The 72,089-nt window shown below is 41.4% G+C and overlaps 2 protein-coding genes, 2 long non-coding RNA genes and 1 pseudogene across 11 annotated transcripts; 3 read left to right on the forward strand and 2 right to left on the reverse strand.

The window, feature by feature from the left end:
• Positions 1-27,850: 27,850 nt before the first annotated feature.
• On the reverse strand, positions 27,851-30,193 carry LOC26535980. Of its 3 annotated transcripts, XM_039371885.1 has the most exons (3): positions 29,863-30,003; positions 28,095-29,804; positions 27,851-28,040 (listed from the first exon to the last, which is right to left on the reverse strand). In XM_039371885.1, exons 2-3 carry the CDS (start codon positions 29,613-29,615, stop codon positions 27,927-27,929), a joined length of 1,635 nt encoding a protein of 544 aa, XP_039227819.1. In that variant the 5' UTR covers positions 29,616-29,804; positions 29,863-30,003; the 3' UTR covers positions 27,851-27,926. The 3 variants fall into 3 exon arrangements, with proteins under 3 accessions (XP_039227819.1, XP_039227818.1, XP_015045243.1); XM_039371884.1 differs by having other exon boundaries at positions 27,851-28,047; positions 28,095-30,193; XM_015189757.3 differs by having other exon boundaries at positions 28,095-30,192.
• A 2,078-nt stretch (positions 30,194-32,271) lies between these two features.
• LOC6539233 (60S ribosomal protein L5) lies at positions 32,272-34,158 on the forward strand. Its single transcript, XM_002086094.4, has 5 exons — positions 32,272-32,376; positions 32,437-32,465; positions 32,592-32,855; positions 32,916-33,353; positions 33,895-34,158. The coding sequence occupies exons 2-5, from the start codon at positions 32,463-32,465 to the stop codon at positions 34,087-34,089; spliced, it is 900 nt and encodes a 299-aa protein (XP_002086130.1). The 5' UTR covers positions 32,272-32,376; positions 32,437-32,462; the 3' UTR covers positions 34,090-34,158.
• On the reverse strand, positions 34,059-38,642 carry LOC120320958. The gene is made up of 2 exons (XR_005560478.2): positions 38,189-38,642; positions 34,059-34,184 (listed from the first exon to the last, which is right to left on the reverse strand). It is a non-coding gene; the product is annotated as an uncharacterized LOC120320958 (long non-coding RNA).
• LOC120320957 lies at positions 36,406-53,208 on the forward strand. Of its 6 annotated transcripts, XR_005560476.1 has the most exons (15): positions 36,406-36,564; positions 36,623-37,108; positions 37,166-37,347; positions 40,519-40,599; positions 40,658-41,131; positions 41,189-41,256; positions 43,157-43,237; positions 43,296-43,781; positions 43,839-44,020; positions 47,198-47,278; positions 47,337-47,810; positions 47,868-47,935; positions 52,438-52,559; positions 52,926-53,051; positions 53,115-53,208. It is a non-coding gene; the product is annotated as an uncharacterized LOC120320957 (long non-coding RNA). The 6 variants fall into 6 exon arrangements; XR_005560475.1 differs by lacking the exon at positions 53,115-53,208 and having other exon boundaries at positions 52,926-53,052; XR_005560477.1 differs by lacking the exons at positions 52,926-53,051; positions 53,115-53,208 and adding an exon at positions 52,645-52,823.
• A 12,930-nt stretch (positions 53,209-66,138) lies between these two features.
• LOC6539230 lies at positions 66,139-68,294 on the forward strand (annotated as a pseudogene).
• The last annotated feature ends 3,795 nt before the right edge of the window (positions 68,295-72,089 follow it).

Genomic DNA, 72,089 nt, shown 5'->3' on the forward strand with positions numbered 1-72,089 from the left:
ATCCAAGCCGAGACGGAAAACCGCTGCTTGAAAAACACTAATATCTGTTAGGCTTTTTACTAACAACGCGGTTGGACATTTCTTTTTATTTTTGTAAACAAATATGTGAGCCAACCACATTTATTAACAACTAATATTTCCACGTCTGAATATTTTTTTTAAAATGACAAAATATAACAGTTCTTAATTCTTAAACGTACAAATTTTTATTGATTTTCTAGAAGAAGAAAATAATATAATTGTTGGGTCATGCAGCCGCCAAAACTGTGCAGTAGACTAATCTCATACTCTTAATATTGTAAGCCGAAGTATTCAGTGGTAGCAGTTGCGATGCCCATAGTGCAAACCGCTGTTCTCGCACGCATTTATCTGTACGGCGCTCATTCCTTGTTCTCTTTGTTATCTGCCTACGTTAAGCTTGGGCGCTGCATTTCGGCTGTCTGTCCCGCCAATTGTCACTTCTTCGTTTTTCGGCAAAGACTCAATTTGTGCATTTTATATCGCTCTTTGTTGGCCCTAGCTGCCGTAACCAATTCGCAAAATAAACAGTATCGGAAAATAAACAAACTTTCTTCGGCTACTTATTATTCGCAACAGCTATTGAAAAAGCTCAATAGCTAAACAATAACAATAATGAGTGGAAAAACTCTCACTTTTTCCTTCAAAAAACGTTTCATTGAATATAAACTAAACAAGAGAGAACGCTATAGTCGAGTTCCCCGACCATCTGATACCCGTTACTCAGCTAGTGGAAGGGAGAAGGAGGGTCTTAAACGCAGTTTTGGGCGGTTTGTAGGCGTTATAGTGGGCGTGGCAGAAAGTTCTTTGGCAAATCGATAGAAATTTACAAGACCAATTCAAAAATGAAAAAATATCAACACATTTTTCAAAAGTGTGGGCGTAGCAGCTTTGGGCGGTTTGTAGGCGTTAGAGTGGGCGTGGCAAAACGTTTTTTGGCAAATCGATAGAAATTTACAAGACCAATACAAAAATGTAAAAATATCTAAACATTTTTCAAAAGTTTGGGCTTGGCAGTTTTGGGCGGTTTGTGGGCGTTAGAGTGGGCGTAGCAACATGAATCGACAAACTTGCGCTGCGTCTATGTCTCTGGAGTCTGTATGCCTAATCTAAACTTTCTAGCTTTTGTAGTTCCTGAGATCTCAGCGTTCATACGGACGGACAGACAGACAGACGGACAGACAGACGGACGGGCAGACGGACGGACAGACGGACATGGCCAGATCGACTCGATCTGCTCGATTTACTCTACGAGTAACGGGTATAAAAATGGGATGGTTTAGCGATTTTAGTCAGGCAAAAGACAATACTGCCAGTGTAGTTTATAACGTAAATTATAGATCACACAGACGATATAAATGCGCTGTGGATCTTATTGCTAAAAATACAGATCAACAAGATACAGTGGGGAACCACTATCTATACAACAGCGACTTACACGATGCTTGACGTATTATTAATAGCAGTATTCGCCGTGGCCTGTTTTCCGAGGAGGACAACAATTTTCACACCAGAGACTGCATGCCACCTTCACTCCCACCATCGCGTCACCTGTTACAGTAACAGCAACCTTGTCCCCGCTATGGTCGGTAGTTCAGTCTGAGAAGGGAGGAGTTACCGCCTCACCATACGCCCTCGGCGGTCCCCCGCCGAAACCCCCTCGTCAATCAGATACTTAAGTGTCGCCTCAGCAATTGCCGCCGAGACCACTCTTGACATCTGAGACTTAGACGACACGACTAGAAAGCAAAAAGACCAGACGTTCAATTCTTTAACAAATTCAATTCAACTACCAAAATCGAAATCACTCACCAACTCCCCCATAACCTCCATCAAATCCACAAGGACCTACTAATCATTACTCGCGCGCGCGCATTGTGTTTGAATTTGAATGAATTGAATTTACTTCATTTATTGACTCCATGTTTCTCTACTTAAATATAATATATGTTTTAACTCAATATATTCACTTCATGTTTTCCTTACGAGACTATGTGTGCGTTTCGGCGCGTCTGTGTTGGTTTGTAATGAAGCTTTAGTGTTGTCTACTGCGGGTCGTAATGCGTCGTGGCTATCGATATATGGTTTCGTATCCCCAATATATGCTTGTTTCGTTTTCCGTGTTTTCGGATCCCTAGCCTGGATGATCACTGGTGACACAAATTTATCCACCTTCCACCGTCCATCTTATTTCGGTGCCAATTTCGCGTTGAATTTGTCTGCGGCATTTGACAATAGATGTGTCTTGCACCAGATAAGATCCCCGACGGCCGGTTTCCACTCTCTTTTCCGCAAGTTATAGTGGCGCTTTTGTTGTTCTGCGGCGTCCTTTATGTGTATCGTTGCTTGTCTTCGTACCTCTTTCAGCCTCCTCCACGTCGCCTCCATGTTTTCTGCACTTATCCACGAGCTTAATGTTACCGTATCGAAAAGCGCAATCTGAGCTCCCTACCGAGTAAAATTTTTTTTTTAGAATGACAAAATATAACAATTCTTAATTCTTAAACGTAAAAATTTTTATATTTGATTTTCTAGAAGAAGAAAATAATATAATAATAATGAGAAAAACTCATAAATAGAAAATCTCACTTTTTCCTTCAAAAAACGTTTTATTGAATATAAACTAAAAAATGGGATGGCTTAGCGATTCTAGTGAGGCAAAAGACAATACTACCAATGTAGTTAATAACGTAAAAATTATAGATCACACAGACGATATAAATGCGTTGTGGATCTTATTGCTGATCATTACAATAGTGCTAATTCTACAATTTCTGCTTACAATTTATGTTAAGCATAACAAAATCATCAAAAAATGTTATATGAATAGGGCAAATCGTTTAGACCAGATTTAAAAAAAAAAGGGAGTAGAAGAAAGCTTCATAAAAACTTTTTTTTACGAAAAGAATGGAATGTAGCGAAATAGCGATACAAATAGAAAATTTTGCTACAGGTTTGATAAGTCTTATAAATGTATCAATAGAGATGCAGTAATAAAATCCGAAACTTTGAAAAATCATATATAGATAGTTGTAGGAGAATATAATAATATAGTTACATTAGTAAATAAATATGCAAATAGACTCACATCTGAACATAATAACAAATGATTGAGGGTTATAAAATCCCTAAACAAAAGATTAAATAATATCAGAAAAAGAAGGCATATTCTGATAGATGTACCAGGAAGTCATAGTCAATTGGTTGAATTCAACCCAGACCAGTTCAAAGAACTAGACGAATCTGTTCAATAAGGCGGCGCTGTGTCCAATAGTGACATTGAAACACTAGAAGGAAGCGACCGAATTGAATTTAAATCCGAAACAATAACAATTTCTGAAATGGCACAGATAGTGACAGACCTTATCAGGCTAGCCACATTTTTGATACCAGAGTTTAATGGTAAACCAGAAAATCTACAAACTTTTTTGGATGCTCTAGGTCTACTAGACAGCTTAAAGAGCACACATGAAACGACTGCGATAAGCCTAATTGTTCACACTATAAACTAATGCGTACACTTAATGAGTTCAATTCGGATGTTTGAATCTAACTGACTCGCTACTGCGAGGGCATCGCCTTTTATTCATTCTTACATAGGTTCTTATCATCTAATTATACATTGCAGGGCTTTGTAAGACGCTGCAGTCTGCGTTGGTCAATGCAGCTGAGATTTATCTTAAATCTATATTTGTGACCTATGACCGCGCTAATCACCTCCCGCGTGATCATATCTCCTAACACTTCGTTGTCCCCTGCCATGTTTATTGCAGCCCATAAAAAGAACATATTTATAGTTTGTCAACTTATCATGTCTAAACACATCTTTAGACATTCTCCGGGGGGGAAAAGTGTACGGCCAGTAGTTGTCTCTCATTTATGCGTTGCCTCCGGATATAATTGACCATTATAATTATGATAATCGTTGTCAACGCTAGAGCCGAGTGTCCGCTTGCCGTGTGGAAAATCAAGTCATCAATGTGTACTTTGTTATTTTTCAGAGTCTTGATGCGCATTTGAAGATTTTGTAGTTCATTAGTGTTGTTGACAATCAAGTGCTTCAGCGGGACCACGTTCCATGTCTCCTTGTCATCTATAATTCGTAAACTGAGAAAGATAGACATTTCAGACGCTGTCGAAATTACTTTTTGAGGAGTAATTATTGTTGTATCCCCTAATATTACTGTGCATCCTGCAGGTAGTTGTATAATGCCTTGATTGGGCAGTCTTATAACTTGATGCTGTTCGTTGCATCTTATATTAGCTATTGTATTCCGAAACAGTCTAAATAGCCAACGGTTGGATCCACTTATCTCTTTGATGAACGAATTGCCTTGGAATTCCATAATTTCGCATGAGTGTGCCTTGCTTGGTTTCAATGGAGATATTTCGCAAGAGTGATCATCCGCGTTTTTCCATGCCCAATTATTTTCGCAAAGCCACGTTGTCGAATCCTCTTGTCTGCATTGGTTAATTTCCATTTCAGACATTAGTTGATAAGCGTTTATGTCTGTATTGAACGCAAAATATTTAGAATTCAATTTCGGAATAAGCTTTGTTCCGTTTGTCCACAGTGGTATTGGGATTACTTCAAAGAGATCCGTTTCCTGATTGTTGTATATCGGCAATTTTGCTTCAATGAATTTGCTTCAATTCTTCAACATAGCTTGTGCCTTCATCAGTTTATAGATCAGTGGTAATTGTATAACTGAATTTCCACCCGGTAGCATTTGTTTTCGTCCTAATTTTTGCTTAACTTTTTCGAGCTCCTCCAGCATTTTGTTAGGCGCAATTAGTGTAGGATGAATTCTTCCTTCACTAATGTCCGTTACCATTGAGATCGCTGTTGCTTGTAGGCTTTCTGCCTCTTCAATCCAGTTTCGCACTTGATTTGATAACATAAGGAATTTAATTGACTCCTTATATACCATAAATATACCTAAAGTTCTGCAATAATATTGACTTGTTGGGTCAGTTTTCCCAAATTTCGGTTTGCTTCTATAGTAGTTGCTCTTACTAATTCTTCCGTGGCATTGATGACCGAGGTCTGATTGTCAACATATTCCATTAGATGTTTTTCGTTTTTTATGATCGTTTGCATATTTTCCTGTATTCTATTTGCATTTCCGATATCAAAGAACAGTATAAACCTTTTCTTTCGGTTGGTACGGTGCCGTAGAATTTTGTCTTTTTCTTTTATGTTGTCAATTTTTGTCCTTATTGTCGTGCCGAAGAAATCGCAGTAGTCCTTGAAGTCTCCCATTTTTTCGCAAACCAGGCGGGATTTTTCCAGGAAGTCCTCTGATTGTTTTATGACATCAAAATAGGCTTGCATGTCATAATAAAACAATAATTGCCAACTGGATGTAGCGACTTCAATTTTACCAATTTTGTTTACCATAACTGCAGCTTTTGCGTCGATGTCGTAAATTTTCCCAAGTTCTTTGGGAATTTCTTCCGAATTTTTTGTCGCAGTTGTAGCTTGCAACATCAATAAACAGCATAGCACAGTAGCTATGCTTCCAGTGCCATTCCTTTTGCCTTTTAAAACTCGCTGCCTAAGCTTCTTGTCCTTGCGTAGCTGCATTGACTCCGTTCTAGATGGCGTTGCAGCTCCAGCTGGTTTTGCTTCGCTAACAGGAAGTTGACAGATCTTGTTTAGCGATCTTTTTACTTCCCTATCGCTTGTTTTAACCGTGACTACCCGGACTTTATCATCTTGTCCTTTAGTCGTACTAATGATTCTTCCCATTGGCCATCTTGCAGGGTGAGTGTTCTCATGTTTTATAAGAACCAACTGTCCCTCCTTCAGATTTGGCTTTACCTGGCGCCATTTGGTTCGCTGTTGCAATGACACCAGATACTCCTCTTTCCATTTCTTCCAAAAATCACCTCTGATGCGTTGAATAAGCTTCCATCTATCCAAAGAGCTGATTGTCTTACTTTCGTCAAAATGTTCAGGAGCTCCAATTAGAGGTCTTCCCACCAGAAAATGACCCGGCGTTAATATTTCCTCACCATCGTTTTCGCTCCTTACAGTGACTAATGGGCGCGAGTTTAGCACTGCTTCGATTTGACATAGCAGCGATGCAAATTCTTCATATGTAAAGCTGTTTACACCAATAGCTCGTTTAAGGTGATGCTTCACTGATTTTACACCGGCTTCCCATAAACCTCCCATGTGGGGGCTTCCCGGGGGAATAAAGTGTCACTTGATGCCTTCTTTTTCTAGTGTAGGTGCTAACTCATTATTGTTTTTAATGGCAGCTACAAATTCTGTGTCCAATACTCTTAAAGCTCCCACGAAGTTTGTTCCATTATCTGAGTATAGGTTCTCACTCTTGCCTCGTCTTGCAAAGAACCGTCGAAGAGCCTACAGGAATTTCTCTGACGAAAGGTCGCTAACAGCTTCCAGATGTATCGCTTTTGTTGCCATACAGACCAATACACAAATGTATCCTTTATACGTTTTTTGACCTCTTCCCTTTGAGCAGCGAATCTGGAACGGTCCGGCGTGGTCGATTCCAGTATTTTGAAACGATTAATCAGCCGTTACTCGATAAACTGGTAAATTTCCCATAAGTTGACTGGAAATCTCTTGCTTGTATCGTATGCATACAATACATTCCCTTAAATATTTCTTTAAGGAATTTTGTATGCCAAATATCCAGAACTCCCTCTGAATATAAGTTCTCATAATGTTAATTCCGCCATGCAGAGTTTCTTTATGAGAATCCTTTACAATTAACCAAGTCAAATGTGACTTATCCAGTATAATTGGATGTTTTACATTATACGGTATCATTGCGTTTTGTAGACGTCCACCAACTCGAAGTACGCCATCACTATCCAAAATATTTAGCGCCTGCAACTTACTCTTTGGGTCTAAAGGTCTTTTGTTTTTGAGTAGTCTGACTTCGTGTCCAAAATCTAGCTGTTGTTGTATCTTTACCACAGCAATCTTCGCTAGCTTTAATTCCTCCACCGTAAGATGTGACTGCTGTTGCGATTTTCCTCTCAGCTTTGTTATGAAGCGTAATACATACGCCATTACTCTAAGAAGTTTGTCGATCGATGAATACTTTGATAAAAGACGGTTTTGCAGATATTCGGATTTTATCAATGTGGATACCACAACCATTTCCGATTCCTTTTGAGTGGGCCAGTGTTGTGCATCTATAGATAGCCAATTCGGCCCTCTCCACCAAATTTCACAGATTTTAAGAGCTTGCGGTGATATCCCTCTTGAAGCCACGTCTGCTGGATTTTCTTCCGATTTAACGTAATTCCATTTGACATTGGGAATTAGTTTAATGATATCTTCCACTCTAGTTCTGACGAACTTATCTTTGCTGCGCTTGTTCTGTATCCAGGCAATAGTAATTTGCGAATCACTCCATGCATGCGTTGTAATCTTGTTGCTCCATATAGCCTGCACTTTCGCTAATGACTTTGCTAGTAAATGCGCAGCACATAATTCCAGCTTTGGAATTGTTTTCCTGTTTTTTATAGGCTTTACTTTGCTTTTTGCTGCTAGCAAGGTAACTCTGCCGCCTACTTTTGTATACTCAGCCGCTGCATATGCTTTCTCTGATGCATCGCAGAATCCATGTAGCTCCATAATACCTTTGGAGCATCCAGTCCAGCGTGAAATGCTAATTTCTTCTAAATCTGATAGACCTTTAGCATATTCCATCCACCAGTTTGCTAAGTTGGTTTCCAATTCAACGTCCCAAGTCATCGGTAACTTCCACAGTTCCTGAATGAAACATCTGCCTTGAATCGTTACCGGTGCCAACCATCCCAGTGGGTCGAAAATTCTTGACAACTGTGATAACACTAACCGCTTTGTTATGCGTGTTAGCATTGGGTTTTCTGCCGAAAACGTAAATGTATCCTTCTTCGGATCCCATTGAAGTCCTAAGGTTTTGATCGATTCATTCTCCTCAATGCAGATTTTCTTCGTAGCACCGTCGTCTTGAATGTCTCTAAAATGCGTTCGTCATTTGCAACCCATTTTCGCAGATGCATGCCGACCTTCTCCATCACTTGTCTCAATTTCCTTTGAAGTTCATAGCACTCGTTGACTGTGTCTCCACCAGTTATGAGGTCATCCATATAAAAGTCGTCTCTTATTGTTTCTGCTAAGACGCTATCCTCTTGGCAAAACCGGTCTGCCAGCTCTCGTAGACATCGGACTGCTAAGAAAGGTGCTGCCGAGGTGCCATAAGTTACGGTTGTTAACTTAAACTCACTGATCGGCAATTTTGGATCATCTCTCCATAGGATATATTGGTATTCTTGGTCTTTCTCAGCAACCTTTATTTGGCGATACATTTTTTCAATGTCAGCTACCATAACGTATAGCCACTTGCGCCATTTAATTAGAATATCGAATATATCCTATTGAATCTTAGGACCAGCTATAATAACGTCATTTAGGCTTAGTCCATTTGTCGTTTTTGCGGATGCGTCAAAAACTACTCGTAGCTTCGTAGTTAAGCTTCCAGGCCTGATGATTGCTTGATGGGGTAAATAGTATTTACCTTGACCCGTTGCCTTTACAGATTCCATGTGTCCCATCTTAAGGTATTCTTTCATGAATTCGTTGTATGCAGCCCAGTTTTTTGGGTTTCTTTGAAACTTCTTTTCCATTTGCATGAGCCTTGCCATTGCCTGTTTGCGAGAGTCCCCCAGCTTTGCCTCTTGGCGGAATGGAATTGACACCACAAATCTGCCTTCCTCGTTGATGACAGTTGTTTCTTGGAATTTTCTTTCGCATTCTGCATTGTCTGTAATCGTCTCATCGGCTTCATCTTCCAATTCCCAAAAGCGATCCAGGTCCTTTAGATTTATTGTTGTAGTGGCACTTATAATTTTGTGCTTTGCTGCTCGAGTTATATTTCCGGACACAATCCATCCAAATTTGGTTTTTGGTCCCAAGATTCCATTCACGGTTTTTATTTTCTCCATCATAATCAGGGGAAATAGATCCACACCTATCACCATGTCAATTCTGCTTGGCTCGTTGAATCGTGGATCTGCTAGCCTGTAGCCCTTCCACTCTTTGTTGATATCAATATCAAACTTTTTGCTGGGAAGGGCTCTATGGAGTGTTGGTAAAACCAATGCTTCCGTTGCTTTGTAGCTTTGTAGCTGCTTAGAATTTTTGGTTTGATCGTCAGGTGGACACTATTTTTTGATAATTGAGTAGTCTGGGAGATACCTTCGACCTCTATAGTACTCCTTACTCTGGGAATCCTTAATATTTGTGCTGCTTCCTCTGAAATCAGCGTCTTCTGGGATCCACCGTCAATAAGCGCCCTCAACTCGTTGTAACCTCCAGCTTTGTTTTTCACTAAAACAACAGCGGTAGCCAATACTGTGTCTTGGCCTTGCTTAAGGCTATTGCTGTGATACTGCGTTTTGTGTCTTCATGAAGAAGGCTGTTGTGTCTATTGAAGCATCGATTGCATGTAATTTCCTTGCAGCAGTCGATAGCATTATGTTTTCCAAAGCATCTAAAGCACATGCTGTTCTTTTGAACGAATTCTTTTCTTTTTTTGATTGATTGTGCTCTGTATTTGAGACACTTTATCAAATCGTGGCCATCCTTAGAGCAAAAGGCATACGATCTAACTTGCACTTTCCTTGTAGCAAGCTCAGCGGTATTTTTTGTAATGGCGTTTACTGAGTTGTATTGTTGCTCAATAAACTCCAGTACATCTTGTAAGGACTGTATAGCTCTTGCCTTTTTTACATGCTGTTCATACAGCTGCAAGGCTTCTGGCGATAATTTCCGCAGCAGAATTTCTGCTAAAATTACGTCAGCAGAGCTTCCTATTTCTCCTTTTTGCTTTATGATGAATATGCTCTCGGTCGCAGTATCCAAAAACTTCCCTAAATTTTTCTCATCACTCCAGTTCCATTAATTTGTTGAAGTGTTGGGAGAATATTTTTCTGCTATTCTCATAGCGTTTGCACATAAGCTCCCACGCTGCTGCATAGCTAGCCGCTGATCCCGTTATCAAATGGCTAACCACCATTTGAGCTTCTCCTTTTAAGCAGGCTCTTAAATATCCCAGCTTCCTTGTGTTGGTGAGATCCTTCCTGCTGTCTATTAGTTCAGAGAACAGCTCGTAAAATGTTGGCCATTCCTTCGCATTTCCATTGAACGTTGGAAGGTCCACTTTTGGGAGTTCTGGCACGTCGTAGTTGGAACTTTTGAACTGTTCCAACTTCCTCTGAAGTACCATCTCTAGTGCGGCAACATCAGATTGCAGAATGTCTGCCTCATCTTGATCAAAGGCAGTTCTGTCATACTTGTTTTTAAGCAGTTTCAGTGTGTCCGTCACGTTGGACCAATGACTTTTCATCATTGCCAGCTGCTTGACTAGTTCAATCTCACTTGAACTATCCAGGGTTTCGTATATTAGGCTTATCTGTTGCCTCACCCTGTCCGCTCTTCTGTCCACCAGTTGAACCAGATTATCAACTGGACTGGAGCTCCGAGCTGATGCGGAATCTGATAATTTTGATCCACTTGGTATATTTACCTCTTCAAGTGTTTCTACCTTTAATTGCGACTCCTTGTAGGCCTTGACAGCATCCATAGTTTTAATAAATATTTTATCATTAAAATATTGATGATCGCCAACTCCCAATTTTACCAGCGCATTGTTGTTAGTAGTAAATTGGTCTACCAATGCTTCTATTGCTGGTATAGATGCCTTGTCCTTGATGGCTTGCAGTATTTTGTTCTGCAGCACTCCTTGGTCTTGCATCAATTTCACAGATCTTTCCGACAACATCTTGGGAAAACAATCACAGTGACTTGTACTTTCTGCTTGTATTCTTTGGCGTGATCCGTTGGAGGATTTTTTGATTGGTCGCCCAGTTGACCTAGCTGTGCCTCGACTCACAGCTGATTGATCAGCCAAAGAAAAGCAAGAACACAATGTTTCACCTTATAGTCCTAGAACTTTAAGGCGTGGTCTTTTATTCTGTGTTTCTTACCACTGGTGGGGGAAACAACAGAATCACTCGAATAACCTTGCTCTTTTTACTTTAAGGCGCTGGTTTCTTCTTCTGTGTTTCTTACCACTGGTGGGGGAAAATAACAGAATTTCTCGAAGGACCTTGCTCTTTTTACTTTAAGGCGCTGGTTTTTTCTTCTGTGTTTCTTACCACTGGTGGGGGAAAACAACAGAATTTCTCGAAGGACCAAAATGTTCACACTATAAACTAATGCGTACACTTAATGAGTTCAATTCGGGTGTTTGAATCTAACTGACTCGCTACTGCGATTCATTCTTACATTACATTATTCATTCTTACATAGGTTATTATCATCTAATTATATAATGCAGCGCTTGTAAGACGCTGCAGTCTGCGTTGGTCAATGCAGCTGAGATTTATCTTAAATCTATATTTGTGACCTATGACCGCGCTAATCACCTCCCGCGTGATCATATCTCTTAACACTTCGGCAATAGACCACTGCAATCGTACTTATCTGTGGTTGCCACTTATGTTGTCCCCTGCCATGTTTATTGCAGCCCATAATAGAACATATTTATAGTTTGTCTCCTTATCATGTCTAAACACATCTTTAGACACTAATAAAAACTAAACTTAAAGGCCAGTGCAGTAAAAGGAGAATCGGTAGAAGTGATATCTGCCAAGCTTCTCAATCTACAACAGAGAAATAAAACGGCTAACCAATACACCCAAGATGTGGAGAAACTGACAAAGGCCCTTGAAGGTGCCTATATCAGTAAAGGTCTCAACCAGTCTTTATAATAATAGCCAGTCGAATAAATACAGCACTACAACAGCTGTAAAAACAATGACACAGAATTGCTCTATTGATGAGGTAAAACTTATCATGCAAGCAGGCACATTCACAAACATGAATGACGCCATCGCCAAATTTGTAAACAGTTGCAAAGAGAGAACAGTTCAGAGTAATACTGTACTCTATTATCGACGAGGTGCAATTAATAACATTAGAGGAGGCCGAGGTTATAATCGTGGAAGAAATAAATACCACAACAATTACAACCGAGGCAGCAATAACAACAACAATAATAACTTTAATAACCGTAGAGGTAGAAGAGGCCAAAACCAAGGGAGAGGCCGCGGAAACTACTACCAGGGTAATAATAAAAATAATAGCAATGTGAGAATCGCGCAAAATACGTCGGAAAACTCACAGAACCCTTTAGGAAACAGCCAATAAATGTTAAAGTTCATTCCATCAATTACAGTCTTTATATATTCGTAACTTTCCATAATCATTCAACTAAAAATAAACTAACATTTCTCATTGATACTGGTGCAGATATCTCACTTCTGAAGGTAAATTCTGATAACTTCCAAATTCAAACAGAAAAAATAATAAGCATTGAAGGCATAGGCCAAGGTGTGATAAAGTCTCGAGGAACAACCTCAATAGAACTCCAATCAACAAAATATACTATTCCACATGAATTTTATTTGGTAGACCCAAATTTTGCAATACCATTTGATGGAATAATAGGCATTGATTTTATAAAGAAATTCAATTGTCAACTAGATTTCAAACCAAGTTAAGACTGGTTTATGATTAGACCACAAAATTTAAATTATCCAATATATGTTCCGATAACATATAGCGCTGGCAACAATACAGTTCTTCTGCCAGCCAGATCAAAAGTTATTCGGAAAATAGACATTAATGCTGTAAATGATTACATATTTGTTCCTAATCAGGAAATACATAATGGGATTTATGTTGCAAATACAATAGCAGCATCCAAACATTTATACATTCGACTTCTAAATACAACTAATTTCGACCAATTGGTCAAAATAAAGAAAATACAAAATGAAAATTTTAAAGATTATGATATTCATAATACCAACAGTGAAAATAGAAGCGAACAAGTTTCAAAACTAAAGAAAAATTTTCCAGACCAATTCAAAAATCAATTAACTGAATTATGCACACAGTATAGTGATGTGTTCGGACTAAAAACCGAACCAATATCAACAAACAATTTTTATAAACAAACATTAAGATTTAAAGATGATGAACCCATTTATATAAAAAACTACAGAAGCCCGCATAGCCATATTGAAGAAATTCAAAAACAAGTAGGGAAATTAATTAGCGACAAAATCGTCGAACCGTCTGTATAATTGACTATCCTCAAATAAATAAAAAACTACATTCTGACAAATTTCCACTCCCTAGAATTGATGACATTTTAGATCAACTAGGTCGAGCTAAATACTTTTCATGCCTTGACTTGATGTCAGGTTTCCACCAAAGAGAACTTGAGGAAAACTTAAGGAATATAACATCGTTTTCAACAAGCAATGGCTCATATCGCTTCACGCGATTACCATTTGGTCTTAAAATAGCACGAAATTCATTTCAGAGGATGACGACTATATCATTCTCGGGTTTAGAACCCTCTCAGGCATTCCTTTATAAGGATGACTTAATGGTGATAGGATGTTCAGAAAAACACATGATTAAAAACTTAACTGACGTATGTAGGAAATATAACCTAAAGTTGCATCCAGAAAAATGTTAATTTTTCATGCACGAAGTGACATTCCTAGGTCACAAATGCACAGACAATGGAGTATTGCCAGATGACAAGAAATATGACGTCATCAAAAATTATCCTGTCCCTCATGATGCGGACAGCGCAAGACGATTTGTAGCATTCTGCAACTATTATCGTCGATTTATAAGGAACTTCGCCGACTATTCACGGCACATAACTGGATTATGTAAAAAGAATGTCTCTTTTAAATAGTCAAGCGAATGCCAGAACGCATTAGAATACCTTAAAGAAAATCTTATGCACCCCAGATTATTACAATATCATGATTTTCGCAAAGAATTTTGCATTGTAACAGATGCTAGTAAACAAGCTTGCGGAGCAGTTCTAAGGCAGAACCATAACGGTATTCAGCTCCCAATAGCTTATGCATCACGTTCATTTACAAAAGGAGAAAGCAATAAGAGTACAACGGAACAAGACCTAGCGGCAATTCATTGGGCAACTACCCATTTTAGACCAATTATTTATGGCAAACATTTCACCATTAAAACGAACCACAGACCTTTTACGTACCTATTTTCTATGACTAATCCCAGTTCTAAATTAACTCGCATGCGGTTAAAGCTTGAAGAATACGACATCACTGTAGAATACCTAATGGGGAAAGATAATTTTGTAGCAGACGCACTCTCGCTTATACATATAACAGAACTCAAAGACATGCAACATAAAGTCCTGAAAGTCACTACCAGGCAACAAAGTAGACAAGATAAAAACTGTACAGAACAAATAAGGTACTATTGCCTAGGCAAAGTATCCAAAATGTATCTAAGCCCAACGTACACGAAGTCATAACAAATGATGAAGTACGAAAAGTAGTGGCCTTGCGAATAACTGAATCTATTTGTTTACTAAAACGAGGAAGTAATGTTATTGCAAGAATTGATGTTGACAACTTATATACCAATGGAATTTTTAATTTAAGTCAGTTCTTCCAAAGGCTTGAAATGCAAGCCGGTATACTAAAAATCAGCCAACTCAAATTGGCACCGAGTGAAAAAATCTTTGAAACCATTTCAATAGATAATTTCAAAAATACGGGCAATATAAAATTAAAATCATTAAGAGTAGCGCTACTCCAGCCGGTGACCATTATAAAAACTGAAAAAGAGATACAATCAATACTGTCTACATATCATGACGATCCAATTCAAGGAGGCATTACAAGAACGCTAGCGAAAATAAAAAGACACTATTATTGGAAAAATATGACTCGTCATATAAAAGAGTAAATACGTAGATGTCATAAATGCCAAATGTCGAAAACAGCGACACACACAAAGACCCCAATGACTCACACAGAAACCCCAACAAATGCTTTTGATATAGTGATGGTGGACACAGTAGGTCCACTACCGAAATCAGCATATGGCAACGAATACATCGTCACACTTATATGCGATTTAACGAACTATCTAGTAACCATACCGGTTGCAAACAAAAGCGCAAATACTGTCGCAAATCTATATTCAAAAATTGTATACTAAAGTACGGTCCAATGAAGACGTTCATTTCGGACATGGGTACCGAGTATAAAAATAAAGTAATTTTAGATATGTGCAAATACATGAAGATAGAAACCAAGATCATCACCAAACTTTAGGGACAATAGAACGAAGTCATAGAACATTCAATGAATACATTCGTTCATGCATCTCTGCAGATAAAACTGATTGGGACGTTTGGATACAATATTTTACATATTGTTTCAACACAACACCATCAGTCATTCATGATTACTGTCCATATGAACTAGTCTTTGGAAGATTACCAAGGCAGTTCGCAAATTTTAATATAACAGATAGAATAGAACCACTGTATAATGTAGAAGATTACTCTAAGGAAATAAAATTTAGATTAGAAATAGCATATAAAAGAGCTAGACTTATGTTAGAAAAAGCGAAGTCTTATAGAAAACCACTTTATGATCAGAAAACTTTAGATTTTCAATTAAAAATAGGAGATAAAGTTATACTAAGGAACGAAACGGGTCATAAGTTAGATCCAGTATATTAAGGTCCTTATACTGTAGAAACCATAGAAGACAGAGATAACATAGTAATTAGAGATACAAAGCAAAAGAAACAAAAAGTACATAAGGATAAACTAAAAATATATAATCAATGAAACGTTTCAGTTCACTTAAGAAAAGGTCTGATCAACCACAAAAAAAAAAAACACACAAAAAAAAAAGCAAAACAAAAATAAAGTTATTTTTCCTTCTAAGAAAGTTAAACATAAAACAAAAAATAAGGTATTTCAACATACATTTTTTTTGTATTATTCTGTCATTACACAAAAATACTTTGAGACAAAACATTGCTAGTAATGATTAAGAAAAATCAATATCAGGTAAAAAAAAATTTATTAATTTTTAAAAATATTAATATTAAGAACTAATTGATTACATGTATTACGTCATTTCTTTAAAAAGGGAGGTGTATCATATCTACCCTATAAATATACTAAAATAATGGGTACAACTTATCTTCAAAACATTGTGACACTTTGTCATAATAAACATACTCAAAAGACCACGAACAATTACACAAGTGTTCCAGCGCTCAAGTAATATGATCTAACGCTTATACATAAGCCGATCGCGGAGCGTGGGGATGCTGAGCATGCACTTTGCAGCTCAAGTGGTCAGACCATACATGACATATGCATGCCTTCTGCATACATATGTATATGTATATGGAACTATATGTATATAATAATAAGTACTATATATACGGGTCAGCTCAGCCCAAGTTAAGCGCATAAGAAACATTCGAATAAAGTAACTCTAACTGAGCAGACGCTCTGACTCTAAAACACTGAACCTTCTTTGGGATCCTTGCGAACATCATAGCACCTCAAATTGGAATGGTTGCAGTCCGAGTGCCCATCGTGCCACTCTTCCTGAGGGACTTTCTATCAAGTTCAACCACTTTAGAATCATGTGGTCTGTCACTACTATAAACCGATAGCCTTCCAAATACATCTTGTACTTGTTAATCCCCCAATATATCGCAAGACACTCCTTTTCTGTTGCGCTGTAGTTTCGATCCACTGGGCTAGGATATGACATGTTCCCCGTCTGACCCGTCCTGTATCAACACGGTTCCTATTTCCAGGTCGCTGGCATCGGTTCGGAGCTTAAACTGTCGTGAAAAGTCTGGACAAGTCTGCTTCAGGATGGTGAAGGATGCTTTCCTAGTCAGGTTCTGAAGTGGCCGGTGCTGTGGCTAGCCGAAATGGCATCACCTTCCGCTGAAAGAGACCCCGTCCGGGTACCGTAGAGGCTGTGTATTGCCGACTGTCCTCTTCCATGGGAATCTGCCAATACCCTGACTTCAGGTCGATCGTGCTTATAAAATTCGCCTCTCTTAGATGGTCCAGGATATAGTTCATTCTGGGCACTGGATAGGCGTCCTTTTCCGTTCTATCGTTCAACAACCGGTAGTCTATGCACATCCTCCACTCGTTGTTCTTCTTCCGCACCAGCACCACCGGTGCACTACACGGACTTCGGACGGTTCTATCAGCCCCAACGCTAGTAGCTCATCTACCTGGTCGTTGATGATCGCCTGTTGCTTCGGGTTCCTCGGGAAATACCTTTTTTTGATCGGTTTCTCGTCTTTTCAGTATATCTTATGTTTCGTAATGTTACTCACACCCTTCATTCCTTCGAATACTTGCCTGTGTGTCTCCAGAAACGTTTGTACTGCTTCATCCGTAGGTTCCTCCACTTCCTCGTCGGTCGGACTGCTCTCCGGGCTTCCCTCGCTCTCCTTGTCGCCCGGTGCCGTTATATCCAGCTCCAGTTCGCCACACCGTCACACACTACCGGCTCCGGCCAGGGAGTCCATACCGAGAAGTACCCCTCCTGATACGTGTGCCAGTACTATGAATGATATTTGGAAAGATCTCCCTTCAAAACTGATTCCGGCCGTAAACTTTCCCACCGTGTTCTGCTTCCCTCCATTGGCCGTTCGGACCCTCGGACCGTTCTCCGCTCCATTTGCCTTGTTTCCTCAGGTCTCTGTACCTGCCCATACTTATCGCACTCCGTGACGCTCCCGTGCTTACGACTCCCTTTGTCATCTTGCTCCCTATCCTTATTTTGGCCACTATCTGGAATCCGTCGAAGCTCAACTGGTCTCCCGTTGCTGGCTCTTGTGTCGACTGCCAGCTTCACCTGCTCAGGTCTCCGGCGATTCCCGGCCCAGCTCTGCAGTACTCCGTCGTTCTGACCCCGTTTCTTCCGCAGACTCAGCTAAACAGCCTACCGCTGCCGCAGTTGTGTGATCTGCATTTCCACTTGTTCCTCATATCTCGGTGGTAAGAAGTACTCCAGGAGTTCCGTTGTCAGCTTGTGAGGAGTCTTAAAACTCCCCACAAATCCGGGTGCAGGAGATCGGCGTAGCAATAGCGAAGACGGCTGGAACACGAGAGGAATAAAGGGCGGTCAGGTCAAACGGGAAATAATGGACCTTGGACCCGGCAAAGCGGAGAGACCGTGAAATAACGGTAGCGCGCGAGCCGTGTGCAAAAGGGTAAATAACGGGATTCCCGCAGCCGAAGTACACGGAAGTCAGCGAAAGTACTCCACACGGGCGGTCAGCCAATACCGAGTGATAGTGCAGCAGCGAAAACACAAGTGCGTCAAGCGAGCATCCCGAGAGGATCCCCGCAAGTAAAGACCAGCGAAGGACAAGCGAACACCAGAACCTAGCGTGGTCAGAAAGGGACGGTAGTGTCAGTGCTCGCAACGGTGGTTCGGAGAGGAGCGCTAGCTTATCTCACGGACGATACACCCTGCCCCATAACATCCTAAGCCCTCGGTCGAGCCCGCAGGTTATCCTTCGGCAAGGGCGACAAGTGCCTGGCATACGCAGAAAGTGACGGTGGAGTCAGTGAACGGCAAATGTGGTTCGGGGAGGAGCACTAGCTTGTCTCGCGGACGATACACCCTGTCGCCATAACAACGTAAGCGAACCGGTACGGATCCGTCATCGGAATCGACGCAGGACGGCGAAGGAGCAACGACGCGCATCCGTAGGTCACCGAATTCTTTTCAGCAAGTAACGCTAAATAAAGGTTGTTTAAATCTGAGACTCTGTCTTCTTCTTGGTCGGGCAATCGAACAAATCATAAATTTGGTGGGACGAACAAACAAACTATCTGAGCTAGCCGTTGAAATTCGTAGCGAGCAGAAACAAGAAAATCAGTTTGTTACAACTCTACCCAGCTGTTTATCCTGGTCGGTGTGGCATTCCACCAATCGCTTGCGGCTCCTTCCAGTATAAAGGGCATCGTCTGGACGAGCTGGTCCATGTGAATTCCGTACCCGGTCGCCCACTTCTCCATCTTACTAATGAATTCCAACGGGTTGCTTGACCGTTGGAGCCGGATACCCCAGCTTCGTACTCGATCCACGATTTCTTTTTCTACCCTCCGATCCTCCTTCTTGTCCTTTCCCTCCTCCATTTCCTCCATTTCCAATGTGACTAGTGTCCGCCTCAATTCCACGCTCTTTCCCGACGTTTCCAATCCGAACTCGGCTGCGTATCCCGTTAGTTCGTCTTTTGTTGCCAGGTACACCCAACTCGACATTCCTCTCTCGGCGTCAGTTCTCTTGCAACCCCCACACCTGTTCGGGCGCCACAGTGACGATCTGTCAGTGCTCGGATGGCTCAAGGATGGCCAGGAGTCGTCTCAGGTATTTATTTGATTCGGGTGGGGATGCTGGAAGAGAATCCGACCCGGGTCCCAGAGGAGAAGACGAGAGAATGATACAATAATTGGGTGTTTATTCGTGAATAAACAAAGTGTTCACAGTTGCCTCAGATGGGCTGTAGTCCTCGCGGCAAGATCGGCGGCTGGTTGGCTCGGGCACGTCTGGTCTCGTCCCTGGGGGGGTTGTACAGCTCTGCGATGGATACGGGTGGATGCCGGACTCCCGAGATGGCCGCTTACTCAGTCGTCAAGTCACGTAGCCGCTAGTTGCTCCACTGCCTGTGAACGGGAGATAGTTGGAAGAGACCGCACGGGTCTGCCAGTTAACAGTTTAGAGGCCGGTTAGGTGTGCAAATGGTGAGAACAGTTTAAAGGCCGATTAGGTCTGCTATTTGAGAGAAGAGTTGTAGAGGCCGATTAGGTCTGTTATTGATGAGAACAGTTTAGAGGCCGATTAGGTCTGCTATTGATGAGAACAGTGTACAGGCCGATTAGGTCTGCTATTTGAGAGAAGAGTTGTAGAGGCCGATTAGGTCTGCTAAGTATGAGAAGAGTTGTAGGGGCCGATTAGGTCTGCTAAGTATGAGGAGAGTTTTAGAGGCCGATGAGGTCTGCTAAGGATGGGAAGGGTTTAGAGGCCGATGAGGTCTGCTAAGGATGAGAAGAGTTTAGAGGCCGATTAGTGATAAGACTATGCAGTGGGAGCAATAATTTGTAAAAAAACGTTATATTTTTTTTGTGTCTGGCTTTCTGATTTTGGGGTTTAAACACTGTTTGTGGTTTCCGGTTTTTTGTGTAACATGTTCATGACCATTTTTGTATTACAGTTTTTTTTCTCGAGCACTTCTACGATTACAGTGGTTGAATCAGTAGCCCCAATCCCTCCGAAAACAACTTGTTGACCCCTTGATCGTTTAGGTTGGTATGTATACAATTTTTTGTTTCCATCATCTAAGAATTCGTTTAGTAGACAATGGCTAGCCTCAGTTTCAGTTTGAAGCTTTGTTTTGTTTATGTTCCCTTTTTATAAGGGTTTTCTCCTATTAGCGTGGACATTTTTTTTTCACTAATGCATTTGGCTCAAGGATGGCCAGGAGTCGTATCAGGTATTTATTTGATTCGGGTGGGGATGCTGGAAGAGAATCCGACCCGGGTCCCAGAGGAGAAGACGAGAGAATGATACAATAATTGGGTGTTTATTCGTGAATAAACAAAGTGTTCACAGTTGCCTCAGATGGGCTGTAGTCCTCGCGGCAAGATCGGCGGCTTATTGGCTCGGGCGCGTCTGGTCTCGTCCCTGGGGGGGTTGTACAGCTCTGCGATGGATACGGGTGGATGCCGGACTCCCGAGATGGCCGCTTACTCAGTCGTCAAGTCACGTAGCCGCTAGTTGCTCCACTGCCTGTGAACGGGAGATAGTTGGAAGAGACCGCACGGGTCTGCCAGTTAACAGTTTAGAGGCCGGTTAGGTCTGCAAATGGTGAAAACAGTTTAGAGGCCGATTAGGTCTGCTATTTGAGAGAAGAGTTGTAGAGGCCAATTAGGTCTGGTATTTATAAGAACAGTTTAGAGGCCGATTAGGTCTGCTATTGATGAGAACAGTGTACAGGCCGATTAGGTCTGCTATTTGAGAGAAGAGTTGTAGAGGCCGATTAGGTCTGCTAAGTATGAGAAGAGTTGTAGGGGCCGATTAGGTCTGCTAAGTATGAGGAGAGTTTTAGAGGCCGATGAGGTCTGCTAAGGATGGGAAGGGTTTAGAGGCCGATGAGGTCTGCTAAGGATGAGAAGAGTTTAGAGGCCGATTAGGTCTGCTAGGTGTGAGAAGAGTTTAGAGGCCGATGAGGTCTGTTAAGTGTGAGAAGAGTTTAGAGGCCGATGAGGTCTGCTATGTATGAGCAGAGTTTAGAGGCCGATCAGGTCTGCTAATGGTACACGCGGATCGGTGAACGGAACCAGAGAATGAAACGTGGTTAGTTAGTTCCCACGTCGTTGCCCGCCTCATAGGACTCTGTCGATTCCTTACCGCCGATCCTGCTCCTGGTAGCTCCTCCTGGAGGTCTTGTCGAACTGAATGCCTTTTAGGGGGCTGGAGTGCGCCTTATATAGCGGTTTGGCGGAGGATAGTGTGCCCGCATATCCCAACTAATTTAATGCTGTATTAGTGTGGCCGATATATTTCGGGCCACACGCGTCACAAACTCATTGTTCAAATTCCCTATTTTAAGGCACCAGCAAAAGAAACGCTAGGATTGGTATGTGTAGAAGGAGGTCCCCTCTAGAGGCGACTGACTGTCGCCGGTGGTCTGAGCGTATTAATTCTTCTCGTTTGTTAAGGCGGCTTCTTAGTTCCTGTCACGCCAATTTGCTGTGTGACTTTTACCGCAGTTGCTGCACACTTTTTAACAGATGTCTTCCTTGTTATTTTTGTAGTTCGCTATGCTATGGGCTTCACTACAGACTACGCAAATGAATTTCAGTGTATAGAAAACCTTAGCATTGCCATATTTTTGGCAGTTACTGCACTGCATTGGGCGATAGCGCTTGCGTGGCTCTTCTACTGTGATAAGACTATGCAGTGGGAGCAATAATTTGTAAAAAAACGTTATATTTTTTTTGTGTCTGGCTTTCTGATTTTGGGGTTTAAACATTGTTTGTGGTTTCCGATTTTTTGTGTAACCTGTTCATGACCATTTTGGTATTACAGTTTTTTTTCTCGAGCACTTCTACGATTACAGTGGTTGAATCAGTAGCCCCAATCCCTCCGAAAACAACTTGTTGACCCCTTGATCGTTTAGGTTGGTATGTATACAATTTTTTGTTTCCATCATCTAAGAATAGCTTTGAAGCTTTGTTTTGTTTATGTTCCCTTTTTATAAGGGTTTTCTCCTATTAGCGTGGACATTTTTTTTTCACTAATGCATTTGGCCTTTTCTCGCTTGTGTATATTGGTGGGAGCTTGACCTTTTTAGGTTCCTTTTTATATGACTTTGTTGGTTGCACAGTTTCAAAAGTAGAATTTGCCAGCAACTTGATCACTGGCTCATTGAGGTCGAATGCTTGTATTAATAAGATTGAGCGAGCTGACGATACCGTTTCTGTTGTTGTTGTAATTGCAGTTGCAGTGGTTGTTGCTGTCATAGTATAAGACACTGTAGGTAGGTGTAAAGAAATTTCGCAAGTATTTGGAGATTACGGGTTTTGTGACGAAGGTAAATTCGTCGCACCTCTGCAGAAGTCGCGGAGTCGTAAAGAAATACGGGTGTTGTCGCTGAGCGCGATTTTCGTTCTGACTAATTAGCTTACTACATTTTCGTTAACGTACGTTAGTACGTAAGAGGAAAAGAAGATGGCACGAGAATAAAACAAGACAAAACCCTATATAGTCGAGTTCCCCGATTATCTGATACCCGTTACACAGCAACTGGAAGTGCAAAGGAGAGTTTTCAACACTGTCAGTTTTTTGCGGTTTTTGGGCATTGGAGTGGGCGTGGCAAAAAGTTTTTTGGCAAATCGATAGAAATTTACAAGACTAATAAAAAAACATTTTTTAAAAGTGTGGGTATGGCAGCTTTGGGCGGTTTGTGGGCGTTAGAGTGGGCGTGGCAAAAAGTTTTTTGGCAAATCGATAGAAATTTACAAGACCAATACAAAAATGAAAAAATATCAAAATATTTTTCAAAAGTGTGGGCGTGGCAGTTTTGGGCGGTTTGTGGGCGTGGCAACATGAATCGACAAACTTGCGCTGCGTCTATGCCTCTGGAGTCAGTATGCTTAATCTCAACTTTCTAGCTTTTATAGTTCCTGAGATCTCAGCGTTCATACGGACGGACAGACAGACGGGCGGACATGGCCAAATCGACTTGGCTATTGATCCTGATCAAGAATATATATACTTTATGTGGTCGGAAACGCTTCTTTCTGCCTGTTACATACTATTTAAAGAATCTAGTATACTCTACTAGTAACGAACGGGTATAAAAAGTGAACCATTTTTAAGCGTGGGGGCAGATGTGAGCTATTTTGGTGGCGGTCAAACTTTCCACCTTTTTTGGTCCCCAATTAACAGCGTACATGCCAAATCTTTTCGAAAATTAATTATGTTTATTATTAACCGTCATAGAAAGCAGTGGATTCACAAATATATTGGTCCGCTGCGTTGGTCCTAAATCAAAACAAATCAAACCCAACCAAATTCGACTTGCACGAACAGATTTTCTCTTGAATAAATAATGCTTCGGTTCACTTCCCACCTATAGTTATTATAGATTTACTCTAGTATTGGGCTATCTCTGCCGCACACCGCCGCATTGACAGGTTTATGAAAGGAGTGAGCGTGGCAACATGAATCGACAAACTTGCGCTGCGTCTATGTCCCTGGAGTCTGTATGCTTAATCTCAACTTTCTAGCTTTTATAGTTCCTGAGATCTCAGCGTTCATACGGACGGACAGACAGACGGGCGGACATGGCCAAATCGACTTGGCTATTGATCCTGATCAAGAATATATATACTTTATGTGGTCGGAAACGCTTCTTTCTGCCTGTTACATACTATTTAAAGAATCTAGTATACTCTACTAGTAACGAACGGGTATAAAAAGTGAACAATTTTTAAGCGTGGGGGCAGATGTGTGCTATTTTGGTGGCGGTCAAACTTTCCACCTTTTTTGGTCCCCAATTAACAGCGTACATGCCAAATCTTTTCAAAAATTAATTATGTTTATTATTAACCGTCATAGAAAGCAGAGGATTCACAAATATATTGGTCCGCTGCGTTGGTCCTAAATCAAAACAAATCAAACCCAACCAAATTCGAGAAATTCCATAGAAAATTACAAGACAAATACAAAAATGAAAAAATATCAAAACATTTTTCAAGTGTGGGCGTGGCAGCTTTGGGCGGTTTGTGGGCGTTAGAGTGGGCGTGGCAAAAAGTTTTTTGGCAAATCGATAAAAATTTACAAGACCAATACAAAAATGAAAAATATTAAAACATTTTTCAAAAGTGTGGGCGTGGCAGTTTTGGGCGGTTTGTGGGCGTTGGAGTGGGCGTGGCAACATGAATCAACAAACTTGCGCAGCGTCTTTGTCTCTGGAGTCTGTATGCTTAATCTCTTTCGAGCTTTTGTAGTTCCTGAGATCTCTGCGTTCATACGGACGGACGGACGGGCATGGCCATATCGACTCGGCTATTGATCCTGATGAAGAATATATATACCTTATATAGTCTAAAACGCCTGTTACATACTTTTCAACGAATCTAGTATACCCTTTTACTCTACGAGTAACGTGTGTAAATATATAAACAAATAAAAGGTAAAGTAGGGATCTGTGTTCTGTCAAACGCACCCCAATCAAATCCTGTTCTATGTGAAATCCTGTTCTGGTCTGAAATCGTGAAGAATTCCAGTGGAAAATTTTATTGGAACTATATTGCCTTTTGTCGATTTTGGAATCGTATTTTAAAAACCTCGTTCTTATGGTGCGTTTCTTAAATTCTTCTGCATTGGAATCGCCAACACTCGGCCACCTTATCAACCATTGTCGGCAATTGAATTGCAGAGATTCAGATTGCCACTGGAGACATGTTCCTACCCATTGCAACGCGGCTGATATCCTGTGCAGAGGCTGCACCATCACCGAGTTGGAACAATAGATATGGTTCGAGGGACCTGAGTTTCTACGTCAAGATCATCAACATTGGCCAAAGGACAGTCGAGAGAATATTGACATTGGCAGAAGAAAAGACTGAAAAAAAGAAAATGAAAGGAAATGAAAACTCGGTTTCACGCCGAGTAAAGGACGCTCGTCGCTTTAATTCTGCAACATATCTGGATAGTAAACGCATAAGACTTAGCGCAACAAGTCGTGCGCGCATGCATAAATTGTCGTCGCTATCGACCAACTGTCGAAAAACAGTTAGTGGGGCAACTGCCCAAGGAGCCTATCACACCGTCTCGGCCGCTTTCAAAATGCGAAATAGACTTTTGCGGACCAATCAACAATCATTTTATAAATTTTGTCGCACTGAGTTCATTAACGTCCACTTTAAGTTGCAGTCGAAACCGTCATGGGACTACTCAATCGCACTCTTCTAGGCACCAGATTAACCTTTGAGGTTAATCTTGCCGGATAACGCCTCTATAATAAAACTCAAATTACCTAATCGCCACTTCTTAGTGGTCAACGAACCCAGAACATCCACCAATCGACGGCAGTCCAGACAAATTGGATCGATGGAAGCTGTCAACGACATGGTCATCGTTCACAAGGATAATCTTTCCCCACAACGGTCGCTTCTTGTTCGAATATCGCAGAATCGGACAACATCGTTCGTGTCGCAAGAACAATGACATTTAAAAATGCATAGGTTCACTATCTTGTTTGTTTATTCTGGGCCGTAATTATTTGAGTTTGCTTATATATGTTAAGAAGACTCCGTCTCTTAGTGATACTTTCATGTTGTAGACTTTTTGAGGATGCGGGATGCTGGACAAGATCGTTTCTAATGCATGATCTCTTGCACATCAGTTCAGTGTCGCTAGAAACACCAGCACTATATCGTTGAAACAAGACAGAATGCAAGTCGAGTTCCGCGACTATAAGATACCCGTTACTTAGCTAGTAAAAGTGCGAACGAGAAATTTCAAAATTTTTTAAAATATCGGTAGTTATGTTATCGGCTGCGATCTGCACGCGTCTTTGCCAATACAACTCGCGCTAGCACCTGTATTCAGTAATACTAGGACAACGCCAGACCACACACTTCGTTGATGACTCGTCAAAAGCTACGGGAGCTCGGATGGGAGGTTTTATCGCATCCACCATATAGCCCGGACGTAGCACCAAGTGATTACCACCTGTTCCTGTCCATGGCGAATGCCCATGGTGGTGTGAAGTTGAACTCAAAAGAGACTTGTGATAAGTGGCTTTCCGAATTCTTCTCAAATAGGAAGGGGGGCTTCTACGCGGAAGGTATTATGAAGTTGCCGTCTAGATGGAACCAGATCATCGAACAAAACGGCGAATATTTTAAATAAATCCGATCACTGTAATACTTTTTATAAAGCATTGAAAGAAGAGCAAAAAAGCGGGAAATATTTGACAACCTTATATTAGGAATGTTGACAGTAGAAATCAACTACGTAGCCATGTCGTGTACGGAGTTTTTACATCTTGGTTCAGTTCCACGTGGAATAGAAAACCGGGTTCATCGGATTTTAAATTCCATTTGTCCAGTCGAACACCGGTTTAGTTCGGGGTAAACCGGTGACTGGGCTCAGATTTACTGCATCGCGGAGGTCTATGATTCGGTGTTTTCATTCGTCTGTGCACGCTTAATCGGTGCACCTGGCTATGTGTCTTGCGACACATGCTCTGGTGTCGGCGTATCTTGATGTCTGAAAAAACTATCGGAAGGGTTTCTGAAAGGCCCAGGCGGCAGTAATCTACACCTCCAGTTGCTTAATCCGTTCTGGCCAACAAGTCAAGTGCCTAATGAGCTTTACAAGATTCCTACATGGAACTGGCTCGCCTAGAAAAGTGCATGTCCAAAAACCCCCTCCCGCCAGTCGTCAAAAAATCTGTCTTTCTGATCGATACGTTCTTTTTGATCGATACGCTCGAATACGTTCGGACTACACAATAGCTTTGCACTTTTGCTGGACCTTACAAATGGCCTGGCTACTTGCACTAGTGCGTCGGCCAAAGAAACTAAAGTCGCGGAAGTCATAGACTCGAAGCTCTCAAACGAAGTTACCGGTCAGTTATTCCAGCCCCTGTCTTAGATCGACAAAGAAACCACATATCCGCACCGTGGATCTGCGCTACTGTTCTTTCTGGAATCGAATTCCTCAAATGACCTGATTTGAACCTAGTACTTTGGCTAAAGGGCACTTACGAATTATATTTACATTAACTTAAAAAAAACCGCCTGCTGGTTGGTATTATAAGGAAATCTCAGTTATTATTGATTTGTTGAATTTTACAATAATTTTTGCAATACGAGTAAAAATGAAAAATGAAAGATGTTAAAAATTAAATTAAAAATGATTTTAAAAGATGATAAACAGAAGGCATTGCAAAGAAAGGACGCAGGAAAAAAACTTGGGCTGAGGGAAGGCCATAGATAGGCATAACAAATTAAGAATCATTTTTCGGAAAGTTAGAATAGAAAATGTTTTTTTTTTATATAACTACCCATACTTACCTACCACATTATTGTTTCTTATAAAAATGCTTTTGTAGCTAAGCGATTGATTTATCATATAAGCTTCGAACAAAAAAGTTTTGGCCTTAACTTAAAAAATCATATCGTTGATGGGATGATAGACACAAATGAAAAGTTTTTTACGATTACAGAATGGATAATAACACTATAACATAAATAATAATTATAATTGTCGACTGGTCAACTAAAGTCAACATTTAGACGTGGGCTTGGTTTCTAAAAAATTTCAGGTAAATTTTTTCCCATTGTTTAGCGTAATATTTAGTTTATTTAACTCTAGAAAAAGAATAAGTTTATTTAAGATGTTATTCAATGGTGTGGATATACGCATAATTCTTAATGAATTTCATTTCTAATGATATTATATTTTGACTTTAAAAATATTGCAAAATTGGTTTCGCAGGCCAGGCTGTTGATACACTGTCGGTGGCGAATTCGGTCAATGTCGCTCTGAAATCTAGTTGTAAGATAATTCTTGTTGTTGTTAATAATTTATTTACTTACCTTTGTTTTAATTAAGGTTAAGTCATATTTTTTTGATACAGATTCGAGTGGTTCCGAGTTTAGAAGAACATGTTGCTTAAAATAGTAAATCGCTGAAGCGTCTTTACTTTCCAACATTCCATTTAAATGGTTTACCCTAATATTTCTATTGCATAGGAAATGCAACGTTTCGTCTATAAAAGAGAATTCTAAATAGTCATTGTGAATGCAAATGGCATTACAAAATAGATCCGCTATATTGCAAAGAGTAAATTGACTTCCCAGACTGCTGGCCTGCCTGATTTTTGGTTTACGTAGTTCCTTTTGTAGCAGTTGCTTATTGTTCACCCTAAATTTCCCAGGGACTATTCTTCCACTAAAAATAGCACGAAATGTATTTCGACAACTTTTAACCGGAACGTGAAAAAGTACACCACATGTTTGATGATTAAGTTTAACAAATTCCAGAAGATACATTTTCAAATGAGGCAGACGTTCGTTTTTCTTTTTACTTAACGTTACAACCATGTTACATTTTTTATTGACAAGTATTTCTGTGGGCAAAAGGAGAACATTGATGTGGTTGTCAAAGAATGTCAAAAGCTTCCAAAATCTCCTCTGCAACAGTGGCCGGCTATCGATAAGTCTGACGTTAAGAACAGCATATATACAACTTGTCCGAGCATCAAGATTCTGCGCTGCCTGTAGAAGAACATTATCCCCGTCAAAACTAGGTACTTGAAGGTGGTATTCCAGTGACGTTTGAATAGGCGCATTTAATCTCTGATTATTTTTAATTATAGAAATAAGCTGATGTTGCTTATACTCCTTATATAATTTTTGTCTTAGAACATCGGGTTGTTTTTTATACACCTGCAAGTCTATGGCATTGTGATGCAGTCTCTTCAAAGCTGAGGGTGTAAAGTTAGACGTTGACGTTTGACCATCCATTTCGGACTTAGCAAAACCAATACAATAAAGTATGTTGTTTTCGCTCAGGCAAAACAATTCTTCTTTTTGGTCTATCCAACTACATCCGTAAATCCCGGACACTGGCTTTGTCAAGGTGTAGACAAAACACTCGTCAAGCTGAACGTTGTACTTGAATCTTAGTCGCACCAGCTGGTTTCCGTCCGTGTAATAGATGTCGCCTTTGTCACTTGTTGCATCAAAGTCCAGCCATTCAGAACCTGTGTGATAAATTTGACGCTGTTTTATAGAAAGAAGCCTAGACAGGTACCAGATGTCTACACTGCCAGAGCTAAGAAAAACCAAACAAAGGTTCTCAATTGGCAGAAGTTTGATGAATTTAACGTGCGCTGCATATACGCATAGAAGCTCGATATAATAGTCTGGACCGGTACTTTCTGATCTTCTTTTTTGATTATAAGCCAAGGCAAATACATTTCCACCTATGCTAAATATGTGAACGTAATTTTCTTCTACCGCGTTTGTAACAAGAAGACTTCGTACAAACTGTTCATCATTTTTGGAAACTTTTAAAGTTGTCAGAGTGTACTTATTATGCTGCCAGTCGCACATAAATATATTTTGCTGGTCAAAAGTTATGTCAAATGTTTGTTGCAGTGTACACTTGTCCTTTTCTAAATCAGGAAGATCGAAACATGTTTGAAGCAGCAGTCGTCCATTTTCTATTTGAATCACGCTGAATCCTTGGTCGACAATAGCAAAACATTGAACTTCACTGAGACATTTTATTAGTTTAAGCTCCTTAAAAGAGGTAAAGCAGTATAACTCTCCATTCGACATATGCAGAATCGTGTTGTACCTTAGGGAATGCACACTCTTAATATAGCCTCCTCCACTTTTGGGCAGAGGAATACGCACAGCAGTCATTTTTATCCTGCAGCAATCCATCGGCATCTTAAAGCGTATGTTTAACAAATAATACTTGTCCCAAGTTATAAACACAAACTGATCGTTAGATGCCGCAACTAGACAAAACCCACATGCTTGGAAAAGTAAGTCATCCCTGACTAGCCATTGCTTTAAAACACTATATTCGGACCTTTTGCAGGGATTCATGGCTAGTATTATAATAAATTCAAATTTTCTTTATACAATTAGGCGCTAATTAGGGATGTCACAAATATATAAAAATAACAATATATCGATATTTTTGGAAAAAATACAATTTACACATTTTGTGATATTATTCACATGATATATTGAATATCGTCTTTTTCAGTAAAATATATTCAATTGTTAAAATCGACGCTCGAATTTATGTTGATAATTAATATTTAATAATATGTAATAATCGGTACCCAGATAACACCACGGGGAGGCCGTTACAATTGTAATGGGGGGTCGTCCTATATTATCACTAACTATCGCAATTACTATTCGCGCTTATACTTCAGTACTTTACAATTGGAACAAAAATACTTCAATTAAATATGTTTTCAGTTATAAGCAAAAATTGGAAGCTTTAAGAAATCGGATTAAGAAAAATTGAAAAGTAAGTATTTTTGTTCCAATTGTAAAGTACTGAAGTATAAGCGCGAGTAGTAATTGTGCTATTATTATTTCTATGTTGAATTTGAATAATTGTTATGTTAAGGCAATGCAAAACTAGAGTTTTTAAGTGGTGGACATTTATAAACAATCATATAGATTTGAAGTCTAAGAACTTCTAATATTAAGGACATATTTTTCATTTTTGCAATGCATGTGCATACGTGTGCACCAATACAGTGGTCAGCTGTCGCTGTATTCGTACAAGAGAGCTGTTGGCTTTAGAGCTCTTCGCTCCCTGGCTTTTGAACAAAATTTAGAGAGAGCCTGGAGCGAGCTCTAAAGCCAGCAAAAAAATCGTATGGCGTTACGCTTCCTGTTATTCTATACTATACTATTTATACTATACTATACTATTTAACCATACGAGCAACTAAATTGTTTAGCTTACGAACAGAATTAATATGATATTACTTATTATACTTTTACTTCAAAAGTATAGTGGACATATTTTCGTTTGTATACCTGAATTGGTTCCGATTCTAAAATGTAGACACTGTATGTAATGTATACATGTTAAAAGTCTGTTAAATTAGACATTTTAACTGATTAATTTTTGATATTTATATATACATACTTTCAGAAGCCGACTAAACTAGTCGTTCATAAATGAATCTTTTGAAATATGAGAAATGATTTCTATGCAGCCTCTAAAACTTTAAATATAATTAAATCTTAAGCTGTAAACATAAGAACATTTCCATCAATAAAATGAAACATAAGGAAAGTTCCAATTATGGATACAAAAAACAATCCAAGAGAGCTTTGTTTTATTCGCCTTCTTTACTTTAGCTCGTTTTGCGATAAACAACATTGTTTGGTTGTTCTATTTATATATTTGAGTTCCCCGACTAATATTTATCCGTTACTCAGCGAACGAGAATTTTTAGCATGAAATAATGGTTGTAACTAAACAAAAATTAAATGAGAAAAACAGTTTTAGAAGTTTGGTCGTGGCAGTCTTAGGCAGTTTGTGGACGTAAGAGTGGGCGTGGCAGCATAGGTGAACATATAAGTGCTGCGCCTATGTCTGAGATTCAGGCGTTCATAAGGACATACGGAATTCCAAGTTCGAAGTGGCCTTAGATCCTGATCAAGAATATATATATAAGGCCGGCGACATAGTTTTTTTTGGGGTGGGGAACGCATTTGCTTGGACACTTTTTTGCCAAATCATTTCAAAAAATTCGTGTGGCGACCGCTCCATACACCTTTTAAGGAATCTGCCGGCCATGTATATATATTCTTGATCGGGATACTTTATATGGTTGTCTGTTACATAATATTCAACGACTTTAATATACCCTTTTACTCTTCTAGAAATATATATGTGGTCATTACCAATACGTTATTAAAATTTATATTCTGGAAATATTTCAAGGTAAGTGGCATAGAAGTGGAAATAATGCATAGTTTGTACTGTTCACACTAGCTTCGTACCGAATGGAAAAGTGTTTTTGTGTATGACACCTAAAAGCTGTTTGCCCGTCCTTAAGATGAGGCGTGGAATAGTTTTTCCGTGGAAAAGGAAAGTTTACAAAAAAAGGAATTTATGGTTGAAATAAAAATCTTGACAAATTCGAAAATAAATAAATCTTACATGGACAATGTTTTCAATTGTTTCATAATTCATGCGATGTCTATGCTGCTGCCTTGTCTTGTATGTGCTTATATTATATTATTAGGAGGTATTTTTAGTACATTAAAGGCTGGACCCAATAATGTCACACTATTTTCCTTCTTTTTGCTAGCAATTTCCGGCGAGGTATGCTTATAATCTTTCATCTCCACGTGTTTTTATTAAAAAATTTTGTTTTTATTGTAGCGGTTATATTGTTACTAAATTTCAAAATGGTAAGTTCTTAAGAAAAAAGAGGATAGATCAAAATCATTCTATATGAATGTGGAACTAAATGTTTTCGACACGCTTAGAACATATGGTTATGACTTATTGGTTGGATTTCTTTTTCATATTTGCAGGGTTTCGTTAAGGTAGTCAAGAACAAGCAGTACTTTAAGAGGTACCAAGTTAAGTTCCGAAGGCGTCGCGAAGGAAAGACCGATTACTATGCCAGGAAGCGCCTGACATTTCAGGACAAGAACAAGTACAACACTCCCAAGTACCGTTTGATCGTACGTTTGTCCAACAAGGACATTACAGTCCAGATCGCCTATGCTCGCATCGAAGGTGATCGCGTGGTTTGCGCGGCTTATTCCCACGAGCTTCCCAAGTACGGGATCCAGGTAAGTTTGAGCACTGCGTTCTGGCCCACTCAACTTGATGGCCCATTATATTTATTCAAGGTTGGTTTGACAAACTACGCTGCTGCTTACTGCACAGGCTTGCTGGTCGCCCGCCGTGTGCTTAACAAGTTGGGTCTGGACTCTCTATATGCAGGATGCACTGAAGTGACCGGTGAAGAGTTTAACGTAGAGCCTGTTGATGACGGCCCTGGCGCATTCCGTTGCTTCTTGGATGTTGGACTCGCGCGTACCACAACTGGTGCACGTGTGTTCGGCGCTATGAAGGGAGCCGTTGATGGAGGTCTAAACATACCCCACTCTGTGAAGCGTTTTCCTGGATACTCTGCGGAAACCAAGAGTTTTAATGCTGATGTCCATCGCGCTCATATATTTGGCCAGCATGTTGCAGACTATATGCGCTCTTTGGAGGAAGAGGATGAGGAGAGCTTTAAACGGCAGTTTAGCCGATACATTAAGTTGGGCATTCGTGCTGATGATGTAAGTACAGCATAGTTTATTTTACGACGTCCACTTACAAAATTACAGCTGCGTTACGCACACAACGCTAACTGTGCCATAAGTGGACAACATAAAAGCTTTAAGCTGTGTTCGAAGTTTTTCTCTCAATAGATCAAACTTCCTGTTATGTTTACACATTCCACGCAATTTATAAACCGAATACTGGCAGAATAAAATACCCTAACATTTGTTTGGACAAACAAATGTGATGTTACAACACGTCGAAGTCTGGGTCACATGCAATTCCCTGTAAGGCTAATTCTATTATGCTCCGTGCTTTAGTATTTTGAATCTCTGCTATTAGAGTTCCAAAATATTAAACTTTTATGCGGCGGATCAATTTTATATATGTACTGGTCCACTTGATACATACTTTTAAACAAACCTTGCATACCCCTTTACTTCGGCGGGTAACAAAATATATCATTTTGTTAGAAGAATTATTTGTTTCAACAATTTTATCATTAAGTAAGTCTTGTTTCAAATATTTAAAGTCTAATTCATTACTTTTGTTTTGCAGCTTGAGGATATCTATAAAAAAGCCCACCAGGCAATTCGTAACGACCCTACACACAAGGTCACTGCTAAGAAGTCTTCTGCCGTTACGAAGAAGAGGTGGAATGCTAAGAAACTCACAAACGAGCAACGGAAGACTAAGATTGCAGCTCATAAGGCAGCTTATGTTGCCAAGCTCCAGTCTGAAACTGAGGCCTAAAAGTGATCGACACCCGCTTTAGTTGAGATTGGTGTAAAAATAAATAAACAGTTGTAATGACACCAGCTATTATTTGGGAGACTCCTTTCATAAACCTGTCAATGCGGCGGTGTGCGGCAGAGATAGCCCAATACTAGAGTAAATCTATAATAACTATAGGTGGGAAGTGAACCGAAGCATTATTTATTCAAGAGAAAATCTTTTCGTGCAAGTCGAATTTGGTTGGGTTTGATTTGTTTTGATTTAGGACCAACGCAGCGGACCAATATATTTGTGAATCCACTGCTTTCTATGACGGTTAATAATAAACATAATTAATTTTCGAAAAGATTTGGCATGTACGCTGTTAATTGGGGACCAAAAAAGGTGGAAAGTTTGACCGCCACCAAAATAGCTCACATCTGCCCCCACGCTTAAAAATGGTTCACTTTTTATACCCGTTCGTTACTAGTAGAGTATACTAGATTCTTTAAATAGTATGTAACAGGCAGAAAGAAGCGTTTCCGACCACATAAAGTATATATATTCTTGATTAGGATCAATAGCCAAGTCGATTTGGCCATGTCCGCCCGTCTGTCTGTCCGTCCGTATGAACGCTGAGATCTCAGGAACTATAAAAGCTAGAAAGTTGAGATTAAGCATACAGACTCCAGGGACATAGACGCAGCGCAAGTTTGTCGATTCATGTTGCCACGCTCACTCTTAAGCCCAAAAACCGCCCAAAACTGCCACGGTCACACTTTTGAAAAATGTTTTGATATTTTTCCATTTTTGTATTTGTCTTGTAATTTTCTATGGATTTACCAAAAATCTTTGTGCCACGCCCACTCTAACGCCCACAAACCCTCAAAAACTGTCAGTGTTGCAGACTCCTTCGCAGTTCCACTAGCCGAGTAATCTCTCTTGTTAATCTTAGCTTCGAACTTTTTTACCACCAGCCAAAAATCACCAGAACATATTATATGATTGCAAATAGTACATTAGGGCCAGTTATCTTAAAAGTTAAAATTTTTCTAGCGTAAGAAATGTTACATTTTTCTACTTTTATATTTCCGGCTTTTGTTTTGTCTTGTATATAAGACAATACATCAGATGATGTTTGATCCGGGGAAGGGCAAGAAACGAAAATTTGTTTCTTTACTGGAACCACAAGGGATTTTGGTACTTCAAATTCTATTTCTAAAGGGCCAACTTGTGTTGGTAGTCCGTACTCAATATTCGTTTGTGGTGTTAAACTTATCGGGTCATATAAATTACTGGTTGAGAAAACAGTGTGAAAAAAATCTGAATCTTTAGCAATCCCAAGGTGTACTCTCTCCACAACGGATTGATCGGATTGCTCCGAACTTTTTTTAGCTGCCGATTTAAGCAACATTTGAGTATTTGCTTCAATTGACAACTGATTAGCTGTGGAGTCCTGTTGAACACTTGGCAAGCATCACAACAGTATTTTAGCTAGGTTATCACTTGTTCGGCAGCTAAAGCCAAAAAGTCATTTTTGTCTGCTCAGGCTGTACTACCTGACGGCATTTGTTTTGGAAGCAAACAAAATTGATTTACATGTTTTTAAGATTTCGACCACTGTACGTACAAAGACACAATATTAAAACTTTTAAGCTTGCTGTTTAATTTACCGCAAGAGCGCAATCAGTAATCTTGGAACTTTGGATTTTGTGAGGGAGAGCGAGAGAGAGAAGGAGAAAGCGGATGCACAGCGCAGTTTATATGCATACACAACAACACCAAACAGCACTGCGAACAAACAGAACTCGTAACAGAGAATAAAGAAAACACAAAAAAAACTAAGGCGTTAGGTTATTTGTTTAAGCTATTTCACAAAAAATAAAAATGGAAAAAGATTCACTCGCGAAGCGAATGGAGTTGTATTAATTAGGCATGCAAAATATAATAATGAACAAAAGAGGACGCTTAGTCGATTTCCCCAACTATCTGATACCCGTTACTCAGCTAGTGGAAGTGCGAAGAGAAATTTCAACACTGACCGTTTTTGGTGGTTTGTGGTCGTTATAGTGGGCGTGGCAAAACGATTTATGTCAAAACGATAGAAATTTACTAGACTAACAAAATGTGAAAAATTATTAAAACATTTTTCAAAAGTGTGGGCATGGCGGCTTGTAGCGTTTTGTGGGCGTTAGGGTGGGCGTGGCAAAAACTTGCGCAGAGTCTATATTTCTGGAGTCTGCATGCTTAGTCTCAACTTTCTAGCTTTTTTAAATCCTGAGATCTCGACGTTCATACGGACAGACAGACGGACATGGCCAGATCGACTAGGCTATTGATCCTGGTCAACAATATACTTTTTAACTTTATATGGTCGGAATCGCTTTCTTCTGCCTGTTACATAATTTTCAACGAATCCTTTTACTCTACTAGTAAGGAATATAATTATCTGAACCAGGAGAGAGACTGTCGTATAAGAGCTTAGCTACACCGCTCGAAGCGCGAACTGACGCGGTATGAAAGAAGAGATTTAGAATTTTTAAACCCGTCCTAACCCATTAACTCCCACCAGCAACACCGCAATTGTATTCCGTCCAAAGGAAATAACCAAAATTATTAAAGACAATCTCAGCCTCAAAAAATCCCCTGGCTGCGACGTTATAGCACCAGAAATGATCATCGAGCTGCCACATTTTGCATTTTGCAATGAAAATTTGCTCTCTGACTGACGAATAAACGAGCAACAATAAACAGACAAGACTGCCCACTACTTTTCCTGAACAACATACCCCTCCCGAGAGCAGATGAGGTAATGTACCTAGGAGTATATCTCGTCAGAAGACTCACATGGCACCAGCAGATTGAAGCCAAAAAAATTCAATTTAAACTTAAAGCCAAAAACTTACACTGGCTTATCAATAGAGGGGCCGAAACATCGATGCTAACATCGATGTATCGATGTTCTTTAAAAATTCCGAAACATCGATGCTTTTAACAGACTATCGATGTTTTTGGTTCGTCACTATTCCAAGAACAAGAAGAAGACACAACGCTAAGGGTATGCAAATTAGTAGAATTTGTTCAAATTTTTAATTAAAACAATTTCAATTATTAGTTTGCAGATATATTCATATGGTGATTGGTGGGGGAAGCGACGCAAGCCAATGGAGAAATTTTTAAAACGCAAGATATTTTGCACATGGCATGTGCAGTCACATATACATGCGTGGCAAATGCATTTAATGTAGTTATACCCGTTACTCGTAGAGTAAAAGGGTATACTAGATTCGTTGAAAAGTATGTAACAGGCAGAAGGAAGCGTTTCCGACCATATAAAGTATATATATTCTTGATCAGGATCAGTAGCCAAGTCGATCTGGCCATGTCCGTCTGTCCGTCCGTCTGTCTGTCCGTCTGTCCGTATGAACGTCGAGATCTCAGGAACTACAAAAGCTAGAAAGTTGAGATTAAGCATACAGACTCCAGAGACATAGACGCAGCGCAAGTTTGTCGAATCATGTTGCCACGCCCACTCTAACGCCCACAAACCGCCCAAAACTGACACGCCCACACTTTTGAAAAATGTTTTGATATTTTTTCATTTTTGTATTTGTCTTGTAATTTTCTATGGAATTTCTCGAATTTGGTTGGGTTTGATTTGTTTTGATTTAGGACCAACGCAGCGGACCAATATATTTGTGAATCCTCTGCTTTCTATGACGGTTAATAATAAACATAATTAATTTTTGAAAAGATTTGGCATGTACGCTGTTAATTGGGGACCAAAAAAGGTGGAAAGTTTGACCGCCACCAAAATAGCACACATCTGCCCCCACGCTTAAAAATTGTTCACTTTTTATACCCGTTCGTTACTAGTAGAGTATACTAGATTCTTTAAATAGTATGTAACAGGCAGAAAGAAGCGTTTCCGACCACATAAAGTATATATATTCTTGATCAGGATCAATAGCCAAGTCGATTTGGCCATGTCCGCCCGTCTGTCTGTCCGTCCGTATGAACGCTGAGATCTCAGGAACTATAAAAGCTAGAAAGTTGAGATTAAGCATACAGACTCCAGGGACATAGACGCAGCGCAAGTTTGTCGATTCATGTTGCCACGCTCACTCCTTTCATAAACCTGTCAATGCGGCGGTGTGCGGCAGAGATAGCCCAATACTAGAGTAAATCTATAATAACTATAGGTGGGAAGTGAACCGAAGCATTATTTATTCAAGAGAAAATCTGTTCGTGCAAGTCGAATTTGGTTGGGTTTGATTTGTTTTGATTTAGGACCAACGCAGCGGACCAATATATTTGTGAATCCACTGCTTTCTATGACGGTTAATAATAAACATAATTAATTTTCGAAAAGATTTGGCATGTACGCTGTTAATTGGGGACCAAAAAAGGTGGAAAGTTTGACCGCCACCAAAATAGCTCACATCTGCCCCCACGCTTAAAAATGGTTCACTTTTTATACCCGTTCGTTACTAGTAGAGTATACTAGATTCTTTAAATAGTATGTAACAGGCAGAAAGAAGCGTTTCCGACCACATAAAGTATATATATTCTTGATCAGGATCAATAGCCAAGTCGATTTGGCCATGTCCGCCCGTCTGTCTGTCCGTCCGTATGAACGCTGAGATCTCAGGAACTATAAAAGCTAGAAAGTTGAGATTAAGCATACAGACTCCAGGGACATAGACGCAGCGCAAGTTTGTCGATTCATGTTGCCACGCTCACTCTTAAGCCCAAAAACCGCCCAAAACTGCCACGGTCACACTTTTGAAAAATGTTTTGATATTTTTCCATTTTTGTATTTGTCTTGTAATTTTCTATGGATTTACCAAAAATCTTTGTGCCACGCCCACTCTAACGCCCACAAACCCTCAAAAACTGTCAGTGTTGCAGACTCCTTCGCAGTTCCACTAGCCGAGTAATCTCTCTTGTTAATCTTAGCTTCGAACTTTTTTACCACCAGCCAAAAATCACCAGAACATATTATATGATTGCAAATAGTACATTAGGGCCAGTTATCTTAAAAGTTAAAATTTTTCTAGCGTAAGAAATGTTACATTTTTCTACTTTTATATTTCCGGCTTTTGTTTTGTCTTGTATATAAGACAATACATCAGATGATGTTTGATCCGGGGAAGGGCAAGAAACGAAAATTTGTTTCTTTACTGGAACCACAAGGGATTTTGGTACTTCAAATTCTATTTCTAAAGGGCCAACTTGTGATGGTAGTCCGTACTCAATATTCGTTTGTGGTGTTAAACTTATCGGGTCATATAAATTACTGGTTGAGAAAACAGTGTGAAAAAAATCGGAATCTTTAGCAATCCCAAGGTGTACTCTCTCCACAACGGATTGATCGGATTGCTCCGAACTTTTTTTTAGCTGCCGATTTAAGCAACATTTGAGTATTTGCTTCAATTGACAACTGATAAGCTGTGGAGTCCTGTTGAACACTTGGCAAGCATCACAACAGTATTTTAGCTAGGTTATCACTTGTTCGGCCGCTAAAGCCGCTTAGTGTTTATCATTTTATCACACAGCCAAAAAGTCATTTTTGTCTGCTCAGGCTGTACTACCTGACGGCATTTGGTTTTGAAGCAAACAAAATTGATTTACATGGTTTTAAGATTTCGACCACTGTACGTACAAAGACACAATATTAAAACTTTTAAGCTTGCTGTTTAATTTACCGCAAGAGCGCAATCAGTAATCTTGGAACTTTGGATTTTGTGAGGGAGAGCGAGAGAGAGAAGGAGAAAGCGGATGCACAGCGCAGTTTATATGCATACACAACAACACCAAACAGCACTGCGAACAAACAGAACTCGTAACAGAGAATAAAGAAAACACAAAAAAAACTAAGGCGTTAGGTTATTTGTTTAAGCTATTTCACAAAAAATAAAAATGGAAAAAGATTCACTCGCGAAGCGAATGGAGTTGTATTAATTAGGCATGCAAAATATAATAATGAACAAAAGAGGACGCTTAGTCGATTTCCCCAACTATCTGATACCCGTTACTCAGCTAGTGGAAGTGCGAAGAGAAATTTCAACACTGACCGTTTTTGGTGGTTTGTGGTCGTTATAGTGGGCGTGGCAAAACGATTTATGTCAAAACGATAGAAATTTACTAGACTAACAAAATGTGAAAAATTATTAAAACATTTTTCAAAAGTGTGGGCATGGCGGTTTGTAGCGTTTTGTGGGCGTTAGGGTGGGCGTGGCAAAAACTTGCGCAGAGTCTATATTTCTGGAGTCTGCATGCTTAGTCTCAACTTTATAGCTTTTTTAAATCCTGAGATCTCGACGTTCATACGGACAGACACGCGGACATGTCCAGATCGACTAGGCTATTGATCCTGGTCAACAATATACTTTTTAACTTTATATGGTCGGAATCGCTTTCTTCTGCCTGTTACATAATTTTCAACGAATCCTTTTACTCTACTAGTAAGGAATATAATTATCTGAACCAGAAGAGAGACTGTCGTATAAGAGCTTAGCTACACCGCTCGAAGCGCGAACTGACGCGGTATGAAAGAAGAGATTTAGAATTTTTAAACCCGTCCTAACCCATTAACTCCCACCAGCAACACCGCAATTGTATTCCGTCCAAAGGAAATAACCAAAATTATTAAAGACAATCTCAGCCTCAAAAAATCCCCTGGCTGCGACGTTATAACACCAGAAATGATCATCGAGCTGCCACATTTTGCATTTTGCAATGAAAATTTGCTCTCTGACTGACGAATAAACGAGCAACAATAAACAGACAAGACTGCCCACTACTTTTCCTGAACAACATACCCCTTCCGAGAGCAGATGAGTTAATGTACCTAGGAGTACATCTCGTCAGAAGACTCACATGGCACCAGCAGATTGAAGCCAAAAAAATTCAATTTAAACTTAAAGCCAAAAACTTACACTGGCTTATCAATAGAGGGGCCGAAACATCGATGTATCGATGTTCTTTAAAAATTCCGAAACATCGATGCTTTTAACAGACTATCGATGTTTTTGGTTCGTCACTATTCCAAGAACAAGAAGAAGACACAACGCTAAGGGTATGCAAATTAGTAGAATTTGTTCAAATTTTTAATTAAAACAATTTCAATTATTAGTTTGCAGATATATTCATATGGTGATTGGTGGGGGAAGCGACGCAAGCCAATGGAGAAATTTTTAAAACGTAAGATATTTTGCACATGGCATGTGCAGTCACATATACATGCGTGGCAAATGCATTTACACTCGTAGAGTAAAAGGGTATACTAGATTCGTTGAAAAGTATGTAACAGGCAGAAGGAAGCGTTTCCGACCATATAAAGTATATATATTCTTGATCAGGATCAGTAGCCAAGTCGATCTGGCCATGTCCGTCTGTCCGTCCGTCTGTCTGTCCGTCTGTCCGTATGAACGTCGAGATCTCAGGAACTATAAAAGCTAGAAAGTTGAGATTAAGCATACAGACTCCAGAGCCATAGATGCAGCGCAAGTTTGTCGAATCATGTTGCCACGCCCACTCTAACGCCCACAAACCCTCAAAAACTGTCAGTGTTGCAGACTCCTTCGCAGTTCCACTAGCCGAGTAATCTCTCTTGTTAATCTTAGCTTCGAACTTTTTTACCACCAGCCAAAAATCACCAGAACATATTATATGATTGCAAATAGTACATTAGGGCCAGTTATCTTAAAAGTTAAAATTTTTCTAGCGTAAGAAATGTTACATTTTTCTACTTTTATATTTCCGGCTTTTGTTTTGTCTTGTATATAAGACAATACATCAGATGATGTTTGATCCGGGGAAGGGCAAGAAACGAAAATTTGTTTCTTTACTGGAACCACAAGGGATTTTGGTACTTCAAATTCTATTTCTAAAGGGCCAACTTGTGTTGGTAGTCCGTACTCAATATTCGTTTGTGGTGTTAAACTTATCGGGTCATATAAATTACTGGTTGAGAAAACAGTGTGAAAAAAATCTGAATCTTTAGCAATCCCAAGGTGTACTCTCTCCACAACGGATTGATCGGATTGCTCCGAACTTTTTTTAGCTGCCGATTTAAGCAACATTTGAGTATTTGCTTCAATTGACAACTGATTAGCTGTGGAGTCCTGTTGAACACTTGGCAAGCATCACAACAGTATTTTAGCTAGGTTATCACTTGTTCGGCAGCTAAAGCCAAAAAGTCATTTTTGTCTGCTCAGGCTGTACTACCTGACGGCATTTGTTTTGGAAGCAAACAAAATTGATTTACATGTTTTTAAGATTTCGACCACTGTACGTACAAAGACACAATATTAAAACTTTTAAGCTTGCTGTTTAATTTACCGCAAGAGCGCAATCAGTAATCTTGGAACTTTGGATTTTGTGAGGGAGAGCGAGAGAGAGAAGGAGAAAGCGGATGCACAGCGCAGTTTATATGCATACACAACAACACCAAACAGCACTGCGAACAAACAGAACTCGTAACAGAGAATAAAGAAAACACAAAAAAAACTAAGGCGTTAGGTTATTTGTTTAAGCTATTTCACAAAAAATAAAAATGGAAAAAGATTCACTCGCGAAGCGAATGGAGTTGTATTAATTAGGCATGCAAAATATAATAATGAACAAAAGAGGACGCTTAGTCGATTTCCCCAACTATCTGATACCCGTTACTCAGCTAGTGGAAGTGCGAAGAGAAATTTCAACACTGACCGTTTTTGGTGGTTTGTGGTCGTTATAGTGGGCGTGGCAAAACGATTTATGTCAAAACGATAGAAATTTACTAGACTAACAAAATGTGAAAAATTATTAAAACATTTTTCAAAAGTGTGGGCATGGCGGCTTGTAGCGTTTTGTGGGCGTTAGGGTGGGCGTGGCAAAAACTTGCGCAGAGTCTATATTTCTGGAGTCTGCATGCTTAGTCTCAACTTTCTAGCTTTTTTAAATCCTGAGATCTCGACGTTCATACGGACAGACAGACGGACATGGCCAGATCGACTAGGCTATTGATCCTGGTCAACAATATACTTTTTAACTTTATATGGTCGGAATCGCTTTCTTCTGCCTGTTACATAATTTTCAACGAATCCTTTTACTCTACTAGTAAGGAATATAATTATCTGAACCAGGAGAGAGACTGTCGTATAAGAGCTTAGCTACACCGCTCGAAGCGCGAACTGACGCGGTATGAAAGAAGAGATTTAGAATTTTTAAACCCGTCCTAACCCATTAACTCCCACCAGCAACACCGCAATTGTATTCCGTCCAAAGGAAATAACCAAAATTATTAAAGACAATCTCAGCCTCAAAAAATCCCCTGGCTGCGACGTTATAGCACCAGAAATGATCATCGAGCTGCCACATTTTGCATTTTGCAATGAAAATTTGCTCTCTGACTGACGAATAAACGAGCAACAATAAACAGACAAGACTGCCCACTACTTTTCCTGAACAACATACCCCTCCCGAGAGCAGATGAGGTAATGTACCTAGGAGTATATCTCGTCAGAAGACTCACATGGCACCAGCAGATTGAAGCCAAAAAAATTCAATTTAAACTTAAAGCCAAAAACTTACACTGGCTTATCAATAGAGGGGCCGAAACATCGATGCTAACATCGATGTATCGATGTTCTTTAAAAATTCCGAAACATCGATGCTTTTAACAGACTATCGATGTTTTTGGTTCGTCACTATTCCAAGAACAAGAAGAAGACACAACGCTAAGGGTATGCAAATTAGTAGAATTTGTTCAAATTTTTAATTAAAACAATTTCAATTATTAGTTTGCAGATATATTCATATGGTGATTGGTGGGGGAAGCGACGCAAGCCAATGGAGAAATTTTTAAAACGCAAGATATTTTGCACATGGCATGTGCAGTCACATATACATGCGTGGCAAATGCATTTAATGTAGTTATACCCGTTACTCGTAGAGTAAAAGGGTATACTAGATTCGTTGAAAAGTATGTAACAGGCAGAAGGAAGCGTTTCCGACCATATAAAGTATATATATTCTTGATCAGGATCAGTAGCCAAGTCGATCTGGCCATGTCCGTCTGTCCGTCCGTCTGTCTGTCCGTCTGTCCGTATGAACGTCGAGATCTCAGGAACTACAAAAGCTAGAAAGTTGAGATTAAGCATACAGACTCCAGAGACATAGACGCAGCGCAAGTTTGTCGAATCATGTTGCCACGCCCACTCTAACGCCCACAAACCGCCCAAAACTGACACGCCCACACTTTTGAAAAATGTTTTGATATTTTTTCATTTTTGTATTTGTCTTGTAATTTTCTATGGAATTTCTCGAATTTGGTTGGGTTTGATTTGTTTTGATTTAGGACCAACGCAGCGGACCAATATATTTGTGAATCCTCTGCTTTCTATGACGGTTAATAATAAACATAATTAATTTTTGAAAAGATTTGGCATGTACGCTGTTAATTGGGGACCAAAAAAGGTGGAAAGTTTGACCGCCACCAAAATAGCACACATCTGCCCCCACGCTTAAAAATTGTTCACTTTTTATACCCGTTCGTTACTAGTAGAGTATACTAGATTCTTTAAATAGTATGTAACAGGCAGAAAGAAGCGTTTCCGACCACATAAAGTATATATATTCTTGATCAGGATCAATAGCCAAGTCGATTTGGCCATGTCCGCCCGTCTGTCTGTCCGTCCGTATGAACGCTGAGATCTCAGGAACTATAAAAGCTAGAAAGTTGAGATTAAGCATACAGACTCCAGGGACATAGACGCAGCGCAAGTTTGTCGATTCATGTTGCCACGCTCACTCCTTTCATAAACCTGTCAATGCGGCGGTGTGCGGCAGAGATAGCCCAATACTAGAGTAAATCTATAATAACTATAGGTGGGAAGTGAACCGAAGCATTATTTATTCAAGAGAAAATCTGTTCGTGCAAGTCGAATTTGGTTGGGTTTGATTTGTTTTGATTTAGGACCAACGCAGCGGACCAATATATTTGTGAATCCACTGCTTTCTATGACGGTTAATAATAAACATAATTAATTTTCGAAAAGATTTGGCATGTACGCTGTTAATTGGGGACCAAAAAAGGTGGAAAGTTTGACCGCCACCAAAATAGCTCACATCTGCCCCCACGCTTAAAAATGGTTCACTTTTTATACCCGTTCGTTACTAGTAGAGTATACTAGATTCTTTAAATAGTATGTAACAGGCAGAAAGAAGCGTTTCCGACCACATAAAGTATATATATTCTTGATCAGGATCAATAGCCAAGTCGATTTGGCCATGTCCGCCCGTCTGTCTGTCCGTCCGTATGAACGCTGAGATCTCAGGAACTATAAAAGCTAGAAAGTTGAGATTAAGCATACAGACTCCAGGGACATAGACGCAGCGCAAGTTTGTCGATTCATGTTGCCACGCTCACTCTTAAGCCCAAAAACCGCCCAAAACTGCCACGGTCACACTTTTGAAAAATGTTTTGATATTTTTCCATTTTTGTATTTGTCTTGTAATTTTCTATGGATTTACCAAAAATCTTTGTGCCACGCCCACTCTAACGCCCACAAACCCTCAAAAACTGTCAGTGTTGCAGACTCCTTCGCAGTTCCACTAGCCGAGTAATCTCTCTTGTTAATCTTAGCTTCGAACTTTTTTACCACCAGCCAAAAATCACCAGAACATATTATATGATTGCAAATAGTACATTAGGGCCAGTTATCTTAAAAGTTAAAATTTTTCTAGCGTAAGAAATGTTACATTTTTCTACTTTTATATTTCCGGCTTTTGTTTTGTCTTGTATATAAGACAATACATCAGATGATGTTTGATCCGGGGAAGGGCAAGAAACGAAAATTTGTTTCTTTACTGGAACCACAAGGGATTTTGGTACTTCAAATTCTATTTCTAAAGGGCCAACTTGTGATGGTAGTCCGTACTCAATATTCGTTTGTGGTGTTAAACTTATCGGGTCATATAAATTACTGGTTGAGAAAACAGTGTGAAAAAAATCGGAATCTTTAGCAATCCCAAGGTGTACTCTCTCCACAACGGATTGATCGGATTGCTCCGAACTTTTTTTTAGCTGCCGATTTAAGCAACATTTGAGTATTTGCTTCAATTGACAACTGATAAGCTGTGGAGTCCTGTTGAACACTTGGCAAGCATCACAACAGTATTTTAGCTAGGTTATCACTTGTTCGGCCGCTAAAGCCGCTTAGTGTTTATCATTTTATCACACAGCCAAAAAGTCATTTTTGTCTGCTCAGGCTGTACTACCTGACGGCATTTGGTTTTGAAGCAAACAAAATTGATTTACATGGTTTTAAGATTTCGACCACTGTACGTACAAAGACACAATATTAAAACTTTTAAGCTTGCTGTTTAATTTACCGCAAGAGCGCAATCAGTAATCTTGGAACTTTGAATTTTGTGAGGGAGAGCGAGAGAGAGAAAGAGAAAGCGGATGCACAGCGCAGTTTATATGCATACACAAACAACAACACCAAACAGCACTGCGAGCAAACAGCACTCGTAACAGAGAATAAAGAAAACACAAAAAAAACAATAAGGCGTTAGGTTATTTGTTTAAGCTATTTCACAAAAAATAAAAATGGAAAAAGATTCACTCGCGAAGCGAATCGAGTTGTATTAATTAGGCTTGCAAAATATAATAATGAACAAAAGAGGACGCTTAGTCGATTTCCCCAACTATCTGATACCCGTTACTCAGCTAGTGGAAGTGCGAAGAGAAATTTCAACACTGACCGTTTGTGGTGGTTTGTGGTCGTTATAGTGGGCGTGGCAAAACGATTTATGTCAAAACGATAGAAATTTACTAGACTAACAAAATGTGAAAAATTATTAAAACATTTTTCAAAAGTGTGGGCATGGCGGTTTGTAGCGTTTTGTGGGCGTTAGGGTGGGCGTGGCAAAAACTTGCGCAGAGTCTATATTTCTGGAGTCTGCATGCTTAGTCTCAACTTTATAGCTTTTTTAAATCCTGAGATCTCGACGTTCATACGGACAGACACGCGGACATGTCCAGATCGACTAGGCTATTGATCCTGGTCAACAATATACTTTTTAACTTTATATGGTCGGAATCGCTTTCTTCTGCCTGTTACATAATTTTCAACGAATCCTTTTACTCTACTAGTAAGGAATATAATTATCTGAACCAGAAGAGAGACTGTCGTATAAGAGCTTAGCTACACCGCTCGAAGCGCGAACTGACGCGGTATGAAAGAAGAGATTTAGAATTTTTAAACCCGTCCTAACCCATTAACTCCCACCAGCAACACCGCAATTGTATTCCGTCCAAAGGAAATAACCAAAATTATTAAAGACAATCTCAGCCTCAAAAAATCCCCTGGCTGCGACGTTATAACACCAGAAATGATCATCGAGCTGCCACATTTTGCATTTTGCAATGAAAATTTGCTCTCTGACTGACGAATAAACGAGCAACAATAAACAGACAAGACTGCCCACTACTTTTCCTGAACAACATACCCCTTCCGAGAGCAGATGAGTTAATGTACCTAGGAGTACATCTCGTCAGAAGACTCACATGGCACCAGCAGATTGAAGCCAAAAAAATTCAATTTAAACTTAAAGCCAAAAACTTACACTGGCTTATCAATAGAGGGGCCGAAACATCGATGTATCGATGTTCTTTAAAAATTCCGAAACATCGATGCTTTTAACAGACTATCGATGTTTTTGGTTCGTCACTATTCCAAGAACAAGAAGAAGACACAACGCTAAGGGTATGCAAATTAGTAGAATTTGTTCAAATTTTTAATTAAAACAATTTCAATTATTAGTTTGCAGATATATTCATATGGTGATTGGTGGGGGAAGCGACGCAAGCCAATGGAGAAATTTTTAAAACGTAAGATATTTTGCACATGGCATGTGCAGTCACATATACATGCGTGGCAAATGCATTTACACTCGTAGAGTAAAAGGGTATACTAGATTCGTTGAAAAGTATGTAACAGGCAGAAGGAAGCGTTTCCGACCATATAAAGTATATATATTCTTGATCAGGATCAGTAGCCAAGTCGATCTGGCCATGTCCGTCTGTCCGTCCGTCTGTCTGTCCGTCTGTCCGTATGAACGTCGAGATCTCAGGAACTATAAAAGCTAGAAAGTTGAGATTAAGCATACAGACTCCAGAGCCATAGATGCAGCGCAAGTTTGTCGAATCATGTTGCCACGCCCACTCTAACGCCCACAAACCACCCAAAACTGCCACGCCCACACTTTTGAAAAATGTTTTGATATTTTTTCATTTTTGTATTTGTCTTGTAATTTTCTATGGATTTACCAAAAATCTTTGTGCCACGCCCACTCTAACGCCCACAAACCCTCAAAAACTGTCAGTGTTGCAGACTCCTTCGCACTTCCACTAGCTGAGTAATCTCTCTTGTTAATCTTAGCTTCGAACTTTTTTACCACCAGCCAAAAATCACCAGAACATATTATATGATTGCAAATAGTACATTAGGGCCAGTTATCTTAAAAGTTAAAATTTTTCTAGCGTAAGAAATGTTACATTTTTCTACTTTTATATTTCCGGCTTTTGTTTTGTCTTGTATATAAGACAATACATCAGATGATGTTTGATCCGGGGAAGGGCAAGAAACGAAAATTTGTTTCTTTACTGGAACCACAAGGGATTTTGGTACTTCAAATTCTATTTCTAAAGGGCCAACTTGTGATGGTAGTCCGTACTCAATATTCGTTTGTGGTGTTAAACTTATCGGGTCATATAAATTACTGGTTGAGAAAACAGTGTGAAAAAAATCGGAATCTTTAGCAATCCCAAGGTGTACTCTCTCCACAACGGATTGATCGGATTGCTCCGAACTTTTTTTTAGCTGCCGATTTAAGCAACATTTGAGTATTTGCTTCAATTGACAACTGATAAGCTGTGGAGTCCTGTTGAACACTTGGCAAGCATCACAACAGTATTTTAGCTAGGTTATCACTTGTTCGGCCGCTAAAGCCGCTTAGTGTTTATCATTTTATCACACAGCCAAAAAGTCATTTTTGTCTGCTCAGGCTGTACTACCTGACGGCATTTGTTTTTGAAGCAAACAAAATTGATTTACATGGTTTTAAGATTTCGACCACTGTACGTACAAAGACACAATATTAAAACTTTTAAGCTTGCTGTTTAATTTACCGCAAGAGCGCAATCAGTAATCTTGGAACTTTGAATTTTGTGAGGGAGAGCGAGAGAGAGAAAGAGAAAGCGGATGCACAGCGCAGTTTATATGCATACACAAACAACAACACCAAACAGCACTGCGAGCAAACAGCACTCGTAACAGAGAATAAAGAAAACACAAAAAAAACAATAAGGCGTTAGGTTATTTGTTTAAGCTATTTCACAAAAAATAAAAATGGAAAAAGATTCACTCGCGAAGCGAATCGAGTTGTATTAATTAGGCTTGCAAAATATAATAATGAACAAAAGAGGACGCTTAGCCGATTTCCCCAACTATCTGATACCCGTTACTCAGCTAGTGGAAGTGCGAAGAGAAATTTCAACACTGACCGTTTTTGGTGGTTTGTGGTCGTTATAGTGGGCGTGGCAAAACGATTTATGTCAAAACGATAGAAATTTACTAGACTAACAAAATGTGAAAAATTATTAAAACATTTTTCAAAAGTGTGGGCATGGCGGCTTGTAGCGTTTTGTGGGCGTTAGGGTGGGCGTGGCAAAAACTTGCGCAGAGTCTATATTTCTGGAGTCTGCATGCTTAGTCTCAACTTTCTAGCTTTTTTAAATCCTGAGATCTCGACGTTCATACGGACAGACAGACGGACATGGCCAGATCGACTAGGCTATTGATCCTGGTCAACAATATACTTTTTAACTTTATATGGTCGGAATCGCTTTCTTCTGCCTGTTACATAATTTGCAACGAATCCTTTTACTCTACTAGTAAGGAATATAATTATCTGAACCAGGAGAGAGACTGTCGTATAAGAGCTTAGCTACACCGCTCGAAGCGCGAACTGACGCGGTATGAAAGAAGAGATTTAGAATTTTTAAACCCGTCCTAATCCATTAAGTCCCACCGCAATTGTATTCCGTCCAAAGGAAATAACCAAAATTATTAAAGACAATCTCAGCCTCAAAAAATCCCCTGGCTGCGACGTTATAACACCAGAAATGATCATCGAGCTGCCACATTTTGCATTTTGCAATGAAAATTTGCTCTCTGACTGACGAATAAACGAGCAACAATAAACAGACAAGACTGCCCACTACTTTTCCTGAACAACATACCCCTCCCGAGAGCAGATGAGGTAATGTACCTAGGAGTATATCTCGTCAGAAGACTCACATGGCACCAGCAGATTGAAGCCAAAAAAATTCAATTTAAACTTAAAGCCAAAAACTTACACTGGCTTATCAATAGAGGGGCCGAAACATCGATGCTAACATCGATGTATCGATGTTCTTTAAAAATTCCGAAACATCGATGCTTTTAACAGACTATCGATGTTTTTGGTTCGTCACTATTCCAAGAACAAGAAGAAGACACAACGCTAAGGGTATGCAAATTAGTAGAATTTGTTCAAATTTTTAATTAAAACAATTTCAATTATTAGTTTGCAGATATATTCATATGGTGATTGGTGGGGGAAGCGACGCAAGCCAATGGAGAAATTTTTAAAACGCAAGATATTTTGCACATGGCATGTGCAGTCACATATACATGCGTGGCAAATGCATTTACACTCGTAGAGTAAAAGGGTATACTAGATTCGTTGAAAAGTATGTAACAGCCAGAAGGAAGCGTTTCCGACCATATAAAGTATATATATTCTTGATCAGGATCAGTAGCCAAGTCGATCTGGCCATGTCCGTCTGTCCGTCCGTCTGTCTGTCCGTCTGTCCGTATGAACGTCGAGATCTCAGGAACTATAAAAGCTAGAAAGTTGAGATTAAGCATACAGACTCCAGAAATATAGACTCTGCGCAAGTTTTTGCCACGCCCACCCTAACGCCCACAAAACGCTACAAGCCGCCATGCCCACACTTTTGAAAAATATTTTGATATTTTTTCATTTTTGTATTGGTCTTGTAAATTTCTATCGATTTGCCAAAAAACTTTTTGCCACGCCCACTCTAACGCCCACAAACCGCCCAAAGCTGCTACGCCCACACTTTTGAAAAATGTTTTGATATTTTTTCATTTTTGTATTAGTCTTGTAAATTTCTATCGATTTGCCCAAAAACTTTCTGCCACGCCCACTATAACGCCTACAAACCGCCAAAAACTGTGTTTAAGACTCTCCTTCTCCCTTCCACTAGCTGAGTAACGGGTATCAGATAGTCGGGGAACTCGACTATAGCGTTCTCTCTTGTTTTCATATGTATGTATGTATGTACGAGAGAGATCAAGTGTTTGGCAGGACTTTAAAAAACTTCTGAGAATAGCAAAGCAATATGTTCACACTGTGAAGAAATGTAAAACGGCGGGAAATACAACCAATTTGTCAGATCACCTTAAAAGGATTCACCCAAATTTAAATACGGATATCACGGTGAATGAATCTACGGAGTTGACTAAGTACCTTAATTTTAATTCAGAGTACCCGTCAGATTCGGCAAAGAAACAAATAATTGACCGAGTTATAATGGTTATAATAATTGCGCGAGACGTAGGGAAAGGGAGGGATTCCGTGAAGTTATAGCAACCTTAGATCCGAAATACAAGGTGTCAGGACTTATTTTCGTGAAGCTTGATTAAAAATGGAAAACCTCCAAGTTTTAATAAATAAATGCGAAGCATTGTTGCATTTATGAAGCGAAATTTAAAGATGCTCAAAATGTCGCTGACCCTCTCTCACTCATCCAAGAGGTACCAACCCGGTGGGACAGTGCGTTTTTAATGATCGAGAGAACTTTACTCATAAAAACAGCACTGTCGACAGTATTGCTGGGATTTCTAAAGGCTCCCTTGCCTTAACGCATTGGATGAGCTGTGCCAGTTACTTCGGCCATTTGAAAAAGCAACAAAAAAAAATAGCAGGTGGAAAGTATGCTACCATATCGCTCGTGATACCCATGATATGGCAAATGTTTATGGAAGTTTCCTCATTTGCAAATGTATTTAAAACCCAAGAACCTATCGCCGCCCTTGACGCTTTAAGCGGCCTGTTTAAGAAGCGTTTCGACCAATGTGAAACGAGGACAGTTCCGAGGATAGCCAAGTATTGACCCTAGATTCAAAAAGCAGGGGTTCCAGCTTGTCAGCAATGCCGACCAAGCCGTTCGAGGGTTGGAAGACGACATACAGGCTGTTTTAAACAAAAATTTCTCCTCAGCAGCGTCGCAAAAACCAAATCGGAATTCTGATTATTTCACAGAACTTCATCAAAAATTAAAATCAGCTCCGCGTACCACACGTTCGGACTCAATTATTTTGCTCCGCCAGCATTTAGAGATGCCAAACGAACCCGAAAAGTGCGACCCCCTAATTTTTTGGAAGGTAAATTTCTGAATTTCACATTATGAGCAAACTAATGTTTATATACAAAAATTTAAACATTTCGACAACAAAATGACGATTGAAGATGCTCAAATTTACATATACAATATGTTCTTATGTTATATAGACTGTTGAAACAGATCTCTTACAAGTTTAATTTGCTATTACGTTGTGAAAAGAACTCGCATTGTTTTTAAGTTTCCCATTACCATTTATTTTAAAGCATGTGAAAAGATTTTGCATCGTCTTTAAGTTTGTTGATTTGTTATAAAATTTAAAATAAATTTAATTTAATAATAAATAATTGTGTTTTCTTATTTTTCAAGTGTTAATTAAAATATTAATTTTTTTTTGTAAAAAACATAGAAACATCAATAAAACATCGTTTGGAAACATCGATGTTTCGGCACCTCTAGTGTCGAATCGGGACGGCTCCCGCTCGACGAAAGGCCGATGATATTAAAGGCGATTTCAACATTTTCTGGAATATAGGTAAATTTTAGAAAAAAAGAAAATTATATGAAATGAAATAAGAATTTACAATTTTTTCAAAAGTGTTGGCGTGATGTTTTTTGTCGGTTTGTTGGCTGTTTAGCTATTAAGCTTTTTCAATAGCTGTTGCGAATAATAAAAAGCCGAATATTTTCCGATACGGTTTATTTTGTTTATTATACTGGCAGCTAGGTCCGACCGAAAGCTATATCGAATTTACAAGTTGAGTCTTTGCCGCAAAACGAAGAAGTGACAAATGGCGTGACAGGCAGCCGAAATGCAGCGCCCGAGGTAGATAACAAAGAGATAACAAAGAGAGAGTACAGATAAATTCGTGCGAGAACAGCGGTTTGCACTATGGGCATCGCAGCTACTATTACTGATTACTTCGGCTTACAATTTTAAGAGTATACAATTAGACTACTGCACAGTTTTGGCGGCTGCATGACACAACATCCTCCCCCCGTTGGAAGCTTGGTTTCCAACAGAGTCCTCAAGGGGACGCAGACACAGCTTGTTCACTGCCCGCCTTATTACTCTAGACGCGCTCTAGACTCGAGCAACGCCGTCTCTGCCAGGAATCAACTGCATGACCCTCGCCAAAGGCCATCTCATTGAGGTAGATTCTCGTCCTTAACAAGAACGACGCTGTCCACGGCCACGCCAGGCTTTGCGGTGCGCCCCTTGGAGCGCTGCTGGAGCAACGTCAAGAAAATGCGCCGGAGTGAGGACGTCCAGATCGGCAGGGTTCTCTGAAATGGGAACTAAAGGTCTGGAGTTAATAACTCCCGAGATGTGGCACACCAGCGTCCTCAGCTCCACCGTACCCACAGCGCGGTAGAAATGATGTTTGGCCCTTTCCACCGCCGCTTTCCAAAGTTCACCGAAATGGGGCGACCGTGGAGGGATTAACCGCCAGTCTATCTATCGAGGTCCGGCATGAAGATTGGTTTCATGGTAATGCGAAATAATCGCCAAAGTCACCGGATGGGACCTTGGACGGATTTTCGGGTGGCGGCCATCAAAGTCCAATCACGAATTCCGGAGGCGACCGCCTACTCTAAGAAGTCCAAATTGATCCAGGAACGGCAAAAGCGAGGATATGGGACTAGACGAGGAAACTCTTCCCAGCGTTTTTAGGGACTGCGTGTCCTCCCATAAATGCGCGCGCTGCACCAAACGCAGCATCATCTGAGTACCCTCTTGAATGTATGCCCAGTGTATGCAAACACTTGTTGCAGTGAGGGGTAAGAATTTACAAATTTGGAGCTAGCAATTACATCCACGTACGGCGACTTTACGATGAACACACTTCGACGAAGCTCAAGCACCGGTTTGTCAGGACAAACAGCTGTTGGCCAATCTCTTTCAGGCTCCGTAAGATAAGCGGGTCCATGAGCCCAGAGTGACGACTCGCTAAGCTCAGACGGGCGGGATCCTTTGAATAAGATGTTAGCCGGATTTAACGCTATTGGAACATAACGCCAAGCCGTGGCATCTGTCAGCTCCTGAATGGCAGCAACCCTATTTGCCACAAATATGTTGAACCTGGCGGGCTCATCTCGGATCCAGGAAAGTGCCACCGTCGAGTCGCACCAACAATAGTAGCGTCCTTTAAAAACTTTCAAGCCAACTAGTTCCCTCATGGTTTTAGCCAGAAGATCCGCACCACAAAGGTACTGTTATGGTCTTCAACAGAGCCATGCGCGACTTCGAACAAAGCAAATGGCTAAAACTTGGGTTCCCTTTAGAAACCACATAAACGCAGGCTCCATAGGCATCAATGCTTGCAAAAACCATGCACCTCAAGACCAGACTCTGCGCTAAATACGAACCGAGGGAAACTAATATGATTTATAGTTTCAAAACTGCGACATATATCAAGCCATTTCGTGTTATGAGTTTCCGGGAGGCTTTCATCCCAGGACAGCTTTTCCTTGCAGAGCTGCTGTAAATAGATTTTACACCTTGTGATTACAGGACCGACCGAGAGGACCGTAAAATTTAGCAATCGCAAACAAAACAGAACGCCTGCAGGGTCTCAATGGCGACTGAAAGGCAGAGAACGAAAACAATAGCTGGTCGGAGGCGGGATACCAAGCGAGACCTAAAGTTTTGGTGAAATCGCTACCATCTTCAAACTTCATGAACGACTCCTTGTCCTCGGCGGGCTCACTCTCCAGCACAAGCGGAATGTTAGAGAACCATTTCCTTAGCTCGAGCTTGCCCTTCGCAAGAATGCCATATGTCTCCTGTAACGGCAACTGGGTGTGAGCGAAATCGAATTAGGATGTGAAATAGCTTGGGCTAGATGACCGGGCCAGCCATTAACACATCGTTAAACGAGTAACCGGTGGAAGTGGCAGCTGATCCGTTAACGACAACGCGAAGCTTGGTGGTAGAGCTATCCTCCTTGATGACGCAGTGATGTCGTAAAAAATATCGACCTCGGAAGCATGCACAGGCGACATATGTCCCAGATGACGATATTCCTTCATGAACGACGCATATTTAAGCCTGGGTGTTGTAAGCTTCCTTTCCAGCGACAAGAATCTCCGCACAGCCTGAGGATACGAATCTCCAAAAGAATCCAAATGGAGTTTTAGCGGCAAACGTACCGAGTAATCGCCAGCTGGCAATCGGGTGTAATTTTTAACAAAGTGGGCCTCGCAATCTAGCTCCTCCTTAGGGGCTTGAACTATTGGGCCGGGATAATTTTCTACCTCCCCAAAGCGCTGCAGAAGTGAATCAAGTTCAGCATCAATGCTGTTTTTCTTGCTGGCTGCAGAAGGAACGCGTGAAGCTATTAAGGCCCTTCCGCATGGGCGCGCGCAGCCTCCAAACACAACCCAGCCCAGAAATTCCGGGTCGGAGAGCTGCAGGTTTTCTGGAATCTTCCAGTCCCAAATGTCCACATTAAAGCTTGGCTCCGTGATAACTGCTGTTATGCTCGTTGAGAAACTCGAAGTGACAGACCGCATCGCAATTCCTACCGAGAATACATCAGTCGCGAAATTGGAATCCCCGATTCCAGTGACAGAGCCAGAAGACCTCGACCTCTTAAGTTGCAGTTGATTTGCAAACCGAGAGGTGACCAAGTGCAGTTGAGAGCCAGAATCTAACAAGGCCCTGCAGGGAACGAACAGTCCCGACCGATTCTGCACTAGAACGGTTGCAGTGGCTAGCAGCACAAGGTCACTACCGAGATCCTGGGCAATTAGCGTAGAAGAAGTCGAAAGCGGGGCTGAAGGCTTAGTGTGGGAGCTTGAAGACACCGGAACATGTGGCTGCGAGGAAGGCGGACCATCTAGATGGAGCAGCGTATGATGCCTGATTCCACAGGTGCGGCAGCGACTCGAGGTGCATTGCCGTAGCTGATGACCTGCCTTTACGTGGTTTAGGCAAAGTACTATTATCTTTCCCTCGCGCAGACGATCTACTGGCGCTAAGTCTCTAAATTGCGGGCAATAATATATGGCATGCTTTGCACTATGGCACAGCATGCAACCAATAGAATTTTGGGTGGTAGCAACTAGCGTCGAACGATTTCTGCCCACCTGAACGCTCCTCCACTTAGCTTGGCTCGCCGCATCCAGCTTTTGCAGCAGCACTTGCACTATGGGCCAGCCAGCGATTTGCTCAGTGGTGCCCAAACCCTTCAACGCACGAATGTGAGCGTTAAACTTGTCCGACAATTCCCGAAGCGATGCCACTGAACCATTCCGTACTACCTTTTGACCCAGAATCTCGGTGATGTGCTCCTGGAAAACGAGACGCAGATTATCAAATCTTTTTTGAAGCATCTCTAAAGCCGCTTCGTAATTGGATAGTTTCCAGCGCCGAATCCCTCAAACATGACCGCAGGTCAGCAAAAATTTCTCAATGTTGGAGAGGTCCGGATGGCTGTCGATTATGCTCGTGAACACGGAGTAAAAATGCGCCCAGTTTGCGTAGCGTTCGGTTCAAGGGGAAGATGAGCACAAAATAAATGCCGAAAATACAAGCGGAGTCAATGCACGTAACGGGGCGGCTGCACTTGATTATGTAGCAATGTATGTATGTATATAATGCTAGCTCGTTTTAACGCAGCCACTATTACATAATTCACCACTCACTTGTCCAACTGATTGCGTTTTAATATATTGATATATTTATTTATCAAGGGATAAGTGCATTAATAAATGCATGCAAATTAACACGATCACGTGTAACGGCCTGGTTTGAAGGAAGTTTGTCGCAGACGCGAAGGCTTTCTGGAACACGTGAAACAGTCGCATAGTTATGCGAAAGGATCTTCGTTCAGACGAGAAGTTTCGGAATTATTTGATGAGTCCAGCTCTTAAAACGGTTCAGAGTTGGAAGTTGAACTAGAGGTCGACGCACTTTCCTTGGTGTGTTGGAACTGTCGAAAGGATGGGCATCGATATCAAGATTGCCTTTCCGAGAAACGAGTTTTCTGTTATGGCTGTGGAGCTTCAAATATTTACAAGCCAAACTGAAAGAACTGTCAAAAAAACTCCAAATTCGGCATTCCGAAGTCGCCATACAAACTGAAGACTCCGAATGCCGCGCGTCACCAGTCGACAATGACCGACTAAGAGGCGAAGAATTATCATCCACCTCTAATTTAATGCCGGACGTACAAAACAATAGTGAAATTTCGCTATTACATAGCAAGAGTAAAGAGTCCAATCCTGAAAATGAATATAGACCCGAACGAGTTTTAGAAAGGAGAAAGTCTCGAAGTTCAAAAAGAATTAGGTCGTTTTGGCAAAAAGTCAAGAAGTGCAGATTAGGGCTTCGACACATATGTTCGGTTCTTGTAGAAAATAAGGATCCGCGTCTCTTTCTGCCTATCAAACTATTGGACCGATTAGAATATGTGTTATTGGACTCCGGAGCTTCAATGAGTTGCTTGGGAGGAAAATTAGCCAACGAGTTCCTGAATGGAGACACTACCTATCGGTCGTTGGATGTTAGAGTCACCACCACCGATGGAACGCCTCAACGGTTAGTGGGCACGGCAAAGGTGGAGATAGAATATGATAACGTCAAGAAAATATTAGAAGTGTAGATTGTGCCTTCGTTAAAGCAGGATCTAATCTTAGGCATTGATTTTTGGAGGGTGTATGATTGCTGCCTAGCAGATTGCTTCCCTTCCCATTGTTTCCCTTCGTTCAAGGAAGAAGGACTGGGGAAAACTAACCTAATTTCGCATTCAATCGAAGTAGGACGGGTCAACTGCCGAAGGCGGAATATATAACCAGCATCGATCTAAGAGACGCCTATTGGCAGGTGCCGTTGGACGTTCAATCTCGCGATAAAACTGCGTTTACAGTGCCGGGGAAACCGCTTTATCAATTCACTGTTATGCCTTTTGGTCTGTGTAATGCTACGAGTACCATGTCACGGTTAATGGACAAAGTAGTCCCTGCTCACCTTAGGAATGAAGTATTCATATACCTAGACGATCTCTTAGTGGTCTCAGCTAGCTTCCTTAGGCACTTGGAGGTGTTGAGAGAAATCGCAATTCACCTCAAGCGTGCGGGATTGACCATAAACGTTGGTAAGAGTCATTTCTGCATGAAACGAGTGAAATATTTAGGCCATATCATCGGTGATGGTGGAATCACGACTGATCCCGATAAGGTGAAGGCCATCACAGACTTTCCAGTACCCAAGACTTTTCGTGCTTACAAAAAGGATTGCTATTTGATTTGAGTTCGGAACATTTTAAGTCTGGTTCGTACAAAGATCTAGCAGAGAATGTCTCTGCAAATTGGAAATGTTTTCCTGATTTAAAAGTCGAGGACGGATACGTGTATCGAAAAGCCGAACATTTAACGGGAGATCAGGTACATGACGAGTATGCTTGGAAATTATGGTTACCAACGGAGATGATTCCGGAAGCACTTTTCCAGTCTCACAACAGCCCTTTGGCATGTCATGAAGATTCATAAAACGGTGGAGCATTTAAGAAGGTATTATTTTCGGCCTCGGTTAGTGTCAGACGTAAAAGCTCATGTCAATGCATGTGAGACCTGCAAAACGACGAAGCCACCGAATCACGTTTTACGACCACCTTTTGGAAAGGCTCCGAAAACCTTAAGGTTTTTTCAACGCCTCTACATCGACTTTTTGGCATTTTCATGGTCCTTGATCACTGTTCAAAATTCGTATTTCTAAAACCTGTTAAGAGGATAAATGCGAGCGAAGTGGTTAGATATCTCGAAGAAGAGCTTATCATGCATATGGAGTTCCCGAAACTATCGTTTCCGACAATGGATCGCAGTTCCGGTCAGAGACGTTCCGGAAGTTGATGGAGATTTACAGAATTTCACACACTTTGACGGCTGTGCATTCTCCGCATGCCAATGCGTCGGAACGTGTGAATCGTTCCGTAATAGCTGGGATTCGAGCGTATTTACGCCCTGAAGCAAAGCTGCTTCCAATCTGGCTATAATGCTAAGTTAGGACCCCAAGCTCGAGTGAGAAAGAAGATTGGTAATTCTTACTTTGAGTTAGAAGACATGCAAGGCCGTCTCTAAGGGAACTTTCCCGCCTAGGATATTCGTCAGTAATGCAGCTTCAGGGTTATCAGTCTAGGGTACTTGTATGAAATACCCTAGCCTAATTTTTGTGGGGGGCTTTGTAACGGCCTGCCGCGGTAGTTAAAATAACCGCCAATAAACATCGATATTGGTATGGTAACTGGTAATGGTGTCGCCATCTCATAGTCTTACCGGCATATTGTAATATAATATGGATAGAAATATTTAGGTATCGATAGTAGTATGGATACTAAAAAATTAGTGTTGATAATCGTGGCTCCTGTCACTGTTTACTTTGCCACGGCCTATTCTTTTCTTGGCGAGTTGGAATACAGACGTGTGCATCTCCGAAAGCCAAAGCCGAAGGAGTTAACAACGCCTCGTGGTCTGGTGTGGAGTCACAAGTTCCTCTGCCTGCGTGTGCAGCAGGGGATTTGATGGAAGCTATAGCGATTAAATCGGTGAGAATCCTCTCGTTTTATAGTCAAATGGCAAAGTAACAAAATTTACTTGGCCAATTAGGAATCTGAAATTTATGGAAGTTGTTCTTAGTTGTTGTTTTGGGGCGAAACCTTGTCGAGACGCTCTGCATCGGGCGCTCGGCGATAGAGTCCCTGAGAGGAAATTTTAGTAAATTATAATGTGGCGAGTGCCAAATCAATACGAGGATAAACATTGAAGTAAACTTTAGCCCAATTGTCCAAATTCTAGTTCTTTAATTCTATTAATTACTGGAGGATAATGTTCCAGTCTTTCCTTATTCTAAGAATTATTATAATGCTTATCACCATAGGACATAGACAATAAGAATAAATCATGGATGTTTAAATTTAAAGTGAACTGAACTCATGTATTCGTGTGCGTAGGAAAATTCAAAGGGGTCACCAAAACCGAGCTCTAAGGCGCGTGATCATAGGATGGGAGGGCACAACGCGACCCTAATAACAGCCGTGGGATCAAACTATTTAATAATAAAGGGTGGCCGTGCTTGAAACGATGCAGGCAAGAACAACACCCCCCCAAGCCGACGAGCAAGGCCGGATCCTATAGCGTGCCCCCGCAAGTATCGATTCTCGGAGTCTTAGCACAGCACCCGTCCTTACGCGTTACACACGTCGGGGTCACCAAATGTTTAGCTATTGAGCTTTTTTTGGCGGCTGCATGACCCAACATTGGCATTATAGTGAGATTCGCAAAAAGAGTTTGGCAAATCAATAAAAAATTACATGACATATGAAAAAAAAAAAAAACAGGAATAACGCTAGTCGAGTTCCCCGACTATCTGATACCCGTTACTCACATAGTAACATAGGACATAGAAACAATGTAGCACCATTTGTGAATAAACCCTAAGCACCTTTAATTTAATCGTCACATAAGGTATCCTTATTTCTGGCAACAAAAAATCTGGACTTTTTGGCTGAGAAACACTTGGAGCACCGGAAATATAAAATTTTAAGTTCGACGATTGCCTGGAGCAAACAGCATTTTGAAATTAGTCAAAACAAAAAGCAGAAATAAAACGAATATTCCTACCATTCAGATTCAATCTGTGAAAATGGTGATTTAACAATAAACGAATTGTGGTGGAAAATCCCGATGAAGATATAGTCAACCACGTCTACAAAAACACTCAAGTATCAAGAAGTTAGGTTTACTCTGCATGACACAAAGGGGTCAGCTATGATCAATCACCGAAGGAGTGAAAAACTTCGGAAATAAATGTGTATGCTTGGTTTCATAAAAAGGTAATGTTCTGCTCCGATAAGCATATAATTCCAAAGTTATCGAAGTATAAAGTAAAGAGCAATAATGCTTGAGACTTGACGATTTTACAAATTCATCCGATGGGCTGGCTTATCAGCTATTTGGTAAAACAAAGGCTCGTTAAGCAAAGTCATTTTCAATTAAATTCATCAGCTCATTTTTTTTGCTCTTTTGCTCTGCTGGTTTTCGAACTGCCTCAAATATCATCAATACACAGGGGAGTACTGTGGATCTTTAACGACAGCATTAAAGCCATTCTTTCAAAAATTTCATTCTTTTAATATCCTGAAAGTGTGTTTGTGTTTGTACGAACTGATTGTATTGGTCTGCACGCCACGAGATATGTGCGGCTAGCTCAGAAGATTTCACTTGTAAGTCCCACCAAATTTATATTAAAAGTGATCATCGGCTTACTAGTAACAACACATACCAGTTCTTTTTTTTCTTGATCTTTATTTGACTCACTTTATACTTTAGTTCGATTTCCCGTGCTGGGATTCCTCCACCGTGGAAGTGATTGCTCGCCCAGGTGGTGAGGAGTTGGGGTGTGGGCTAAGGGAAGCGTCACCGTTCAGACTAGGGTAGACAGCTGCTGGGCTCTCAATTAAAAAATTAAAATAAAAAATAAAATTACAAAAAAGCACGCTGGCTTTTGGTTATAAGGTTGTTTATTAGGATAGTACTCGTTCCATTCTATATTACTTGTCACTTCTGAGTTACAGCACGTCCGATCGAGGTGAGATTCTGGCGGCGACAATTATATAGAACATTGTATAGAGAGAAGACTTATATGGGAGACCGCTTCGATTAGCTCTGGCCACTCCACCAACGTTACCGGATCCCACATTCGGCCTCCCTGACGTTTTATAAACTCTGCTACTGTCGTAGTCCTATATGGTCCTTCCCCATGTCCTACTCTTTCGACATCGTAACTCTGTGCTTTTGACTAATGTGACTCTTGCTTTTGACTAATTTATATGGCCCTAAGTACTTTTCTTTTAACTTCAAGCCGGTTCCGTATTGTGTCCGTTTAATAGCTACCAAATAATTGACTGCAAACTTTCTTTCTGCCTTTCTCGGTACTAGGCTATTGGTCATAATAGAACAATACACCCTACTCAGGGCATCTACATGTCTCATCTTGTTAACTGACCTATGTTCGATTTCATAATCGAAATCTTGCAAGTACATTGCCCAACGTAAAACTCTAAGTGGAATCTCCTTCCAGTCATTAAAAAAGCATTGCAGTCCGTGACTATCTTAAATCTTTTCCCCAAAACCTAAACTTTACCAAGGTTGCATTGACTGCTAGCACTTCAAGCAAATATGACGCCAGACGTAAAAACCTTTGGATTCCCTTTTTATCCCAAGGAATCGGATATTCAGCCACTGCTCTTGGTTTCTCCACACCTGGTTAAATTGTGCCATTCTCTACGATATATCTAAGAAATTTACTATTTTCTTCAATATCTGACACTTGCTTCCATTTATTCGCAAACCGCTTTCTTCTGCCATCTTCAACTCGCTTAATTCTTGTTCTACACTCTTTCTAGCGATGATAACATCGTTCATGTACACGACTGCATCATCGTTCTTGATCACATCTCATAGAACTGCCATTACACATCTGTTAAACTACTGATACCGAAAGGTGTACTTTTAAGATTCTGGTGACACAGGAACGTGAACGAATCCATTTGTCATGTCAAGAGTTGTGAAAGCCGTGACACCTTGGAGTTTTTCAATAACGCAATTCATGCGTGCTGTTGCGAAATTATCTCTAATTATCTTTTGTTTCAGCCTACTATAATCGCAGCACAACCGCTTTTTCCAATTCTTCTTATCTACCAAAACAATTGGCGAAGAAAGCTCTGAAATATTTTTAATTATTTCTCATTCCTGCACCTGATTATCGACTATCTTTTGATACCAGTAACTCATCTGTCAGTAAGATCTTCATTTCCACTGGTGAACTCGGATTTATCCTTGGTTTATAAATCTCTACCGGTGACTCTATATCTGATGCGACTCCCTTGCCTTAATGATCCAAATCTTATCCTGACTTACAATTTTTTGTGGTTAACATACACATGCTACCAAATTCGTTCTTTCATTGTAAACATGAACTTTCATCTCTCAATGGATCATCTGATTGCATACACTGAACCCTTTCGAAAATACAGTTCCTGCCTTCCTGGCGACGATTGTGGCTTAAAATTGGGGCTTGTGGGGCTTAAAATTGCATCTAACTTCATGTCCTCGTTTGGAATCTCGAGGAGTTTAATCCACATTTCTACGCCATCGATACTAACTGGCGCTTAGTAGCTACAGAAAGTCAGCACCTGACTTTCTTCAATTTCTGTCAGAACTCTTTGTCTGTCAATTTTTGTGAAAATGTTTTTTGTGAAAAATATCGAAAAATTGATGTTTCTAAACATGCTCGCACACACCGAAGATGTTCTGCTGCTCCCGTTCTGCAATTCTCTTGTCTGCTCCGTTGCTTGTCCACCTCTTGATCCTATCTTGCTGCTTTTCTATTTATCAAGCCTATACCGCTTCTTCTCCGGGGCTAAGCTCAATTGGAATTACCACCAGTCTGCCGCCATATGTCCGTGTTACAATCCTGCCCAACACGTTTTTGCCCGCACGCTAAGTTAACGCTACAAGCTCCCATATCTTGCTTGATCTGCCGCTGCCGCTGCTTCTTTACTTCTGACCTTTCCCAGCCTGCTCGGCTGCTCTTTAATTCTTGCTCATTCTTTCCTTGATCACCGCCAGGCGTATTTTCCATCCGCACTTCTTCCCTTGCACTAGCTCACTTTCTCAGAAATTCCGTGTTCTGATGAAATACCTTACGCCATATGATGAAATCCTTTTCCGGGCTCTGTCACTTATTGACCAATTTGTCTATCTTATTCCAAAGCTTTTAACCAGTTTTAAAGTTCCGATTATTCCATAATCTTACGCACTGCACAATACTATGTTTTTATATTCCTCTTGTGTGAAATATAAATTAAGGTTCAAATTATCGAATGGTGGGCAATATCCCTGTTGAGCCCCCCAAATTGCAGTGTCCTCTTTACATTAAATAATGGTATAACGCTGGCCTTTAATTATAATATTGATTATTATGATATTACTGGTTCCATTTGATACTATTTGTCACTTAAATTAACAAAAACGTCCGATCGAGGTGAGGCGCCGACGCTTCGCGAGGAGTTGTCACATTATTTGGCTGCAATCGATTACCCTATCCTATAGTACATTTTATAAAGAGGAGACAAACACTAATATGTGAGGCCACTTCAAGTAGCTCTGGCCACTCCAACCCCGTAACCGGATCCCACAGAAATTGCTGTCGTATGCGGACTCACGGTATCTATCGGCTGTATCCGCCAAGCAATAGCCGGGCGAAACCGCACTTCTGCTCCCAATTGTCGCGCCAGTACCACGCCTGCTTGGTTCCCACAGATGCTCCAGTCAATCGCTTGATTTATGTACACAATCTCCGACACAGTTGACCGTGTCTTCACCACAATCCCGCCACGCTCGGGTCATTTCTAGGATTGGGTCCGCCTGTTCAATCGCTTTCGGACTCGTCGGGCCAACGCCAGGGTCTGGTCTGAATTCGCGGTGGAGCAAGGCGGCTCAACCAAGCCACTCTTTGTCCTAATGCACCTCAGCTACCTGTGTCTCAATTCGGAGACTTTCCTCGTCCCGAATGACTCCATGTAGCAGTCTTGTTCCCTGCTGACTTTCAAGGAGCTGAGCTCCCTTGCTTATTTCGTTGCTTCACGTTGTTCACTGAGTTTCTTGTTCTCCTTGACTCTCTAGCTTCCACCGTTCCGCCTGCTTATATAAGCCTACTTCAGCCATTATTTCTTGATGTCTCCAGTCTTCGGATTCAAAGTCCACACATTTACCGTAATCCTGGTCCAGCTTGGTACCATAGCTTCCCTTAACGTGGCACGCCGAAGCTTACTGTTCTACTGCTGTCCTTATCCAGTTTGTACCGTCTCACTCTCTCACTGGCAAGAGGAAGCCCCTTCTTTCGCAGTTGACATTTGTGCGAAGCTCTGTTCTTTTTTTAATTTGCCGCCCATTCTTGTTTCCGTGAAGCCACTCCTCGTTTCACCATCGCTCTTCTTTCTACAATCCGTACTTTCTGTTCTTCCGTCATCTGGTCACACCTTTTTCTCTTGATATATTGTTTCCACCTTTCGATATCATCTGTTGGTAAGGCAGTAAGGCTCAATGCACTTAGTATTCTCGCAGTATGACTCGTCATGTGCGGTATTTTCTGTATTTTTGCATCCCTTATCTAAGCTCTGATGACTTTAAACAAGCGATGGCGATATGTTTGATTATGAAAAATGTTTCATCTCTGTTTATCCTTGAAATTTCTTTTCCTGCATCATTCTGCATGCCTTGCTGTACCGCTGTACAGTCCTTTCTCTTTTCTCGCTAGTATGTGGGTTCCTTGGGTTCGGTAAGTACAATTTTCCTCCGTACCCCGCTTAATTGCGACGTGCCCCCGTTAACTCCGGCCTTGGCCTGACACTGAACGGTAGACTCGCTCCGTCCATTCTCCTTAATATTCTCGGTGTTTCCTTCTGCAGACTCTGGTTGCCTTCCTGTACCTAGCGTTTTTCTGTCGTATAGTGCGTTCGGTAGCCTCGGCTCGCGGCCTTGTGTCAAAAACGCCGGTGAGTAGCCCGTAGACTCTGATACCCTGGAATACAGCTACCATCATTTAGCCTCACAAAACCTTCGGTCACACCGCACAGTACTTTCTAAAAAGACAACAAATCTTCTGGCGAGCGGACGTGTCAGCGGACAAAAGGCTTGTGAACAGAACTGAGCGAAAGAACAGAGAAGAGAACGAAACGTTACGGACAGCGGGGAAAGGTGGCAATTGAAAGAAAGTGCCATACAGAGTGTGCGAGCGAGAGGGAAAGCCACCTGGGTATTGCCTGTGTGTGTGTAGTAGTCTAGTTTGCGTGTTGTGTGGGAGATTGGGAAATTTCCAGTCATGTCGGTGGAATCCTCCAGCTCGGCGGTCCAACAGCCGCCGTCGTCCTCGAACTTACCGCTCCTGGGCGACAACCAGGCTGTGGCCACTACCAGTTCCGCCTCCTCGGCCTCTTCGTCCTCTTCGTCGTCCTCCTCGTCGGGAGGCGGCGGCAATGTGGTGGGCTTGCCGCTGGACACGCAGAGCAGCGGAGAGCCGCCGGCCAAGAAACAGTTGTTGGACGGGGGTGCCACCAGCAGCAGCGGCAGCAGTTTGATTTCCAGTGCCGCAGCCGCTTCGGGAATGCATGAAAAATTGGCCCACCGCATCTCCAATGCCTTGTGCTGCGCCGTCTGCCTGGACTTGCCCAAGACAGCCATGTACCAGTGCCAGATGGGCCATCTGATGTGCGCCGCCTGTTTCACGCATCTGCTGGCGGATGGACGCTTGCGCGATCAGATTGCCACTTGCCCCAAGTGCCGTGTGGAGATTTCCAAGAGCACTGCCTCGCGCAACTTGGCGGTGGAGAAGGCTGCCTCAGAATTGCCCAGCGAGTGCCAGTTCTGCAACAAGGAGTTCAAATACAAACCTCTCGAACGTCATGAACATCACGAGTGCCAGGACCAAATGCAAATATCATCGCATTGGCTGCCAGTGGCGTGGACCCTTCCACGAGACCAACGAGCACGAGCGCATCTGCTTGCATCCCCAGAAGTCTGCATACGAAGTAATGGCAGCCCTGGAGGCCCACGATGAAAGGATTAAGGAGGAGAAGAAGATGTTCAACACCCTTATTGACTTGCTTAGCTACGAAAAGATCATGTTCAATGATCTGCAAATGAAACCGTACCGCACAGACGCGTACGTGCACAAGCTTTTTTACGAGACGGCCCGCTTCTCGGCCTTCAATCAGCAGTGGGTGGTCAAAGCGCGCATCAATAACTGCCAGCGCGATCCGCATCAGTCCAACGAACGGACCATTACCTATCAGCTGATCCTCAAGACCAAGACCAGCACGCCCATGAGCATGCATTTCTTTGTGCTGAAGGGCACGGACATGAAAGTTTCAACACAGATATACAAACACGAATTCACCGAGACGAGTACCGAAAGCGAGTACTATGTCTTGCCATTGCCAGATGGAATCGGGGGTAGCGGCTCAAGTGAATGCAACCGTATGCTGGCCAACAAAGGCATTAACTTCCGCCTGCTCATGTTTCTGCTGAACAAGTAAACACGTTTGCTTGGCTAACAGAGTACCGCTTCCCGATAACCCACAACCCGTTCACAGAAACGTCGTAACATATTTCAATCAAGTTCAAGATCACACAGACGTAACGCGGTAGGTTGTAACCTAAGTTTAGTGTAGATTCGCCTACATTTTGTACATGAGATAGCGCCATTTTATGGAGACACTTTTTAATAGCAAAGTTAACTTAACTGTTAGTGCTGGTGGCGAAATGGATACGATCGATGGACAAGACGGCAGATGTGTGTTTGACTAGGGTTTAATGATCTCACAGGAAGAAGCCAGCCCACGCTAACCCGATAATACCGATAATAACCATAAAATAGCTGTAGATTAACTTTTTAGACGCAAGGACCGCGAGTCCACGGCTCCGTTTGTAAGAAGAACAACACCAAGTTGAAATTCGAACTCTAAGCAGGCGCATATAAAGCGCTCTATGATTATAACGTTGCTATAGATTACTACGAAAACATAGCCCGGGCCGAAGAAAAAATAAATCCCCCCCCGCAAAAAAAAAGTCTTGTCTAATCTCGTCTAATCCTCGTTCTGTTGACCATCTTACGATTTAATGCTTACAAACTTACATTCGTACATGTAATATTTATATGCATTGTTAAATGATAACTATAGCTAATGCATATATAATAAAGATACTTCTAAATAAACATCTTTCATCCTAGTTCCTCTGGTTCTATGCGGTTCGTTCCCTACATCGGAGGCTAATGCGGGGTGAATGCCACCAGAAACTGCTGCTTTATTCCCATGTCATCACCACTTTTCTAAATGCTTCTTGCTACGTTTTCGCCATGGCTGTTCGGAAAGGTACCAACTTCATCAGTTTTGAAAATCTGTCGATCAGCACCAACAACATATCGTTTTCATGCTGTGACCTAGGTAACGGGTAGACGAAGTCGGCAAACACTGTTGCCCATTATTTCGCTGCATGCCGCTGATTTGGTTGAAACCTTGCGCAGTCTTTGCATTTGCGAACGTACGCCCTTGCATTCTCTCTGCATTACTGGCCAGTAGTACCGGGCTCTCTGTTGTTGATCAGTTTTTCACGGCTCCGTTTAGGGTGCGGCAAGAATACGAAATAACTATTCTCTCTCTTCTGTATCCCGCGAGAGAAGCACGCCTATCCCGTAGGCGCTGCGTCCGTTTGCAGGATGAACATATTTCCGAAGTTGGGGCCCGCCAGGACTGGATCTGTGACCGATTGTAATCACTTGCCACTGGAACAGCCATTTCCCTGAAAACGTGAATGCCGATAACCATCGAATGGCTTCTCCCAGAGGTACTTGCCTATACTCATCCTTAACGTCCAGACTGCATATGAAGTTCGCCTTTCTTAGTTGGTCTAGGATGTAATTTATTCGTGGGATTGGGTAGGCGTCCTTTATGGATTTCGCGTTTATCTTTCTGAAGTCCACGCGTAGTCTCCATTTTCTCGTTTTCTTACGTCGTCCTTTTGGACCACTGCGACCGACAAATTCTTATCGAGTCACCCGTTGTGTCTCTTTCTGGCCGGTATCCGGATTGCGTAACCGGCGCTCCTGATTTCGGCCCCGACTTGCGTAAGGAAATTCCATCCCAGCACCAACGCATTCACTACTTCTGGAAGTATCAGGAGGCTCATGTAGAGTCGTCTGTTGCCGAATTTGACTCCTACCTCGAGCTGTGCATTGATCTCCTTGCACCATCCATTTGCCAACCTTATTTGCCCTCTTGTCTGCCAGTTCTACTCTCGCGAAGCCTGCTGTTCCCACGGTGCCGATCGTGGCCTTGTATGTGCCCCCAAAAATCGTCACCGCTGCGGACAACTGCTGCTTCTCTTCTATTAGCTTGCCAGTTAGTTTGGAGATCGCTGGCCCTTTTCCGCTCTTGGACAGCATTCCATAATTCTAAATCCTACTCTTCCGTGCTTAGCGTTCCTTGTGCTGCTCGTACTCGTCTGCCAGGGTCATCAGTATTTCCTGGTTAATCATGTGGTAGGATCTCAATGCTATTGGTAGGTATGGCGTGCGGTTCCCCTTGACAATCTCTAGCGTTTCCTTCTTTTCGTATTCCAGAGGCCTTATTAAAGTCTATATCTCGACCATGTCCTTGAACAGGTTTCGCAAAGTATCCCCTGGGCAGGAAGTATGTATGGTAACTCTCTACAAACTCGGCCCAAGCCCTTTCTTTTCCCCTGCATCAATTCCGACATTGCTTAGGGAATCATGTTTAGGTCCAAGCCGTGCGTGTTTGAGGGGTTTCTTCCTCCTTTAAAACTGAAAGACTATTCTCTGACTTGTTTTGCGATTTTTGCGTAATCCGGTTGGCTGGGCGTGGATCTTTCTTAACTTGACCTTCTTTCCCTGCTCAACTCTGTTCGCTGACCTTCCTGCTGCATTTCCTCCATGCTCAGACTTGCGATGAGGTCTTCGCCCTCGGGGTTCGTCAGCGTTTTGCTTGGACCTGGTCTATCTGGGTATGCTGCTTCCAATTCTCTCCAAATAGCTGCGAGCTTTGGGTCCTTTTTCGTTTTGGAGTAATATTCAGCCTTTTGCATGACTTCTGTTCTTTTAGGGGGATAGTCAAGTTTTGGGCTTCAAATGTAACGAACTGATTTTATTGGTCTGCGTGTGGGTAGCTCAGAATATTTCGAGTGTTCGTCCCACCAAATTTATCTTTGATCTTCGTTTGACTCACTTTACACTTAAGTTCCATTTTCCGTGGAGGGATTCCTCCGTCGTGGAAGTGATACCTTGCTCACCCAGACTAGGGTGGACAGCTGTTGGGCTCTTAAGGCGAACGACTTGCCAGTAGCATCCGCCTGGAGCGGATAGCGTTGCTGGGTTCTCGACACTTGGGCTTCCTGTCGTATGCGGAATCACGGTAGCTAAGGGCTGCCTCCAGGAAATTGCCTGGTACGCAATATCCGACACAGTCGACCTCACCATAATCCCGTCGCGTACTCGGGTCCTTGCTAGGACTGTGCCCGCCTGTTCAAATGCTTTCGGACTCGCCGGGCCAACGCTGGACTCGCGGTGGAGCAAGGCGTCTCAATCTAGCCGCGCTAGATTGGGGTACATTGTACCCCAAGAGAGGTACAAATATGTCTGCGACTGACCAATAATATTATTTTGTGGTCTTGTATTGATAAATGCCTCATTTATGAGATAGTTCTTAATGGATTATATTTTACTGGCCGCCCTTAAGTACGCCTTTGGACTCCTAGTTTCTACGATAGCTATTGCAGTTATATCAGTGATAATGAAGAACTCAAGGTACTCACCGATTTTTAAGCACTTGACGGAGGATGCGCTCGGTGGGCTACTCGGACGGGCGGCGGAAAACTGCCTAGACGCAACGGACGCACCCTCATGAGAGGCCGAGGAACGCCGTGGTGAGGCGGACGAGGTCCGCGGATCGGCTGAAAGACGTTGGAAAGCGCCAAGCGATTGCCGACGAGCGGCTGAAGAACGCCGTGAAGGGGCGAACGGGAGTTGAGGAGCGGCTGGAGACCGCCGTGAAGCGGCGGACTGGAACCGAGGAGCGCCTGGAGGCCGTGGAGTGGCTGACGAATTCCGCGGGCTGTGGCTCTGCGGTCTGCGCGCCTCCTGACGCGAATGGCGCTCGAAGAGGTGCAGCAGCGTGTGATGAACCTGCCCGCACGTTTTGCAGCTGCGCGGACGTGAAGACATCGTGCTTGATATGACTGGAGGAATAGGACGGAGAGAGAAGCGGAAATCAGTACTGGTAAAACTACGAATTGGACTAACTACACAACAACACAGTGACGAGGAACATTGGAGTGAACAGGCTATGTGACCTAAGCCTTGGTGTTCTGGGATCACAGTGTCAGTCTGGTGCTGGTCCAGCGAGTCCTCGACGGCGCAGGTAACTCGCTTGGAGAAGGCGGCTGCGGTCTCTAACTGTATCCCAGGTCTGGAAGGCGATCGAATCGAAAAATTACACACCTTAGTGACGTGACCGGTCACGGTCTGGTTTAGGCCGGACACTTGGGTCTGGATAGTCTTGATAGGGAGTCTGATTAAGTCGAACAGCCGTTTTGTAATGAATTTTGCTTCGGACCTAGGGTCAATCAGAGCTCGCGTTTGGAAGCTGCCACCCAGATGGCACACGTAAATGAGGGCAGTGCCCAGTAGAACGGCTTTTGAACCGAAAGCGATGCCTACTTGCACATCTGAGGGATTCTCTGAGGCGCCCGTGCCTTCTGGAATAGGTGCGGGCCGAGTCCTGGATGTCGCAGTCGAACTTGGAGCGGTTGCAAATGGATCACCGTGGGGCGCTTGCAGTTGCCGATCTCGGCGGAAATTGCCCCGAAACGCACGGCCGGACGTCGTCGACGGCCTCTAGAGTTCGATGACGCTCAGACAGGAACACATCCATCTTATTCCAAGTTCGAATTTCGGCCTTGGTTCTGGCGGTCCTGGACTCTTGGTGGACAGTTGGGA

Source organism: Drosophila yakuba, chromosome 2R (genome assembly GCF_016746365.2).
Source record: "Drosophila yakuba strain Tai18E2 chromosome 2R, Prin_Dyak_Tai18E2_2.1, whole genome shotgun sequence".
Taxonomy (NCBI): Eukaryota; Metazoa; Arthropoda; class Insecta; order Diptera; family Drosophilidae; genus Drosophila; species Drosophila yakuba.

What these genes read in the sequence shown, in the direction of transcription:
- LOC6539233 (XM_002086094.4), top strand. An exon ending in TTCCCAAGTACGGGATCCAG is followed by an intron (nt 32,856 to 32,915) that starts GTAAGTTTGAGC and finishes TATTTATTCAAG; the next exon opens with GTTGGTTTGACAAACTACGC. An exon ending in TGGGCATTCGTGCTGATGAT is followed by an intron (nt 33,354 to 33,894) that starts GTAAGTACAGCA and finishes TTTGTTTTGCAG; the next exon opens with CTTGAGGATATCTATAAAAA.
- LOC26535980 (XM_015189757.3), bottom strand. Translation starts at nt 30,119, where the DNA reads ATGAATCCCTGCAAAAGGTCCGAATATAGTGTTTTAAAGCAATGGCTA. An exon ending in TAACCTTAATTAAAACAAAG is followed by an intron (nt 28,041 to 28,094) that starts GTAAGTAAATAA and finishes ACTAGATTTCAG; the next exon opens with AGCGACATTGACCGAATTCG.